Consider the following 71428-nt stretch of genomic DNA (forward strand, 5'->3'; position numbering starts at 1 on the left):
AGAGAGGAGGGGAGGATTGATGGAACCAGAGAGGTCAAGGACACACAGAACCAAATAACCTGGCCCCACAGAGACTCAACTAGTAACCAAAGAGCATGCTTAGGACACTGCTGTGCCCCTACACATATGTAATAGACTTGCAGCCTGGTCTTCACATGAACCCCTAACAGGAGGAGCAGGTGTGGTCTCTGACTGTGTTGCCTGCGTTTGAATCTCTTTCCCCTAACTGGGAGGCCTTGTCTATGAACAAGAGATGAGTCCAGTCCCACTCCAACTAAATATGCCAATGTGGTTTTTTTTTAAACCCACATGTACTCACGAGGGAGCCTTCATGCCTCAGGAAAGGAAGGGGGAGACTGCAGAAGAAGAGGGGACGGGGAAGGACTGAGATGAACAGAGGGTTCGGAGGCTGTGTTCAGTATGTAAAGTAAATTTTAAATTTAATAAAAAAAGAAAGAATAAAACAAACAAAAATTCTGTGACTAGAGATGGCAGTCACTGAGGATTGCTTTCTGTGTAACTGGAAAGACGGCTCAGTGAGTCAGAGCAATTGTTGCTTCACCAGGGAAGCTAGCACCAGTTCCCACCTTTCAGGGAATGGCTCACAACAGTACACTTGGAACTCTAGTCCCTGGAGATCTGAGTCCTTCTAGTGCTTTGAGGGCCCAAGGCATGTCCATGTTTACATAAATATATACAGGTAAACCCACACAAACAACAAAAGAAAAGATTGCTTTTCTTTTCATCTTGAAGTCTGGGATTTGGTTCCTAGCACCTTAACCTTGAACCCAAAAATGCCCATAACTCCAGCTCCAGGGGATCTGAAACTTTTTTCTAGGGCTGGGGGTCCGCACACTCATGAGACACACACACACAATGAAATAAACATGACTTAAAAATATAAATGAAATTAAAATTAAAAATTAATTAATCTGTGTGTGGTGCTGCAAGCCTTTAAGCCAAGATTTGTGACTGAAGCAGGATCATCTCCAGATCAGCATGGACTTTATTCCCAAAGCTTGTTTTGAAATATTAAGCCAGGTGTGGAGTCAATTACCTCTACTCTCAGCACTTGGGAGGCAGAGGATTGAGGATCTCTGTGAGTCTGAGGACAACCTGGCTTACATAGTGCATTCCAGGATAGCCAGGGCTATGAAGAGTGAAAAAGAAAGAAAGAAAGAAAGAAAGAAAGAAAGAAAGAAAGAAAGAAAGAAAGAAAGAAAGAAAGAAAGGAAGGAAGGAAGGAAGGAAGGAAGGAAGGGGAAGGAAGGAAGGAAGGAAGGAAGGAAGGAAGGAAGGAAGGAAGGAAGGAAAAGAAGGAAAGAAAGAAAGGGGAGAGAAAGAAGGAAAGAGAGAAAGAGAAAGAGAGAAAGAGAGAGAAAGAAGGAAGGAAGAAACAAAGGAAGGAAGGAAGGAAGGGAGGGAGGGAGGGAGGGAGGGAGGGAGGGAGGGAAAAAAGAAAGAAAGAAAGAAAGAAAGAAAGGAGGAAGGAAGGAAAGAAAGAAAGAAAGAAAGAAAGAAAGAAAGAAAGAAAGAAAAAAGAAAGAAAGAAAAGGAAAGAAAGAAAGAGGGAGAGAAAAAAGGAAAGAGAGAGAGAGAAAGAAAGAAAGAAGGAAAGAAAGAAAGAAAGAAAGAAAGAAAGAGAGAAAGAGAGAGAGAGAAAGAAAGAAGAAACGAAGGAAGGAAGGAAGGAAGAAAGGAAGGAAGGGAGGGAGGAAGGAAGGAAAAAGAAAGAGAGAGAGAGAGAAAAGGAAAGAAAGAAAGAAAATAAGGAAAGAAAGAAAGAGGGAGAGAAAGAAGGAAAGAGAGAGAGAAAGAGAGAGAAAGAAGGAAGGAAGAAATGAAGGAAGGAAGGAAGGGAGGAAGGAAGGAAGGGAAGAAAGAAAGAAAGAAACAAACAAACAAACAAAGAAGAAAAGAAAAGAAAAGAAGGAAAGAAAGAAAGAGGGAGAGAAAGAAGGAAAGAGAGAAAGAAAGAGAAAGAAGGAAGGAAGAAATGAAGGAAGGAAGGAAGGAAGGGAGGGAGGGAAGGAAAAAGAAAGAGAGAGAGAAAGAAAGAAAGAAAGAAAGAAAGAAAGAAAGAAAGAAAGAAAGAAAGAAAGAACTAATTAGATACCCCTGGTGTACTTCGCTGAAGGCAGAACACTCAATCACATAATATAAAAGCATTTCATCTATTCAACTAATGCCCTCAAGCCCTCCATCACTGAAATAAATAATTCCCATATCACTTCTTTAAAATAGAAGTATGTGTCTCTGGGCACTGATGGCTCATCACAGGGGTGTAGATGTCAGAGGACAAGATGAAGAAGTTGGTAACCTTCAAGCTCATGGGTGCCAGGGATGGAACTCAGGTCCCTATGCTTGGTCGCAATCTCCTGTATCCAAAGAGCCATCTTCTGTTGGCCCAACTCCCTCTCTGTTTTTATTTTGACACGGGATCTCAATAACTTTCCCAGAGTCCTGATTTGCAGTTTGGCTTCCTCAGGCATTACTCACAAGTACCTTTGTTTGTTTGTTTGTTTGTTTGTTTGTTTGTTTTTTCTTTTGGTCTTCAGTACTGAAATTAACCCAGGGACTGCCTTTGGTGGGGCCTGTCTCTACTGCTGTTCCATGGATCTAATCCCTTCTGTCTGGATTCTAGTCAGATGTAATTCCACACGGTAACACCTAGCAAAGATTTGCCTTAAGTTGTGTTTGATATTTCTATTTCATTTCATTTCCTATAAATGACAAATTACTTTTTATCATAGTGAATCTGCTTTCTTTTTATGTATCTATCACCTTTCCATCTATCTATCATCTATCTATTTAACCATCTTGATCTCGATTTTGTATCATGGTCTTTTTATGTAGCTCTTGCTGTCCTGGAACTCAAAGATATCTCTCCCTGTCTCAAGAATATCACAACGCTGGACAAGAGCTCTGTCACTGAGCCTCACCAAGATCTATTTGGTTAATTGTGAATGAATTTGATTTTGTAGTTAATTTTAATACTCTCTGGATGCCCACAAATGTTAAAGAAGTTGGCACAATAAACTTAGGTCTTCTCTGACATGAATTTCCAGAACAAGAGGTCAAACGAAGCTTCCATATTCCTGCAGGTAGAAGGGGCTAAACTCCTCAGAAACAAGCTGATGTGCCTGCTGTTTGATCACTTCCTCCTGGTGATGCAGCCGTGCCATGCCACAGAGCAAGAGGATCCAGGCAGTCCTTATTAGACATGATAAGCTAGGGTCAAATGGCACGCAAAGAGAATTCCCCCTTGAAGTTGCCTAGGGGAAGGGGATGTGGGAAAGTGGGAAAGATTGGACCAGGAGGATATGAAGGAGAGAGCTACAGTCAGGAAAAAAAAATGGCTACTCAGTAAGAAGTGGGGAAGAGGAGGCACCCTGGAAGCAGGCTGAGTAGAAATCTATTTCCTGAGGAAGTGGCTGTATGGTGCAGCTCCAATTTCTTCTGGGCTCAAACCCGAAGAGGGAAAGGCCAATTTCCCCTTAGTTCTCACTTCCCACATAGTCCTGTCACTCTTTCTTTGCAAACAATGATTCAATCGTGAAGGGTAGTTGTGATCCATACCTGTAATGAGCACTCTTGTGGCTGAGCCATGGTAATCTCTAGAACAGCCTGAGGACTGATAGAACCTGACTCAAAAAACAAAACAAAACAAAACAAAAAAACAAGCATAACTATGTCCATAGGACTACGACTCTATGGAGTCAGGCTGAAACCTGAGGGCACCAAAGTGTGCCTCTAGCTAAAAATGGATCTGAGAGTCTGCATGGTGGGGGGAGCCAAAGAGTGGGAGGAGCACTGAGTTCCAAGTTTGGAGAACTACTTAAATGAAGATCTTCTGAGTAGAGGTTAAGTACCCAGAGGACTGGGCGACCTGAAGCAACCCTCTGGTTTCCTGGTGAGTTGGTAGCCTGAATGAAATGTGCAAGGTGGACCTGTGAATGTGGAAACGTGGTGGTGAAGACCGGGAGATGGCAGAGGAGGATCCTTAGGTAGATTTTTGGTGTGTGTTTGAGGGGTGAGGTCTACCATGTGCCCTGTTGATAGGCAGAAGGTGCAATCTAAACTTAGGATGTGTTTGCAAGTTTATTTTAGAGATGTTAACACTGATGACCAGAGAGAGGAGAGTGCAGGGATTGAGCAGCCTGTAGAAGAGTACTAGGGAGACACCAGGGTGCAGTCCAAACTACATTGCCTTTTTTGGGGGAAGGGGGTTGAGACAGGGATTCTCTGTATCCTTGGCTGTCCTGAACTCCCTTTGTAGACCAGGCTGGCCTAGAAGTCACAGAGATCTGCCTCCCTTTGCCTCCGAGAGTGCTTGGATTACATGTGCAAGCCACCATACCCAGAATGCTATTTTTTTTATTTGCATTTCCCTGACATCTAAGGAATCTGAGCATTTCCTTAAGTGTTTCTCAGCCATTCTGTATTCCTCTGTTGAGATTTCTGTTTAGTTCTGTGCCCTGTTTTTAATTAAGTTACTTTGTTTGTTGGTGTTTAATTTCTCGAGGTCTTTATATATTTTGGATATTAGCCTTCTGTCCAATGTAAAGCTAGGTCCCATTTGCCAAAAGGACTCATTTTCCTTTCCTCAGGCAGAAGGGACATGGGGTTCTCCACTGACACATCCTTATGTTTGCACATCAAAGCCTATGTCAGTCTCCAGGCTCTCTCAATATCACAAGAACCTGTCATACTTTTCAAAGTCCATACCAAGCATCCTAGTCTTTCTCTAGAATCTCCTCAGGATTCTCTCCTTCCAGATACCCATTTGTTCTCTTTATAAAGGCAAGGTTTTCCGCTGCCTCTGCTGTTCTCACTATGCTGTCTCTGTCTTTTACCCCCTGCTGTCTCCCTTCTAGCACAGAAGAACTTGGCTATATCCAATCTCCTGACTGTGTTCAGTCTAGTTCTTTCTCTCTTTGCTCTGGACTCTTCCAGATGCCTCTGGATGCTCTGTATCTCATATTTACAATAAAACCATAACCATTCATGGAGCAGTCATGTTGGCAATTTCTATACTGCTCCCCCTCGAATGCATCTGGTACCAGACACCCGGGAGTGACACAAATGGGTCCCTCTCCTAACTGAACCAAGCTGCTGCTTTGACTCTCTTACAATATGGATCATTTATTTCTGCTGGCTACTGCTATCCACCATATTTGACTCCAAATTTTAGATTCCATCTCCTCCACCTGCTCTAACCATTTTCTCTCCTCACCTCCTTGGTAAGTGTCCTCTCTTGGTCTTTCTGGTTGGTGGAGTCTTCTATGCCCTCCTGGGTGCCCATCAGGTAGAAAGACTAAGTTTATTGTCTCACTGGAGTCTGGGGCATGCTTCTTCCACCTTTCAGCTAAGACACTTAGCCCTCTCCCTCCATTGTAATCCTACCGCCGGTGAGATTCCTGCCTGCAACACTGTCCCCTAAGTCTCTCCCATTGCATCCTTGCTCTGCTCCTGGCTCCTTTCCCACATGTCTTCTAGCTTACCCCTGGAGCTTGGCTCACCTGCCTTCTCTAATCTCCTTCCTCTCTAGACTCATAAAAACTAGATAATCAGTCTCAATGGCCAAAATGACACACTCGAGTTCCAAATGCTTGCGGATTGCAACAACTTCTGCCGCCACAGAAGCAAATGGTTCCAAGATCTCTTACCTCTAAGCTTTCTCTATTTTACACTATCCATAAATCTCTTCTCCCTAAACCTTCTTTGTTCTCTACTCTCAAAACGAACAACAACAAAAAACTCCTAAAACTACCGTTTAAACTTTCTGTATCTCAGGATTTATAAGTTTATTGAGTGAATTTGAAAGATTGATAAAATCTGTAATCAAAATAATTAACTTAAAACTTGTAACAGAAAGGATTGACAGTTTAAAAATCTGTACATAGAAATTTTAATTTGCTACAACATGATTGTATGTAACTTGGATTAAACTCTTCTTTAAAAAAATTCATTTGCTACAGCATACTATATATGTAATTTGGATTCATTTTTGCTTATAAAAATAGGAGTTACTAATAACAAATGTTTTTTATTTTTATTAATTACAGTTTATTCACTTTGTATCCCCCCTGTACCTCCCTCCCCCCTCCCCTCCCAATCCCACCCTCCCTCTTTCCCACCCGTGTCCCTCTCCCAGTCCACTGAAAAGGGAGGTCTTCCTCCACCTTCCTCTGACCCTAGTCTATCACTTTTCATCAGGAGTGGCTGCACTGTCTTCTTCTGTAGCTTGGTAAGGCTGCTCCCCCGCCCTCAGGGGAAGGTGATCAAAGAGCGGGCCAATCAGTTCATGTCAGAGACAGTTCCTGTCGCCATTACTATAGAGGCCACTTGGATACTGACCTGCCATAGGCTACCCCCTATGCAGGGGTTCCAGGCCATATCCATGAGTGGTCCTTGGCTGGAGTATCGGTTTAAGCAATCCCACTGAAATCAGGGACAAGACAAGGCTGCCCACTCTCTCCATATCTCTTCAACATAGTGCTGGAAGTCCTTGCTAGAGCAATAAGACAATTGAAGGAAATCAAGGGGATACAAATTAGAAAGGAAGAAATCAAAGTATCACTATTTGCAGATGATATGATAGTATACCTGAGTGACCCCAAAAACTCTACCAGGGAACTTGTACAGCTGAAAAACACCTTCAGCAAAGTGGCAGGATACAAAATTAACTCAAAAAAATCAGTAGGCCTCCTGTATACAAAAGTCAAAAGGGCTGAGAAAGAAATTAGGGAAACAACTCCCTTCACAATAGCCACAAATGACATAAAGTACCTTGGTGTGACCCTAAACAAGCAAGTCAAAGACTTGTATCAAGAAAATTTCAAGTCTCTGAAGAAAGAATTAGAAGAAGGTATCATAAGATGGAAAGATCTCCCATGCTCATGGCTTGGCAGGATTAACATAATAAAAATGGCCATCTTACCAAAAGCAATCTATAGATTCAATGCAATTCTCATCAAATTACCAACATAATTCTTTACAGATCTTGAAAGAAAAATTCTCAACTTCATATGGAATAACAAGAAACCCAGAACTGCTAAAACAATCCTCTACAATAAAGGATCTTCAGAAGGTACCTCCATCCCTGATCTCAAGCTGTACTATAGAACAATAGTAATAAAAACTACATGGTACTGGCATAGAAACAAACTGGTGGATCAATGGAGCAGAATAGAAGACCCAGAAATAAACCCACACCCTTATGGACACCTGATTTTTGACAAAGATGCTAAAACCATACAATGGAAAAAAGATACCATCTTCAACAAATGGTGCTGGATGTCTACATGTAAAAAAATGCAAATAGATCCATACTTATCACCCTGCACAGATGTAGCCCAGGGCAGTTCAGAGTCCAATTGGGCTACATAGTAATGTGAAGAGGGACTGCCTCTGACATAATCTGATTGGCCTGCTCTTTGATCACCTCCCTCTGGGGGGGAGCAGCCTTACCAGGCCATAGTAGAGGACAATGCAGCCACTTTTGATGTGAACTGACAGACTAAGATCAGAAAGGAGAGGAGAACCTCCCCTATTAGTGGACTTGGGGAGTGGCATGCAAGCAGAGGGAGGAGGGAGGGTGGGATTGGGAGGGGAGGAGGGAGGGGCTTATGGGGGGATGCAGAATGAATAAAGTGTAATTGATGAAAAATTTTAAAAAAAAGGGAAAAAAATAATTTAAGAACCTTAAATGACTTTCAAAATTGGAGGAAAACATGGAGTTAGTCAATTGGCATGGAGCACATCTCGCCCCTGGGGGCAATGGTCTCCTGAACCTACTCAGACCTCGGACACCACCACTGCTAGTTCTAGAACTGACGCAGGATGTTCCAACGAGGGGGTTAAGGCTTCTCATAATACTTCCTATAAGCCCACACCTGTTTGTTTATATCCCCCATTTTTATTCATTATTAGCCAGATAGAGCCAAGCAATTGTGGTAATGATACTTGCTTTTTTGCCCAATGCTGGAATGCTAGTAAATTTAGGTATGCCCTGGTTACTCGCATGCCTCACTGCGTGCCTGTGCCCGTTGATGCCCCTCACGCTATGACTCTCTTCAGACAGAAAAGGGATCTTGGAACTACAACCACCATTGTTACTACCATCTCATTGGCGGCTGTTGGAGCTACCACCAGGGAATTAGCCATGAGTCATACTGGGCAGACTGCTCAGACCCTGAACAATCATTTAGCCAATGTAGCTCATGCCTTAGTTGTACATAAAGGAATTAATGCTCAACTAAAAGGAAGCTTGATGGTGTTCAATCAGAGGATTGACCTCGTGCAGGAGCAAATTGATACCCTATGGCAAATCGCTCAACTTGGCTGTCAATGAAAATATGCTGGACTTTGAGTCACTAGCATATAACATGAGAATTTTTCCTGTGCTGCAAATCTGTCTAAACAATTGTCGAGCTATATTTTAGGTAATTGGACTGGAGAATTCGATACTACGATGGAGCAGCTGAGAGTGGCCATTGTCACAGTAAATTCTACCAGAGTGGACGCAGGACTAGCCACAGGATTATCATCATGGATTGCTGCAGCCATGAATCATCTGAAGAAATGGGCGGGCATGGGAGCGTTAGCAGGCCTTCTGGTGTTGGTCTCCTTGGTTTGCCTGTGGTATATATGCAAGATTAGAGTCTCACAACAGTGTGATGCAGCCATGATCATTCAGGCCTTTACAGCCATTGAAGCAGGACATTCTCCCCAAGCATGGGTGGATCCCATAAAAAGCTAAAATGTTACGCTCAGGATGCGAGGCTAAGCACTGCACTTAGGGTCAGCCGCTTTGGACCCAGAGAAGAGCATGTCTGGTTGCATGCGGGTTGATGCCCCAGGTCCCGCCTCTGAGAAAAAGGTATCAGACGGGTCTGATGCTCTTTGGGTGGATGACACCTAAATGAACATCGGTACAAAGTCCCAATTTATTTCTAATATCAGAGATCAGACCTCTACTCTTGCCTGATGCATCTAAAACAAAAAGGGGGAACTGTAGAGAGCTGCGGAATGCTATGCCTTAAAGATGGAGCTGGTTTCCGCCTTCCACCTTCCCGATGGTGAGTGCTCTCTGTCACGAACAATTCCACATTTGGCTAAGGCTGAGGATCTGGCTTGCTTCCGTGTATGTGGACCTATCTGCATTGCCCACGTGGCCCGCCTGGGTTGGCTACCCAGAGGCTATTTAAGCTGTGGGCTGGCTTTCCCCAGGGTCCAAGGATTGTTCAAGGTTCCTGAATAAACTGCATTGAAAAAAAAAAAAGATTTATAAACACAAATGGTTTTAAGGATATATTTATGCTAGCAAAAACTGACTTAAAGATTTATGTCTAGCCTTTGTCTTTGTTAACTTTGTTAACCTTTAACTATTTGGAGAAACCAAGTCATACAAAAACTTGCAATACTCTATAAAAGTACACTGTTTTAAAAAATCAGAAAGATAAGGTTCCCAGTCTCTCCATGGGTTATACTTATGGTTCAATGTTTTATTTTATTTATTTTATTTTGAAAAAAATCTCAATTAAATCTTCAATTCAAAAATTTAAAGCTCGAGCTTGACAGAGGTAAAATTGTAAAATCCTAGTATACTAAAAAGTTACTAATTTGTTGTAAAGTGTTAAAGATAATTGAGACATGAAAGTTAATGGTCAGTCACCTTATAAATGACCAAATTATTTAATGTGCTCAGAACTATGCCTGTAGTCATGCTAAATAGAAATATAATTCATTTACAGGGATAAGCTTTGACCTTCTGCATATGTTGTCAGGGTTAAGCCTGAAGCAAGTAAAAAAAAAAAAGTAAAATTTGTTTGAACTCAGGTATACTTAATAGACTAGATGATGACCCTCAAACCCCTTCTCAGACATGACCCCTCCTAGGTATAGTTGAGGGTGCTATAGTTATGAGGAAGAGAACAGCCAGATGTATCTGAAAGAGTCCAGGTTTCCAGGTTGAACATACCCAGCAAAATAGACGAGGCTATGAGAGGAAAGAGAGGGCAAAGAGCAAGAGAGAGAAAGAGAGGGGAGAAGTGAGGGGGCAAAAAAGAAAAAAAAAAAGTCAAGGAGCAGAGCCAAGATCAGAACCGACAGAGCACATAACCAAAATGGTTGAGTTATATAGGGAAGAGAAGCTGGGGAAGCAAAGGGAAACTCAGAAGCTGGAGAGGTTCAGGGTAACGGGCAGGTGTGCCAGACAGGATGACTCTGTGACAGGGACTTGTGAGTAGGAATTAAGGCCAGCATAGACCCTGGCATGCTAATAGGCCTCCCAGAGCCATATGTTCCTGAGGGAATGCTGACTTTTGTCTAAAATTCAAATTTTGGAAAATGGAATTTCGTGAGACCTAACACCTTGATAGAAAAAAAAAAAATATCAGCTTCTGGTGGCAGCAGCTGAAGCTGTCTCCAAAGAAGACAGGCAGCAACAGACTCTACCTACAGCTTGTTTTAAGAGTGGAAATGCTGATCACCAGAAATGAAAAATACTGCCCCATGTCTAGTCCAGCACCCTAGGCCCTACCCAAATAGCAGACACTGGTTGATTGCCCTACTCTGATTGGCCAAGGTAGGTCAGTTTCCCAAGAACATCCCACACAGGAAAATCTCTCTGACCTTCTGGTTCTAGAGGCCAAAGGCTAATATTGTACTGCATGACAACCAAAGCCTGAAGACCTCTACCCTAAACAAAGCCATTGAGATCACCATGGAGGATCCCAAGCTGGTTGTCCAGGCAGTGGGTCTTTGTTACTTCAGTTGTTACAGAGGTCATTTCATTTATACTTCCTACTCAAATGTAACTTCTCAGATCTCTGTGGTAGTGGCGATGGTTTGCCCAGTTTTATTAGTTTAACAGCTGCAAGCACACTTTAGCCAGATTCTCCTACAAAGGCTGCAGCTGCTAGTAAGTCCACCTCATATGTAAAAATCAGGTCTTCAGGCTGTCCTCAAACTCATGAAGATCCACCTGCCTGTGCCTTCCTGAGTGTTGCAATTACAGGCATGTGCTGCCACAGAGAAACCCTGTCTCACACTGCAATTGATTGATTAATGAATTAAGCAATTTAAAAAGATAAAATGATTTTATATTAACAGATGACTGTTAATATTATGTAAATTGGCTAGGACTGTAAAAATGAAGTTTGTAAAGATTGTAAAAATGGTTAATAATGAAAGTGAATCTGTGCAGCTTGAAAAAAAAAATCAGGTCTTGCTTTTTCTAGACCTACTAGATCTCCCTAGTAGGTCTTGCTGATAAAGGGAAATGTGCAGGCAGGCTTACTTGCTCGCATGCTTCATGCTGAGAAAAGCAAACTCGCAAAACAGACTTCAAAGTAAAGACAAACTCAAGCTACAATGCTATTGTTATTAAAATACTTACTTTTATTTAAAATAACATACTTTTCAATGACTGCTCTCTGTTATCAAGCACCATCATCTCAGTAAATGATTGGATATTTCTAGTAGAAAAGAAAGAAAAGGTTTAAAATGTATGCAAGTTATAAAGGTCTGAGGAAGTTATTATTTAAAGTATATGGAAAATGAGATTTAAAGATGATACTTATGCTCTGTCTTTATCCCTGCACATCTTGTAGGCAGGGTAATTTGGGGTTAAGGTTTGTGTGGGTGGGTTGTTGTTCCCCTCCCTCTACTAGAGGTCTTGTCTGGCTAGAAGGTGACTTCTTTAAGACAGAATAGAGATGGAAGGAATGTCCAACCAATCCCTGGCCCAACCTGAGACCCACCGGAAGGGAGAGAGAGAACTTCTGACTGGGGCCTAGCATAGCTGTCCTCTGAGAGGCTCCACCCAGCAATGGATCAAAACAGATGCTGAGACTCACAGCCAAATATTAGGCAGAGCTCAGGGAGCCTTGTGGAATCGTGGAGGAAAGGATAGAAGGCCAGAGGGGACAAGAACTCTATGAGAAAACCAACAAAGTCAACTAACCTGAGCCTAAGGGGGCTTATAGAGACTAAAGCACCAACAAAGGACCATGTATGGACTAGACCTAGCCCCCTACACACATGTAGCTGATGGGCAGCTTAGTCTTTAAGTGGGTTCCTTAGTAAGGGGAGCAGGGGCTCTTTCTGACATGGACTCTGGCACCTACTTTTCAATAACTTCCCCTGGCGAATCTTCCTCGTGTGGATTCACGGGAAGAGGATGCAGAGGATGAGCTCAGTCCTAATGTGACTTGATGTGCTGGGATGAGTTGGGGGAGTGGGACTCCCCTTTTCTGAGGCATACGGCAGGAGGGAGAAGAAAAAGGAGGGAAGGTGGGACCAGGGGGGAAGGAGAGAGAGTCTATGATCAGAATGTAAAGAAAAGAAATAATTTTTTAAATGATACATTTGTTATGACTTCAAAAGTTTAGAGTTTTGACATATTAATCAATGGAGTTCTGATAAGTTATTAATCTAGTCTTGGTGAAAACCCTGGCTACTAAACCTTTTTTTTTTAATTATCATAGTTCACAGGCTCAAATTTCTAAACTTTCCTTGATATCATTGGAAGTCAGCAGATTATACTCCATTGCCCACAAAGTGGTCCCCAACTAATGACACTTAGATCAAGAGAGTAAAGGATGCCACCTACAGTCATTTTAAATAAACTCCCAGCTCAAGTTTTCCCACTTAATGATGGCTTGCTTTGAAATGTTAATTCCTGCTTGCTTCCCAAGGAAAATCTTCTCAAAATCTGTGTTGTAGTGGACACTGAGTCATATCTAAGGATAAAGCTCGGGAGACTGGCATGTTCCATTAAAACCATAGAAATGGGCGCAGGAGATAATCCAACGGTAAATAGGTTGGACACATAAGGTGACAACCTGAGTTTGAGCCACAAACCAATATGAAGAGCTTTCATGTGTACATGTGACCCGTGTGCATACATGTATATACATGGAACACAGAAACCAGAAAGGGGTATCCAACAGCCTGGGGCTAGAATTACAAACAGTTGTAAGTCCTGGTGTTGGGAACAAGATCCCATTCTCTAGAACAGTAGGCAGTTCTCTTAACTGTTGACCCAATCTTCCAGCCCCCTATTAAAATAGTTTTAAATTAGTGTTTTGTTTTCTCAACATCTTCTTGAGGAGAAAGTAAGTGAGGGTGTTTTTGTTGTTGTTTTCAGGAACAAATAAAATTTTGTAAGCATCACATGTCCTTGGAAAATTAACCTTCTTTCTCTTCTTCACAGCTACCCTTGAGAATTGTGAGAAATTTTTCCAAAAGGGTAAATTCTGGTTCTGCCCCGCCACCTCCCCCTCAGTGGTGAGCAGGTGCTAATGTTAGAGAAGGAAGCCTATGATCTACACAGGGAAACATTACTGCAGACTAGACTCGGTGACATTCCCAAAACCAGCAATGGAGGGAATTCACCGTGAAAGAAAGAAGCTGACAATTAGATTGTTGAGATCATTTTAAGAATCTCAGAGTAAGCTGGAGAAACCACTCAGAAGTTAAAAATACTCTCCACTCATATACAGCCACAGAGTTGGGTTTGCTACACCCACATCAGGCAGCTCACAACCACCTGTTGAGAGCAGCATCCTGTTTTCAACTTCTATGTGGGAACCAATTTCACCCATCTTGGGAATAGGTTTCTACCTTGGTAATCAAACTCTCTCATTTTAGAATTGTACTCTGTCCATTAGGGGTAACTAGCATCTCTATAGGGGGAACAGTGACTGTTCCAAGGACCTCAGCCTTCTCTCTGGAAGTTCCCTTCTCGCTAGGAGTCATAGTCATAACTCTGGTTCTAAAGAGGCCAATGCCCCAATGCCCTCTTCTGGCCTCCACAGGCACATGCATGTGTGGAACATTCCCTCAAACAGGCACACGCACATATACATAAATGAAAATAGAAAAGAATTGCAGAGGCAACAGATTGACATGCTTGCAGTTTATTCAACAGAAAGGAGATTGCCTCATGGTGGCTTTGGTTCCAGCTTTGCCCCACAATGATTTGTGGTTGACAGCATGAGATGGCTTCTGTCATATCACATAGAGGACAAGACAAGTGTTTTCCCTAGGCTTTGCCACCAATGGAGCTCATGATCTTTGATCCATACAAAGTTTTCATGGTTTTCTTCCTTTTTTATTTTTAAGAGAGAAGATATTTGTTAGAAGGGCTATTGAGTTGACAAAGGAATGGATCTCACCAGTAAAAGTGAAGCCAGTTTTAAAAGTGATAGGAGTGTATGCTGGAAACAGGACAATAGAGCTGGGGACAGGGACAGCATCCTGTTCTCAACTTCTTTGTGAGGACCAATTTCACCCATTCTAAGAGTAGGTTTCTACCTTAATAATCAAACTTTCCCATTTTAAATCTGTCCATTAGGGGTAACTAACATCTCTCTGGGGGGAACAGTGACCTTTCCAAGGACCTCAGCCTTCTTTTTGGAAGTTCCCTTCTCTTTGGGAATCATAGTCTGAAGATAGACAAGAGTCTTATTTATCCCTGCAGGGGTCACAGACTGATGACGCACTGTGGCCATGATGTCTTTCCTATTTGTCTCTGTCTGGAATGTTCCTGTTATCCCAGTGGTGGTCTCAGAGAAAAGGTCCAGTGAAGTCATAGTCTTTGCCCCAGGAGCCATAGTGTTACTTTCTAAAGCTACAGTATGTGTTGTAGGAGATGCTGTTCCCCCAGGGGTCATAAATCCACCATTGGGGATTATAGTCATGTTTTCATGCTTTCTGTTGACATCAGTGAATATAACCTCTCCTCCTGGGGGCAAAATCTTTATAGTATCAGTGGCCAATGCCTTTGTCACAGCCAGACTCTCAGAACCAGGTCCTGAGGAATTCACAGACGATGTAAACCCAAATTGTGGCAGAGGGGTTGAGTTGATTTCTGAAAAAAAATCATCAGAAAAACAAAGGTAAGATTTCTACCTCTTCTTTCCTTTCTTATTAATTCCCAACAACCTAAATCCATTCCAAAGCTGAGGAACCTGATCCAAAAACCCATCATTGAAGGATTTCATGATTTACTTCTCAGAGGGAGAAGATAAAAACCCCAACACACAGATGCTCTGTTCCCCTACCCTAAGGTATTAGCACAGGCCCAAAGTGTGGGACATCTGTGGATTTGCTGCATTTCTGGTGCCTAATTCAAGGAAGGCTCAGTTCCCAATGTTTAAATCCTCATTTAACCTCCCTCAGTCTGCCCAAAGCAGACCTGTTGTTCAAGGCCTAATTTGCTGTTGACACCTCAAAGAGAAGCTGACTCCACATTGGAGGAGGTGTCAGAACAAAGCTGAGGTCAGGAGACTCATCTGGACAGCAAATTGTAAACAAGTAGGTGAGAGCCAGTTTAAGGCTCTAGTTCCATCTAAACCCTTGCCCATTAAATAAAAAGAAAAAACAAATAGAATTGACTGTTAATTATGAAACAGTATGATGTTCATCCAATATCTCATTTAGTTCTTAGAGATGTCATGAGTCTAAGACGATTTCACTTTCAGATAAGGCAATGGAAGCTCAAAGAGGTCAAGTTTGCTCTTTCCTCAATGTCAAGTTAAAAAAAAAAAGTTAGTCCTGGCAGAATGGACCCACCAGTGTCTGGTTCTATGACTTACAAGCCTGGCTTCCAGGCGCTAACTACTTACCTGCCTTCACCAAGAGCTCATTCAATACACGGACAAGGGGGAAAGAGCCATTGCCACAGAAAGTGCCCTTGACATCATCCATATCCAGTGTCCACACCATGGCCCCTCCGAAATGCTCTTTTTTCACAAACATTGCCTGTAAGAGTAATGGTCAATTACTAACTACCCCATAGTCTGGTACAGTCTGGGAAAGCAGAAGATGAGCAAACCTGCAGAAGACAATAAAGGAGGGCACATATGATTATAATCTGCACTGGACTCTTAGCCTCTACTTCTCATTAGCTATGGAATCTTAGAAATTTTATATGACTCTTACCTTCTTTGGTAACCTCATTCAAGAAAAATAAATATTTCCAGTATTTTGGGGGGCCAAAAGAATGCCTATACACTACAACATCAATAAGGTTTTGGGGGGTTCCTTTGAAACAGAATGGCTGAACTACTTGCCTTCCCCCTACATGAGGAGAGAACCAGATCTTCAATGGAATGAACCATCCATTCTGTTTATGTCTAAATACCATGAGGGGGGTGATGATGAGATGGGAGGTAATGGTCTTTGGGCTCTGGAAGAAAGTTAAAAGGTAGCTTTCTCTTTTAGCATAATTTCCTGATTTCCTTACAAACTGGCCTGCCCGAAGCAGGAGTACTAAAACATCCAGGGTTTCTTTTTGCTCTGATATTATCTCACAAAAATGATATAATCATCCTGTCACCAGGCTCATATCTTCTATCTAACTGTAGCTGATCAAGGTTCAATAATGCCCCATTCAAGTCCCCTGTCTGCTACTGGCCCCAGAGCCTCCCTATAGCACATGGTGGGAGCAGGTGAGGTCTTCTGTCTGATGTTCTGAGACTCATATTTAAGTCCATCTGACTTGCTGTTTCAATTGAGTCATCTTGTCTATATCTTCCATTCCCAAACTAGAGTAAGGTCACAGTAGCTGGGAGCATTTCTCTCTTCTTGAGTTACACATAGAAATACACAGTGAAACATCACTAGTGTTCCACTATCGCTAGCGCTTTTCACCCCAAACTGTCCTCACAAAGAACAGCCAACACCTGCCACTTCTATCACCTACAAAAGAACTGTGAATCCTCTCTACTCCTAAGCCCAATATCCAACAGTTTTCAATACTCACAATCTACCATTCCTCCAAAACACCTGGTCCAGACCCTTACTATCTTATACCTGGATCCTCCCTTGTGCCTTAGAGTTTCCAAAATTGCAAATTTCTATAGCAAGGTCACATGTGCAGACATTCTCAAATTAGACTTCTAAAATAACTACTGAGTGTAGGATAGGCTGAGAATTTCCATTTATTAAGTCTCTCAGAATTACCAAAGCAAAGGCAGATTTGGAGACAACTGGACCATGAAGCTTCTGTTTGAATTTTCTATGAAAACCTACCAGACTCAGGGCCGGTGATATGGCTCAGTTGGTAAAATACCTGCTGTGTAAGCCTGAGGACATGAGTTCAATCCCTAGAACCCACATTTAAAAAGCAAAGTATAGCAGTATATGCCTGTAATTCTAAAGCTGGGAAGGTAGAGGCAAAAAGATCTCTGGGGCTTGCTAACCAACCAGTCTAGGTGCATCTATGAACTTCAGGTTCAAACGGAGAAAGACACACACGGCATATACTCACTTGTAAGTGGGTACTAGACCTATAAGATAGGATAAACATACTAAAAGCTGTACACCTACAGAAGCTAAACAAGAAAGAGGACCTGGGGTAAGATGATCAATCCTCACTTAGAAAGACAAATGGGATGGACATTGGAAGTAGGAGAAAACAAGTAACAGGACAGGAGCCTCTGTTACCACAGAGGGCCTCTGAAAGTCTCTACCTAGCAGTGGATCAAAGCAGATGCTGAGACTCATAACCAAACCTTTGGCAGAGTACAGGGAATCATATGAAAGAAGGGGGAGTTAGTATGACCTGGAGAGGACAGGAGCTCCACAGTACCAAATATATCTGGGCACTGTATCTCCAACCAAGGACATTGTATGGAAATAACCTAGAACCCCTGCTTGGATGTATCCAAGTGGGTACCCTACTAAGGAAAACAGGGACTATTTCTGACATGAACTCAATGACTGGCTCTTTGACCTCCTCCCCACCACCACCACCCAAAGGAGGAGTAGCCCTGCTAGGCCACAGAGGAGGACTTTGCAGCCAGGCCTGTAGATACCTCCAAGCTAGAGTCAGATGAAAAGGGAGGAGGTCCTCCCATATCAGTGGACTTAGAAAGGGGTAGGGAAAAGATGAGGGAGGGAGGGTGAGATTGGGAAGGAATGAGGGAGTGGGATACAGCTGGGACACAAAGTTAATATACTGTAACTAATATTTTTAAAAAATTTAATTAAAAAAAGAAGAAGATGAAGAGAAATTAAGGATGACACCTGACACGGGTACCTTTCACCTCCACATGCGCGTGCACGCATACAGACACACACACACACACACACACACACACACACACACACACAGCTGTCAGCCTCTATTTTTACCACTTACACTGGGGAAAGGAATGGTCAGTTAGGCTCCCAAAAGCTTCCAAATTTCAAGTCCATATACCAACTCAGAAACTCCTCTTGAAGAATTAAAGTCTCTCACCAGTATTTTAGACCTCCCCCCTCAGAAATACCCTGTCCTACCCAAATTTTCCTTTAAACCTCTAGCAAGAGTCTATCTATCCCAGTGAGCCTCTCTTAAGAGTTATCTTCTCCTGCTCCTATCTCTCTCAGGGAACCTTCTTGAACGTTCCTCATTCCTGCTACCTATCAATATTTGTGGATGCTTGGTGAAATAGACACTTGTGTGCATAAGCACAGGAACACAAAGAAACAGGGAGTGAGTGTGTGTGTGTGAGAGAGAGACAGACAGACAGACAGACAGAGACAAAGAGACAGAGCACAGAGGAGAGTTACGTCAAAAATAGTGAGAATCTGGATACTGGACCAGGAAAAACAAGTGTCTCACCTTGTGATGGAAGCTGATGGTGTCATCATAGCCAAGCCACTCCTTCTCGTTGTAGGCATATGGGACAAATTGATGATCAATCCAGTGCTTTTTTGCTCTCTGGACAAAGGAACAGACCTGCCAGGAGGAAACATGTGAGTTCAATGTGAGGGCATTTGCCCTGAAAAGAAGGACCAGGATATACAGTTGCTTCTTGTCTCAGGAGAAAGTATTCAGGAAAAGCCTCTCACCAGGACCTGAGACAGGAAACCAAACAGGGAGCAAGAAAACAGTCCTCAAAGGACTTCCCCTACATATTGACTTTGTTCCTTCTGTTGTATGGCCCTTCCTCTAGTGTTTATGGTAAGAGAGAGAGAGAGACAGAGAGACAGAGAAACCTAAATATTTTTTTAAAAAAAGACCAGAAACAAAATCAGGGCTTGGTAAATAACACCAGCACCACAACACTAAGATAAATAAACCCAGCCAGCGACCAGGCCTGCATCTGTCTTTATAAACAAGCCTCTGCTGTGTTCATTAGAGCTCAGATGAAGGCTGCCCTGTCTAGGTAACGATCCAACTAGCATCTGAACTTCCACATCTAAAGGTCTCAAAGGCAGGACAAACTAGGTTGTTACAACCCACCACGCTCTTGAGTGTCCACTGAATTTCCAGCATTGTGCTAGAAACTGAATATTACAGAGAAGTACAGATGTTCACTCTGTGAACATCTTTGTCCTTCCTTGTGAAGTTTGTTGTCATTGTTGGGTTATTGGTTGGTTGGTTATACTTTAAAGCTTAACATTTTTGCAGAAGTTAACATCTTTGTCCTTCCTTGTGAAGTTTGTTGTCATTGTTGGGTTATTGGTTGGTTGGTTATACTTTAAAGCTTAACTGGTTATACTTTGAAGGTGTTGAGGGTTAACCTATCATGACCTTAAAATACGTTCTTTCAACTACAACACCACACACAACCATGCAGCCAGTCCTGATGAGATCTGATAGGCTAGGGTCAGATGGAAGGGGAGAAGGATCTCCCCTATCAGTGGACTTGGGGAGGGGCATAGGAGGAGATGAGGGAAGGAGGATGGGATTGGGAGGAAACAAGGAAAGGGACAACAGCTGGGATACAAAGTGAACAAATTGTAATAAATAATTTTTTTTTAAAAAGGACTGAGTATGGACTAGTGATGAAGCTGGTTCTATGGTGGTGCTGTGTTATGATGTTTTTATTTCTAAAGTAAATATTTTAGTCAAAGATGCATTAGTATTTAAAATGTATCATAAACCTTTTATGAAATATAAATGAATTAAATATTCCACTTTAAATAAAATATAAAATTTAGAATTTTGAAACATGATTCATTTTAGAAAACATTTAAAGTGCTATGAACCACTCTCACACAGAAACTGCCATGGAAATCATATGACAGGTTCCAAAGCTTGAGTGGTACCAGGCACCCACACTTGGCACATATACAATGTTCCATAGCTGTTTGTTTATTGACTCTGTCATGCATGCACTCATTCAGAGAAAACTGGCTGAAAGGGAGACTTCATCATAGGGAGTGTGGCAAGCACAATTTTTTATCAAGTTCCAAGTTTTGACAAAGACTTTGGCAATGAAGAGTGGAAAAGACAAGAAGCTGAGGATCAAGGTTTCAAACTGTTTATTTAAAACCTGACCAGGGAAGCCTTGATGACCCAGATGACATCAGAGAAAATCAGGGTCAATATTCTGCAAAAATAATGCATTTATTCAAACCTAGGTTTTCCTTTACACATACTTTTGCATAAGCATGTGTGTGTGTGTGTGTGTGTGTGTAAAGGACCTGTTATTTACATAGGCTGTAGACCAAGGGTGAATTTAGTTATGTAACCCTTAAAATTCTTTACTGTTTCCTTTCCATTCCTATTCTCCCTGGTCTCTTACCTCTTACAAAGGACTCTACAACTTTCCAAAGGAAGAATGTTTTTCAATGAATTTCCTTTGTCCAGAAATAAAACAAAACAAACAAGCAAACAGAAAACATCTCTTTGCCCTGTGTCTAGCTCTCACCCACCATTGCTCTTAGCCTAGCTCTTGTTCCAGCTTGAGGAGGAACCCCAACCACTAGACAGAGCTCTCTAATCCCATCACCTCAAAGTAAGCCAAGAAGCCAGCCTGCTTGGTGTACTTCCCAGGAGATGCTGGTCCCATCGAAGCAGCCTGCAATCCATTCTTAGATGCTTTGATGAGATGAAAGGTACGTCCATAGGTGGGGAAGCCCATGATAAGCTTATCTGTGGGTGCTCCAAGCTTTCTCCAATAATTCATAGCATATGCCTGTAGGTGGAAAGAAGACAGCCTCACCAATGGCCTGGGTTCAAGGATGGAAATGTGGGTCACCTGATACCTTTCCTTTCCTTACTGAAGATTTGGAGTCTTCAGGAAGAGAGAATAGGGGACTGTTGTGACCTGTAAACTTCTCCCAACTTCCATGTAAGTCATAAGACAAGACATTAATGAAATCCAGACGTCTGTAAGGAACAAAGGATATATGAAGGTCAGACTAACTAAATACTCAACTCATATCATCACAGCACTATTCAGCTAAATAGTAGGTCACCAAATCTTCTCACTCTTGTGAACCTGCCCAGGATATGCCAGGCACTTTGAAATGGAATGAACTACTGACTAGAAATAGTTGTACATCAAGATCTATGCATCTTGAGACTATAAATGGAGATAGAAAGAGTTCAGACAAGACATGCAGGCTTGACATGGTGCTGGCAGTGGTCTTCATTAACCATTATGAAATCAAACCACAGCACAAGCCCATAAAAGTAAAAGAGATGTGTGTCAAGGAACCACTGGCACCTGCTCTTCCAGAACACTTTCATAGTCATAATGAAAGTGTTAACTGAGCATGTTTTATGTCAGAATGAAAAGGTTTATATTGATTATCTAATTAATCTGGCTAATGCTATAAATAGACTCTCTATATCTATCTATCTATCTATCTATCTATCTCTATCTCCATCCCTCCCTCCTTTATGTATTTTATGACAGTGTCTTATCACATAACTGAGGCTGACCTAGAACCTACTATGTAGCCCAGGCTGATCTCAAACTCACATTCCTCTTTTCTTTACCTCCCTGATACTGTGATTACACACAAGAATACAATACCATATCCAACCAACTTTTTACAATTTAAAGTTAAACAATTAGAAGCTCAGATTAACAAATTTGCTTAAAATCACCCAGTTAGGCAAAGGCAGCTCTCTCTTAATGTTACCTGGCAACCCAATTAACATTAATAAGCTCTCTTCCCTGTTGGGTCTCACTTTTCCTCCCACATGAAAACACCTCTCCCTCATGCAATTGCACAGGAACATCGTGTCCTCACTTTCTCTGCATCGACCTTAGTTTCTTCATCTTTAAATACTTGATTGTGATTCAAGAAAATTAGTCCAGAGCCAGCATGTCTAGAAAGATCTATGACCTTCCTATTTTTGTCTGCTTTTTTTAACATTTGTAAAAAAAAAAAAATGTAATGTGAGTGACTAGGATTCCTGTGTTGCTTTCTCTGGCATTGCTTGCTACTCACCTGCCCTTTGACACTATCATCTGTTTGCATATAGTATATCCATTCCTGTGCTCAGAGAAGGAAGAGGCCAGTCTCATGGCCTTCTCTACCAGTGAGTTCCAGAAATGGGTCCTGAAGAAAACTCCAACTGTGTCAATGGTGTTATAAGCCAGCAGTACAACACCAAGTTCTGATTTTTAAAAGAAAATTCCAGGGATGGGTAAGATACCCACTTCTCCCCATACCTCATTAGCTCCCCACTCAACTCCTGAACCTCACTACAGAACCTCACTAACATGGGGACTAGCAAGTAGGGGCTCAGACAGCACTTGAGCCACCCTAGAGCAATATCCACTCACCTTCCTAAAAAGCGCACATCATAAGATGTTTGGATGATGTGTGGGATGCCAGAGACAGCAGCTGACAGCAGCAGCCGCGGCTGCTGGGTAAGCAGGGCCTCCTTCTCAAAGGCAAACTGGAGCTCCTAGGAAGGAAAACACAATTAAAAAAAAAAAAAGAAAGTCAAGGGGGAAAGCCTCATCCGGAAATTGTTTAAGCTCTTTAAGCCAGGTCTGGGACAGAAAGAAAGTATAGGTTCTGCCCAAGACTATGAGGAAGACAGACACATACCAACATGGCACTGGAGTTATCAGAGGGAAGGAAAGCAGGCTGGAAACACAGAATACAGACTGACACTTACTGAGCAAGGCCAGAAAGCTTCAGAGAGAAAGCATCCCTGTAGGCTACAGAACTGAAGCAAGATCCAGATGGAGACAAAGTTAGCCACTGGGCAGCTACCCCAAGGCAATGGGGTCCAGCAGCTCCAGAGAATGTCAGTAAATGAATAGTCTGTTCTATTCTGTTCTCCTGCCCTGGCCTTGTGGTATCTTGTGGTACCTCTCTGCCATTCACCCACCCTGAATGAGAAGTAGAAGCATTGGCCTTACTTCAATTAAGAAGAGAAAATTCCAACGGTCATATGTGGGGCTGCCTCGTAATCCAGGGTACAAGAAGAAGAGGTCAAGACCATCAAAGTCATGTGTTCTCAGGAAGGATATGACTGAGTCAATAAATGTTTCACGGTTGGCAAGTGTGGACAGCATAGTGGTGAACCTGCAGGGAGACCAGGGTAAGGCAAAGAACAGTGTCGTCAAAGTCATAGCATCCTCTGAGACCCTATCAGTGTCCCCATCTGGCAGCTTAGGCTGGCACAAAAGGCAAAGTGCTCTCAAGAGAAATTTCCTCTCATGGCTGTTTTATTCATTGGCTTTTTTGATTTTTTATTTGTTTGTTTTCTTTTCCATAGCAAAACACGTAGGAGTAATTCTTACTTATTGGAGCTGAACTTTAAGCAAATCCCAGATTAACGTTGTGAAAACCGATTATAAGATAATTAGACCTAGAGAGAGACAGACCTGGGTTCCATTGTCTATTAGCCTTTAATCAGCTGGGCACTCTTGCGGGTGAGGACACCTAGAAGGAACCTGTAAAATTCCTTAATACTTGTGACTCTTGCTTTCCTTTCCAAATAATTTGAAACACAGCAACATCACAAGAAATGATCCGTATATGTATATATTTACATATATATGTACATACATACATGTAGAATCTCACTTGGCCTTAGGCTCACAGCAAATCATAGGAGCGGAGATGAAGCCTGGTGTTGAGCAGAACTAGTTGCCAGTCAGCTCACACTTGGAATCCTCCATCCCACCTAGAGGTCCCTTACCAGGGGCATCCTACACACAGCAGACTATCAGGTCTCCCTCCAAGGCTGGAGAGCAGTCTCTGCCCAGACCTTAGCTAGGAAGCAAGGAAACTTTCCTTCCGAGAAGATGAAGGTGGTTTACCATTTCCCTATCATATCTCTGATGGGAGGTACTAATAAGAGCGCGGGCTCACTGCACGAGGGACGTATGCTGTGAGTCCTGCAATAGCACAAAAACCTCATTTGTTGCATCTTTATCTCCATCACAGCCAGCTCCATCTACAAAGTGGGGAAGTCCAGGGCCTGTGAGGCTTGGGTATTACTCTTCTTGTTCTATATAAAACTCTCTTCAGAGACAAAACCCTCCAACAAAAAGAGTTAGAGATTGATTTGTGGGTATCCCATTTTACCTGTTACTCATTTTGTGACCTAAGTTTCATGTCACATGTTTATTTTTCTTGGTATTTTTTTTCTACAAGTTTATGTCTCCAAGTAGTCTTGTGTTTTGTTTGGAGTGTGTTTTCAGATGGTACCAAGGGTCAGACCCAGGGGCTTGGTGGAGTTTAGCAAGTGCTCTGCCACTATGCTAGAGTCCAAGTCCTGAATGCACCATATTGCCACTGATGTTTCCTTGTTTCTTTTCTCACCAAGAGCAGGACCCTCTTTTCCTCCTAGGACCCTCTGTGGAAAGGTGTCCCTTGAATCCAGGACTTAAGAAAGTACCAATATGAGCCTTGCTGTCCTTATGTCCAAGCTGGCTTCCCCACACACCCATGGGGAGCATAAGCGCACACACACACACACACACACACACACACACACACAAACACACACCATTTCCAGAGAGAAAGCACTCTACCTCTCAGAGTGAAAAACAGTGACAGAAGAGCTCACCGGGATGTGCCAAAGTTCCACCCTCCGATGGACAGCAGTGTTTTCAGCTCTCTGTTCCTAAAATGTGGGGGAGAAAGTAGGTAAGCAGGTCCCTACCCTATGGATACCTTCAGTCACTACTCTTTTTCTTTTGCCCATGAGAAAAACAATGGGAAATGGAGTGGGGGCTAAGAAAAGAATGGGAGAAGGTATGTAAAGATCACAGAAGGAGAGGAAAAAAAAATAGCCAATCCAAAGACAATTACAGCTCTGTGTACCAAAAGTATATAAGGTGACTCAGGCTCCTCCACTTCCCCATGATATTTCCAGAGAGCTCTAGAAGGTTTCTAGTCACACATTTTTTTAAATTTTTTTCTTTTCTTTTTTTTTTTTTTTATTCATTATAGTTTATTCACTTTGTATCCCCCCTGGACTTCCCTGCCCTCCTCCCCTCCCAATCCCACCCTCCCTCTTCCCCACCCGTGCTCCTCTCCCAGTCCACTGATAAGGGAGGTCCCCCCCCCCTTCTCTCTGATCCTAGTCTGTCAGGTCTCATCAGGAGTGGCTGCATTGTCTTCTTCTGTGGCCTGGCAAGGCTGCTCCCCCCTCAGGGGGAGGTGATCAAAGAGCAGGCCAATCAGTTTATGTCAGAGGCAGTCCCTGTCCCCATTACTATGGAGCCCACTTGGATACTGACCTGACATCTGACATAGGCTACCTCTGTGCAGGGGTTTCAGGCCATCTCCATGAGTAGTCCCTGGCTGGTGTATCAGTTTCAGAAAAGACCCCTGGGCCCATGCTTTTTGTATCTGTTGCTGCCCTGTGGAGCTCTTGTCCTCTCCAGGTCTTACTATCTCCCACTTCTTTCATAAGATTCACTGCACTCTGCCCAAAGTTTGACATTTTTTACTCAACAAATATTCATTGAGAAATGACTATGCACCTTGGACTGCTTGAAATGCAACAGCAAATATGTAGACAAGCATCCCACTCGCTGGGTGCTTGCCCTGCCCATCAGTCTCTGTTAATATATTAACAAACCTTCCCTTGGGCAGAGAAGGAACCCACAGGCTCTGGACATGAATCGCCAGCACTTCCTGAGCATCAGCTTCTTTGTGCGGTCAATGACCTGACTATTCAGTGTTCAGAGAGCTCCCCTTGAAAGACCCACAGCTTGGGAGTTGCAAGTGCCAAGAGGTAACGAAAACATTAACATTAGTTGAGAATATGTGATTAGCAGCCTTAATTCCTCACAACTGGGTTCAAAGGGTTAGCCAAAGCTTATCAGGAGAAAGAAGTATGAAGGCAGCCAGGAATAGGCAAAATTAACTACCAATTCATCAAGGCAAGAAGGAGCTCAAGGGGCTGGTCAATAGAGAGCTCCTAGGTTGGAAGTACTCAGATCCCCATTTGAAAAAAAAATGTAGGATTAGAAAAATCAGGAAAATTAAGAATAATAAGAAAAAGAAGCTTAACTTTCTTCTAGCTATAAAATCTGAGAGCCCAACTGCACATCTAACATACCTCTCCTTGAGTTTGTTGAACTCTGGGTAGAGAAAATTCTCATCATGAAGATTCTGGGCAACAATCCGATTGTTGTTCATTGAGGCAAAGGCAAATATCAGATGTGTACAAAGAAAGGGGTCCAGGTCATGGGGCAAGATGGAGGCAGGGCCTGGCCGACTATGTGCCCAGTTGGTGAAATAACACACCAGCTTGTAGGCAGTACCTGGCAAGGACAGAAAATATTAGTCAGCAAAGATCATGAGGCAAGAAGGGAACTCAACTTCTACAGAGTAGAGTAAGCCAAAGGCCAAAGAAACCAAACTGCTTTAGCAGGCCCCTTACCTCCCACAAACATCCACCAAAGCCTCTTATGCAGGCACCCAGACCTCTTGCCCTTGCTGCTGAAGCCTCAGAGAAGAAAGAATGCCTTATGAGTCTAGATCGTGGCATATACTGAGACATACAGAAAGCAAGTGGCCAGCATCCTACACTGAACTGTATTGGCTCAGTAACCTATGACCATCACAGGCAGGGCCAGGAAAAACTGAACAGTGATTTCCCAGCCACTCTCCCTGCACTGGAGGGGAGAAGCTGGTTTCCTTACCATCACTGTGTTTCATCAGAAAAGTCAGCCCTGCAGGAAATGAAGAAACATATATATATATTGCACAGTTTTCATGCCCCGCCACACACCCTCCAATTAGCAAGGGCCCCCTCCAGCCCAGCACCATATACACATGCAGAGGCATAAGTGGAGACACACATCAGTCACTGGTTTATTCTCCGAAGTTAACAGAGTAGAGGTACTCTAACCTTCTTTCTAATAAACAATGCATATACCTGTATATGCTTTGCATAGGGACAATGATGGTTAGAAGTCCAAGCTAAAGCTCTCATCCAGTGGTTCTCAATTCTGGCTACAAATTCAAATGTCTTCACATCACAGCCCTTTTCTCAGAAATTCTGAACTAACTGGTCCAAGATGAAGCTCAAGCATGAAAACAACCAGTCTGGAGAACTACAGCCCTGTTCCTTCCTCCCTGAGTGTCACTGATTCTTTATTAAGTCTATCCTATATTCACTAATCTAGGCTCTTTAAGCCCCAGGTTTCTCTAGTGGGCACCAGAGAAATGACAAACTGGTATCTCCTGGACTGTGCAGCACTGATAGGCTCTGTCATACTCACCAACCAACAGCAGCAGCCTCCCCATCTTGCACCTTGTCTTGCAGCTATGGGGATGGAGCTCAAGACCCTTTAATAGGAGCTGCCCATATGCAGCATGGGAACAGCTCTGCTACACATTTGCACCATACCAGAAACAGTGATTCAAGAGTCACAGTGACCCCAGAAAATGAGTACTCCCTCTCCAGAGTAGCTGTAGTTCTCAGAGTCAACAAAGCCACATCCCAGACCTGACACTAGCAGGGAGGCAGTGTTCACCCCAGACTATAACAAAGACAAGTGCAGTGTTCCTGAGCCTTGGCTGGCACTTGGCCCCATTTCCTGGTATCCAGCTCCCACAGCTGAGGTGGAGGAGAAATACTGCATGGTGATGTGTATCTATTCAAGATTATCAGGGAAGAGATGTAGCACAAAGCTTCAAAACTTCAGCTTTGGATTCAGGCTTTAGGGCCTGAATCAATTCTGGTATCAATCAACCAAAAAGTATCAATTTCTGTGTTACCATTTAGAAGTTTTGTAATTTTGGTTGAGTTTCTGAGCTTCTGATGCTTCCACACATAAAAGAGAGCCCGTTTCCCATAAAGTAATAGCTCATTCTTGCTCCAAAGAAATTTATAGGGATGAAAGAGTGTGAAAACTGTGGTTCGCATAAATTGTTTAATTAATTACAGGTGTTATTAGGAAGTGGACCAAAACAGAAAGACGCTCAAACTCAAATACTGACACTCAGCAGGCCACTCATGTGAACAGGTAAATACACTAAAACAGCGTGCTTTCTACATGATACAAAGAGTAAGAGTTTAGACCCAGTGTCTAATGTGAAACCAGACTGGAGAGCTATTGCACTTGTCCTTCCTCCTGTCTTCCTCTGACCTTTCACTGTCCACTGACATGAAGCCTTTCAAACAGAAGAGATTGTGATGGTAGGAGACAGCACTATTTTTTTTAATTCTTTATTAATTACACTTTATTCACTTTGTATCCCCCCTGTGGTTCCCTCCCTCCTCCCATCCCAATCCCTGCCTTTCTACACCCTCTGCATGCATTTTCCTCCCCAAGTCCACTGATAGGGGAGGTCTTCTTTTCCTTCCTTCTGATCCTAGTCAATTAGGTCTCATCAGGATTGTCTTGCATTGCATTGTCTTCTTCTGTGGCCTGGTAATGCTGCTTTCCCCTCAGGATGTAGGTAATTAAAGAGCAGAACAATCCATTCATGTCAGAGACAGTCCCTGTTCCTATTACAATGGAACCCACTTGAATACTGAACTGCCATGGGCTACATCTGTGCAGGGGTCTTAGGTTATCTCCATGCATAGTCCTTGATTAGAGTATTAGTCTCAGGAAAGACCCCCTATGCTCAGATTTTTTGGTTCTTTTGCTCTCCTTGTGAGTTCCTGTCCTCTTCAGATCTTACTGTTTCCCACTTCTTTCATAAGATTCCCTGCATTCTGCCTAAAAGTTGCCCATAAGTCTCAGCATCTGCCTTGATAGTCTGCAGGGCAGAGCCTTTCAGAGGTCCTCTGTGTCAGGCTCCTGACTTGTTCCCTCTTTTCTCCTTCTTCTGATGTCCATCCTCTTTGCCTTTCTGGATAGGAATTGAGCATTTTAGCAAGAGTCCTCCCTCTTGATTAGTTTATGTGTACAGATTTTAGTAGGTTTATTCTATGTTATAGGTCTATATGAGTGAGTATATACCATGTGCATCTTTCTGCTTCTGGGATAGCTCACTCAGGATGATCTTTTCCAGATCCCACCATTTACCTGAAAATTTCATGATTTCCTTGTTTTTTTATTGCTGAGTAATATTCCATTGTGTATATATAACAATTTGTGCATCCATTCCTCCACTGAGGGGCATCTGGGCTGTTTCCAGCTTCTGGCTATTACAAATAAGGCTGCTACAAACATGGATGAGCAAATGTCCTTATTCTGTACCTGAGGCTCTTTTGGGTATATGCCTAGGAGTGTTATAGCTGGATCTTGAGGAAGCATTATTCCTAGTTGTCTGAGAAAGCACCAGATTGCTTTCCAGAGTGGCTGTACAAGTTTACATTCCCACCAGCAGTGGAGGAGGGTTCCCCTTTCTCCATAACCTCTCCAGCATGTGTTGTCTCTTGAGTTTTTGATCTTAGCCATTCTGATCGGTGTAAGGTCATCTTACCAAAAGCAATCTACAGATTCAATGCAATTCCCATCAAATTACCAACACAATTCTTTACAGACCTTGAAAGAAAAAATTCTCACCTTCATATGGAACAATAAGAACCCCAAAATTGCTAAAACAATTCTCTACAGTAAAAGATCTTCAGGAGGTATCTCCATCCCTGATCTCAAGCTGTACTATAGAGCAACAAAACTAAAAATTGCATGGTACTGGCATACAAACAGACTGGTGGATCAATGGAATCAAATAGAAGACCCTGACATAAATCCACACACTTATGGACACCTGATTTTTTTACAAAGATGCCAAAACCATTCAATGGAAAAAAAGACAGCATCTTCAACAAATGGTGTTAGTTTAACTGGATGTCTACAAGTAGAAAAATGAAAATAGATATTTATCACCCTGCACAAAACTGAAGTTCAAGTGGATCAAAGACCTCAACATAAAACCACACACACTAAACTGCTTAGAAGAAAAAGTGGGGAAGAGCCTTGAACTCATTGGCACAGGAGACAATATCCTGAACAGAACAGCAACAGCACAGGCTCTAAGAGCAACAAGCGATAAATGGGACCTCATGAAACTGAAAAGCTTCTGTAAAGCAAAGGACACTGTCGTCAGAACAAAATGACAGCCTACAGATTGGGAAAGGATCTTCACCAACCCTATATCTGACAGAGGATTAATATCCAGTATATATAAAGAACTAAAGAAGTTAAACAGCAAAAAATCAAGTAATCCAATTAAAAAATGGAGAACAGAGCTAAACAGAGAATTCTCAATAAAGGAATATCGAATGGCAGGGAAACACTTAAAGAAATGTTCAACCTCATTAGCCATCAGAGAAATGCAAATCAAAACGACCCTAAGAGACAGCACTCTTGAGCAGTAGCTAGTGGTTTTCCTGCATGGGAAGTGAGCCTGGAGGTCACAGGGGAAAAGGACCCTGAAAAAGCTTTGTAAGAGTCAGGAAACATTTGGGAGAGTAAATGAACCAACCCTGGGCCTCAAGAACATGAATATGATTATAGACCCAGAAGCCAATTTAAAAAAAAAATGCAACAATGCAAAGTTTTGTGGTTTTTTTTTTTTTAAATGCTGTAGGTCAGATCTTCCTTTGATCCATCAGTTTTTTTCCCCTGCTCCAGATGGCCTCAGATACTGCTGCATGTGCATTAATAGATGCCGAGCAGATCTCAGCACAAAGGAGGACTTGGAGAAATCATCTTGCCCAGCAGCAAATCTGTTTTTCATTTGTGAAATAAAATAAGCAAAAAACTCTCAATTTTCAAATCAGTAGTTTATTTACAAATCAAAGAACAAAGACAAATGGTGTAGAGTGTTTTGTTTTAGGTTGTGTGGTGTGCCTTGGAGAAACAACTGATGGGCGCAGACCAGGGAGCTCCTTCCTGCACTGTTATCATCTCTGGGGTGCCCTGAGTCCTATTTATATGCTTTATGTACCTTTCATTCCCTGGGCTACTGTTAATCTGAATCAGAAGATCAGCAAGCCTCCCAAGGCCAACAAGAGTCAGGATTGGCAACAACTGCTCCCATTCATTTAATAGCCCCTGGTGTTTGTTCACTCTAAGAGCCATGCTTCTTTTGCCTCCCAGTCACTATCCATGTGCCCTATTTCTTGTTATTGGATCTATAACTTTGCAACCTCATCTGTAAACTATTGGCAATACAGTTGGTTTCTGGGGCCTCAGTCTTGTGAGGCTTCCTCTAGCTCATGGCCTGAGGCTCTAATGTTCCCCTTTGAGACCCTGATATAAAATGTTGATTTTTATTTCTGAGCCCTCTTTATTGTTTGTTCCTCCTGCCTCTCAAGACTTTCTGCATGACTGAGATGGCCCACGACACTCCTGCCAGGAGCCCTGTCAGTGTAGCTTGTTTGCCAATCTGTAGCGGAGCTCTCCATATGCTCAGGAGGATACAGTGCTGAGAAAGCCAAGACAGAACAATGGACACCAGAAATGACCTCTAATTCAGGGATGACCATGACAAAAACCTGGCAACCCTGACTCTGTATGCCTACTGGTTAATAAACAGTCACACTGTGAAGGGGATAACATTAAAAATCAATGTTCTGGGTCCATTCGTTTGTTCACAATCTTATTCCTTCAGTTCTTGGAGGAAAAAAAAAAGCCAATGCTTATGTGATACATCTACTGGAATTTAGAAAATATTTCTTAGTGCTTAGCCTATTCTTATAGGAAAATATATTTACTAATTTATCTTAAATAACTGAAAAATTCTCCAAAACTGCATGACCCCTCCCATATTTCATATTTTGAGATGAAGGCAGGAACACAGATGAGAAAGTGCTTTGGTTTCATCAGAACATTTGATTAAAACTTTGACACTATGGATGAGTTGTGGAAGCATGTTTAAATCAGCTGTGTGAATGATACAAGATTTCAAAGAATATTGACATTTCACAGTAAAACTGAATAAGCACTTCCTAGCCAGTGGCCTTAACTTAAAATGAAGTCTGTTCTACAATATTATGATTGTTAATCATGAAAATTTACCTTTTATCTTCATATTGAATGTTTGTTGTATTAGAAAATGTGTATTATCATATAAAGCAACGTTTTCACAGATCATGTTCCTTTAAAAGGTTTTTAAAAGTTAAGTAATTGCTTCAGGTTTCTTATTTTAGAGACAGGCCCTAAATAGCCCAGGATGATCATGGGAGCTCTTTACTGAAGGACCCACAGCTACCTCTGTTGCTACACATCCAAGAGTTAAGTAGTCAGCCTTTGGAATGAGAAAATAGACATTCAGGGAACCAAGTGCATACAACTTAAATGTTTCTAAGTCTGGCCACTGTCAAATGAGTTCTGATAAATTGTAGACTGCAGAACTGAAGCTAATTTTGCCTGTAGGTGTTAAACATATTCTCAAATACAATCTTCATTGTATCGCTGAGAATCCAGATGAGAATTACAGCAGAGTGGAAATTTTTCAGTTGAAACTCTTTAATTCTTTTAGCACAAGGCCTCCAAACAAAATGCTTGTCACAGGGACAAATGAAAGCTCAGTGACTTTTCAAACAATGATTCTGGCTGGCTCCCACCAGAACTGTATTTTAGGGACTAAACTCTATTTACTGAGCTACTGAATTTTGCCAGTTCATTCCTTACACACAGAACAGCAGAATATCATTTAGGTATTCCACAGTATGTGGAGGACCACATTAAGCATAAGCGAAGACTGTCGGATGATGCATTATGTTCAGTGTAACTTAAGTTATTCCTCCCTTCCAGAAGTTCAGTTCTCCTTAGGCCTCTTTGGGTGTACCTGTCCTATGACCACACACTAAAAACACCCAGGTTCCCATAGAGAAGTCCAAATTCTAAGTCATGGAAAAGCCTCATGAGGAAATGTGTTTGGATGCTCAACAGCAGTCTACTTACCTTGCTTACTTTCCAACAGTATTACGTAGACTATAGTTGAAAGTTCTTGAGATTGAGACTGGAGTTCTTTCACCCTTTCCCAAACAAAAGCAATTTCCTGGTTATTGACCCCCTCCCCTTATTATTCATATTGGCAATAAGCAACTCACTACAAACTCTGGCAAGATGCAAATTCTCTTTAGTTTCTTCCACACATGGACTGGGATGCTTTAAGCCTTCACCATACACACAAATAAAAGGCAGTTTTATTTTTATTCACATTTGTGGACTCAAAGCTAGGCCAAACAATGAAAACACAAAGAAAAAACATTACGCATTCTGTCCAAACATACTACCTTTCAAAATCCAAGGCTCTTTACTCTCCTGTCTAGAAACAATGTTATGGTAGCATATGAAGTTGGTCGATTTTAGAATACACGGCCTCTTCCCCAATATTGTGACCTTCCTTACCTACTATAAAATATAAACCCAAAACAGTTTGGAGTTTGGGCAATTTTAAATTTTTACTTATGTGCATATATATGCAAAGGACAAATTGCAGTCAGTACTGTCCTTTCGCTGTATGGACTGAACTCAGGTCATCATGCTTGACATCAAGCACTTTTACCCACTGAGCAACCTGACCCTGACTGGGTACTTTTGAAGCTGAGACAAAGAGACACAAGAAATGTCCATATAGCCCTTTACTAAAGAACCAAGAACCATCTTGAGTGATACCTAGAGAATCAATAATATCTGATGTTTTCTGAGACTATACAGACCGTCAGTGTTGCTTGTCCAAAGCACTCAACACTCTAGAAACAAGTCTCAGACCTTGCTGGGCCAGAGGTCAGCGGTTCAACCGTGGTGAGGCTACTGGGCTTTTGTATGAATAGCAAGGCTAAGGAAATGTATTCACTCTTGTTCAGACAGCGGTTAACACCAAACTGAACAAAATGCTTTTCAGTAAGCAAAAACATCCTATTGTCCCATCACTGGGGCTTGCAGTACTAGAACTATTCCCAAGACAATGACCTGCTGTAACTAGTCTTATATTCTTGATTTTGAGACTTTCATCTTGTATAGACTGTACAATCATCCAAAATTGTTTGTCATTACTCATGGCTTTGACTAGGTTGTATACCTATAACGAGTGAATTTTACCAATACACACCTGAAGTTAAACATTTAAATTTGTATGTCCATGTGGAATAACGGTGTCTATGGAGGTCAGAGGCATCTGATCTGGAGTTAAGGTGGCTGTGAACTTGGCAATCAAAGTTAGGTTCTCTAGAAAAGCAGCAAATGCTCCTATCCACTTTTGTTTTTGGCTTCAAAACAGGATTTCTTGGTGAAGCCTTGGCTGTCCTGGACTCACTATAGACTAGGATGGCCTAGAACTCAAGAGATCTGTCTGCCTCGGCCTCCCTGAGTAATGGAAATGCATGCCACCACACCCAGCTATCCATCCCACTTAATGAAAATACGGTTCTGCAAAAACTTGTTTTTCTTTGGTGTCATTTCAGCCATTCTAACATACTTTATTAATCGCCTTATGCTCAAAAAGCAGGCCATGTAAATGCACTATCTGCCCTTCTTCCCTAAGTGACCACAAAGCACAAGCTTTATCTCTGAGAAACAGAAACTGATTCCACCTACTTTATTCCTTCTCAGGAACTTAAGAACAAGCTTACCTCCACACATGGTCCCAGGTGACCATGATTGCAAATTCTTAAGTGTTTTCCTCAGGGATAATCACAAAAGAGGCTCATGACTAGCAAGAATAAATTGTAAAGTTTCAGTAACTTCAGCTACTAATCCATGAACTCAGAGTGGCTGGTCCACCAATGCCAAATGTAAATAAACACTTAAAGTTCTAAGTACATACTCTGGGAATGGTAGAATATAAAGATACTGGGCAGTTAAGACTGACATTCTGGTGACTCACCTAAGCAAAGCAGATAATAACGGCTTTGCAGAAAGCAAGAGGGGGATGTCAACGACAGTCTTTATTTCACCTTTCAGTATTTCCAAGTTTCCCTGATGCTGATCTCAAACCTTAAGAGTCCACGAATACAGCATTCAAACTTCGTAACTCCAGAGGAAGGTGCCCAGAGACAATCAGGCCTCAGGGCATCTTTACATGAAGAAAAAGATACAGACGTCTCTGTAACAACCCATATCAGTTTTCTCATTTCACTAAAACATCTCTAAGTGTTCCATCATCCCTAGAACTTGTCTGTGAAATCTAGGACAGGAAAACATTCATCTCTCTCACACACAACACTGAGGAGGGAAAGGGGTGAGCAAGTACTACACTATGACAGCCAAATTTATTCACCAAAAAATGAGTGATTCGTTTTAATAGGGATTTATATAAAATTGGTATGTCCTGTGTGTCTTCTTACGGTACACTGGGCTAGACTTTTGTATAAGTATTTCCCATAACTGAATAATAAAATGAATTAAATTCTATATAAAAATAAGTTACCACATCTCTGAGTATTGTGAAGTATTCCCATCCAGGGAATATTCACAATCCATATTCCAAACAACACAGCCAATTCCCAGATACGGGAAGCACAAAACCCTCTGGTCACTTTGTTCAGGGTAAAGAGCATTGCTTTGGGAGAGCTGAAGGGTAATTTCCCCACCCAAGCTACATAACACACTCATACACATGTGCTCTCACACATACATCCGTCTATGAAGGCTTTCCTTGAGTCACTATGGGATGCAGCCTCCCTCAGGCTGAGAATCTGCCTATTTACTGCACGGGACTAGGGAGTAAACATGCTCTACAAGGCTCCGGTGCTCTCATAAATGGAAGGCAGGGGCAAGCAAGTAGACTCTTGTGGGTGGAGGGCTTGCTTTTTTTTTTTTTTCTGAAATCCATTCTACTCCACAACAAGCTCAGGTCCAGGGGCTGCAAGAGGCTCCAGAGGCACAACATGGTGGATGACCTGATGGTCCCAGCCAACTGTGGTAACAAGGGAGTGATTGAGTGGAGACCACGTAGCATCTCTCACAAAGTCTCTGTGCGCTCGACTTCTAAACCTAGAAGAAAAGGAGAAAAATGGGGGCAGGGAGTAAGAGACAAGACAAAACATAGGCAGACATATGAAAGGAAATGCAACATACTCAGGACATATTTTTTGAAACATTTCACCATCTGAACAGCCTCATTACCAGGACCGTGAATGTTCAATTATCTGTTCCAGTCTACTTTCCAAGGTGGAAAAATGGTAGACAGAGCAAGGAAGTGATATATTCAGTCAAGCAGAAAATGATGGAAAAGAGGGGCGCACACGCAGGTGTTCCGCCCAGTGCCTTTTACTCTCTAACAGGGTCCACTTCCCTGCGTGAAGCTGGAATGATAGCTTGACTTAGACTCAGACTGCCTCCAGCACTCAGTCTCTGCAGACACACAGACGCAATTAGCAAGAATTTTTTTGGGGGGTGGGGGGTGGAGATAACTGCAGACAAAGATGGAGTATTTTCTTATATTTACTTTTTTAAAAAATTGTGTGTATCTCCATGTGGGTGTGTGCACCTGAGTGCAGATGCCCACAAAAGCTAGAGGCATCATTATAGACAGCTGTGGGCATACTCATGTGGATGCTGAGAACACAAAGGAAGTGTTCTTAACTGCTGAGCTGCTTCTCCAGACATAACAAAGGAAGAGTTCTGCATGCATGTTTCTGAAAGAAAACAGACCTGCTTGCCCACTTTGTCTTTGATCCCTGATTCCTGACCACAAGATAATACTTCAAACTTACACCTCAGAAAGGCTTGAATCCAACACAGCAAGTGAGCAGTCTTCACTGAGAGAGACCAGGAAGGGAACACTAGGAGAGGACACAAAGGAAAGAGAAGATAAAACCTATGGATTCCATAACCAAAATCTGACTGAGCCAGCCCCAATCCCACTGTAAACTGAGCTAGGAAAAAGGGCAGCCCCACTCTGGGCTAAAGGCTTACTGCCATTGCAATCCTAAGGAGAGACAAGAAAATGGAACAGAGCCAGGGCTCACAGAAACCATCCACTCCAATTTGTCCCTCTCTACATTAGCAATTAGCCAGAAGCACAGGCTCCTCAACCACACTGTGCCAGAAGCCTACAACATTAATCAGGCTGTGTTGAACAGGAATGAGATCACATTTCAGCTCTTTTCAGACTATACCAACCTAATAAGGACTACAACGACTAGCTTAGAAAAACCAAGCTTGACTTGGGGAGGGACATGCATGCAGAGGGTGGAAAAAGGGAGGGATTGGGACGGGAGGAGGAAGGGAAGCACAGGGGGGGATACAAAGTGAATAAAGATTAATTAATAAAGAATTAAAAAAAAAAATGAGGGGAAAAAAAAAGAAAAAGAAAAACCAAGCTTGGATACAGTCCCATCTAAGGAACAATGTAACCAGCTAATGCTTGCCAAAAGATACATCCCTCTATCGCTCCATTCCCATTCCTTTACCATATCCCCACCCATCCTTTCCAGGTCCCTAGTGATAAACAGTACCTGTGTGGAGAGAATACCAATCTAGTGACACACTGGGAGTGCACAGCTGAGCTGAGGGTACAGCTTAGATTCTTGGTGTCCACAAGGGACACTGATCCATTCTCATCACCTGTAGAAGAAACAGAGCATATCACAGCTTTGGGCTGGGCATTTTAATCCTAGCATGTGGAAAGCAGAAACTGGAGGATCTCTGAGTTCAAGGCCAGCCTAGTCTATATATCAAGCTTCCAGGACAGCTCAAACTATATAGACTAGATAGACCCTGTCTTGGGAAATTACAAAAAAAACAAACAAACAAAAAAAAAAAACACACAAAAAACACAACACTTTGATGTTAGCCAGACCTGGATTTGAATGAATCCTAGTTCCTCAAGATGTTGACAAGTTCATCATCCTGAGCAACAGTTTCTCTTTGCAATGTTGAATCAGTAAGTCACTGTGTGGCTGTGACAATTGCTAGATAACTTTAACTACAAGCTATTACCGTATGCAGTCATATAGTAGAATATAATTCCTAACAGCAAGCACTTGCTACCTAGCCCACTGATTTCTAACCATGCCCAGAATAGAGGAGCTGTAACAATGAGGAATCAAATCCGCTAGGGAAAAATGTTCTCCAGAACTAAATAAAACTACAATTCGTGTGGTGCCCAAGTGTGCTGACAGGAGCACTTTGTCATCCTCCCCGTTCCCAAGTCAATGTGTCATGCTGCCTTACCAAAGACAAAGACTTCGCTCTGTTGAGGATGCCAAGCCAGGGAGGTAGGGAGGTAGCCAGAGTCACTGCAGCCTGGAAGGGAAAAAGGGAGGTTTGGAACAAAAGTCACAACCTCAAAAGCAGTCTTTCAAAAGAAGTCACTAAGTCCTGGGAACACTTTCACTGGGTTTCTTAAATGCTGCTACAGCAGTCATGCATGTCTTCACTTATCTATCCATCAATCTCCTGTGGGTACACAGTTAAAGGACAAAGCATACACATAATAACCCTATCCCTTTTGTCCAGCTATATGTAGAGTAAACCACCCACCCAGAAGCTCTTGGTATTTGCTGCACTATGGTGAGTGAATGAATGAAATAGAACATGGTGTCAGTTGTATCTCAGACTGTGGGCATCTGGCAATTCTGCTATGACTCTGGTTAACAAAAGCCTCTTCCAAGTAGGTTCCCATTACCACTCTCTCCTCACCACTTATCTCAGACTCACCTAATTGTGACGCTGGCTTGGGGCAGCGGGTATCCCAGAGCAAAATTCTACTGTCCTAGGAAGAGGAATAGAAAAAGGGTTTCAGAATCCAAAACAACAGCTACTGGTCAGTGATTGGGCTTATTAAAGTTTAGCTGTGGTTGGAAAGAAGTCACTGGATCTCACCTCACTGCATGAAAGAAACACAGACTCTTTGTGGGGAGAGGCAGCAACACAGGTGACCTGTCCCGCATGAGCTGTAAAGGAGAAACATGGCAGAGAAAAGGGAATGTGAGAAACAGGCTTGCTTCATCATGTAACTTAATAATATGACAGATTATAAAGTAGAACCAAGAGTAAATGTTGATAGAGTTATAAAACCCGAGAAGGGTAGCAGAAATAATGAACTGGTAAAGACAACAACACTCAGTTACAGTCTTAGTAAAAGAGAAGGTGTTTGCATTATAGATGTCATCAAGAAAGAGGCTTACTAACCATGTCCGTATTAACAGAACTCTAAGTAATTAAAAAAAAAGCTTTATAGAGTTCTGGTGTTAAGTCAAGCAAGTTTTCAAATGTGCTTTCCCATCATCCTTCTCCCACTTTCCAGGCAGACCCCACACCTCCCTACAGCCCAGGTCTTCCCATGCCAGCCTGGAAACCCAAGCTCTCTCAAACCAAGAGCAAAACAGCAAAGGGGCGCCTGGCGAGAACTTAGTGGACAAAGTGAACCTGTTTCGGTCACCCCACAAATACAAGGGTGGCTCCATGGCTTGCCTCTCTGTTTCTAACAGAACTAAAAAATAAGACAGTTGCGGTCATAAGGTTTTTGTCATTAGGCTGTTTGTAAACAGTTTCTATAAATAGGTTTGACTTCTATAAAAAAAAAAAACAGGTTTAAAAAATGTATAATACATGATATGCCAAAAAAATTAACTTCTTGGCAACTACCTAAATTTAAGAAAAAATATTCATGTATTAAATGCATGTGTGTGTATGTACATGTGCAATAGCACATACATGGAGGTCAGAGGAAAGCTTGCAGCAGTCAGTTGTGTTCTTCTACTAAGTGGATTCCAAAGAACAAACACAGGTCTACAGGCTTGGCAGCAAGTACCTTTACCCACCAAGCCATCTAGCCGTCTCGCTTGCCCACCCACATTTTTTTAACAACAAATGTACAGAAGAGTTTAGCTTTTAAATTTTTTGGGAGGCCTATGCGCAATAAATACATAAATAGAGAAATAAATGAAAAAATGAATGAAATAGACAGAGACATAAATAAGAGTCATTACTACAAATTAGCTACTAGAGGCTGAAATCACTGAGGTCATTTAATCTGCCCTTCAAGCATAACCAAATGGATCTGCCTAAATGGCTCTCCGTTCTGCTATTGTCAGTCTAGAATCCATCTTCATGAATTCAAAATTCATGAAGAATTGCTACCAAAATAAAGCCAACTCCTAATTCTGTTAATGAAGCAAAGCAGAAGGAACATTAGAGTGATGAAATGTTCCCAAAAGATATTTTACAGGAGAGGTGAAAATTCAACAGTTAAATTCAAAATTCTTGGGCAAAAGAAAGGGCCCAACCAGTAAAGTGTTTTCCACACCAGCATGAAGACTGAATTGAACCCAGAATCCATGCAAAAAGCCAAGTATGGTGGCACTTGCTTATAATCCCAGCACTGGAGAGGCAGAGACAAATGAATCCTTATGTGGCTCCCTGGCTGGTTGGCCTAGCCTCACCTGTGAGCTTCATGTTCTAGTGAGAATCAGTCTCACAAAACAAAGCAAACCTTTGGCCTCCATAAGTTGACCTTTGGCCTCCATACACATGTGCATACCCACATACGTACACAAGTCTCAGGGTTTATCCTTTGAAAACAGAAGGCTCTACTGTGGGTTAAGATGGAGCACAGCTTACTGCCATAAGGAGGCTTGAATGCTGACAAGAAAAAAGGATCTTGATCTGTAGGCTACAAGAAACCAATGAAGAACCAAGAGTCAAAGATTACACGTAAAGATATGAGTGTTGACTGTCTAATGCTAAAGCCTGATGGTAAATGAAATGTAAGGGACTGTCCAAATGGAAACTCGAAAGTACCTGATGAACTCTGAGAATAAGAGGATAGAGGCTGTTGGCCCACTGCTGGTTTGAATGACAATGACCCCCACAGGCTCATATATTTAAAATGTTTGGCTCCCAATTGGCGGACTATTTAGGAAGGATTGAGAGATGTGTCACTGAGAATGGGCTTTGAGGTTTCAAAAGCCCACATCAGGCCCAGTCTTCATGCCACATGCTTGTGAACTAAAATGTAAGCTCTCAGCCACTGCTCCAGCACCATGTCTGCCTACTGCCCCCATGCTCCTCGCCATGACAGTCAAGGACTAACCCTTTGAAACTGTAAGTAAGTGCTCAAATAAGTGCTTTTTCCTATAAGTTACCTTGATCATGATACTGTTTCACAGCAATAGCACAATAACTAAGACACCCATGTAGTTAAAAGGCTGTGAAACTATCAACAGAAACAAGAACAGATGAAAAAAGAACAGGTGGTAGATAATGGAAGCTCACTGTAGTCTGGGAGTAAGGAGAGGCCAATCAAGAGAACAGACTTGCTACTATTATTAGCCAAACAAAGTTCAAATATCCCAAAGGAGAAAATAAAAGATGGCTATAGCCAGGACTGCTCAAGAAGGAATACTTACCTCGGTATGAATTCAGTGACATCTGCTGAGCCAGATCCCAAATTTTGATGCTACAATGAAAAAAAGAAATTGGAATACTGACTTGCACCATCAACATAAAAAAATGTACTCAAACAAGAACATGCTAGTCCCATCTGTTTTCTAGACTCCTGCTGTCTATTTACAATGCACTACCAAAGCTCACAGGAAACAGGCAGGCCACTCCTCACTAGACTTTCAAATCAGCCAAAAGCATTACTTAATGAATATAAAAGGAGAGTAAAGCTATCCACAGGAAGCCTAAAGATGGGAGTAATGAAAACAGCGACCCACCAGAAGTCTTTGCTACCACTGACAGCTTGTGTGCCAGAGCTCAGGACAGTGACAGTAGATACAATGTCATCATGTTCATACTTGCAGAACTTGCTGACAATAAGTGTCTCGTTTTCATCTAGCTCCCACAATTCAACAGCACCTGATGGGGACAGAGTGGCATGAAATGTAGATGAGGGAAGCACAAGCCTGAGTTATACCAAGGCAGTAATTCCTGCCTAGGATTCAAGCAGACACTGTTACTAACGCAAAGTTGTTCCTGTAAAAGCAAAGTCCCTGTAATTAAAGGACTTCACTAATTTCCAGGCATTTCAGTTTTCTGTCACCCTACAGCTATCCTAACAACCACCCAGATGACTATGTGAGGAAAACACCTAGAAAGAGATACTAAACAGATATAAAATCAACAATTTTGCTTCCAGAGAGAAGATACTGGAAAAGTGGTTCCCAGGGAGACAAAGATAAAGCCTTACACAACACAGTTCAGTGATGCAGTTATGCAGACAGCAGTAAATAGTTGATTAGACTGCTTGAATAAATGTCTTGCAATATTTTAATGTTCAAACTCAACTGTCAGAGATTCAGTCTCTAATGTCCTACCTATCAACTTCAGACTGTGCGTGTGTGTGTGTACAAGATCTTTAAGCGTATAGGTGTTTTGCCTTGATGCATGTCTACTCATCAAGAACATACAGTGCCCATGGAGGTCACAAAGAGGGTACTAGATCCCCCTAAAACTAGAGTTACAAATGGTTATTAGTGGCATGTGGGTTCTAGGAATCCAACGCGGGTCCTCTGGAAAAAGTCAGTACTTGTAACTTCCAGGGCATCTCTCCAGAACCAAAATAAATCATTCTATTTTCATTTTTAAGATGGGTCTCCCTATATAGCTTTGGCTGGCCTAGAAATGACCATGTAGAATAGGCTAGCCTCCAACTCACAGAGCTCTGGCTGCTTCTGCTGAGAATCAAGGCAGCACCTACACCCAGCTCCCACCAACTTCTCAGCTCTGATTTGAGAATTTTATATGTGCATACAATGTAGTTTGATCATATTCACCCCTAACTTATCCAAGAGTCACCCTCCATCTCCTCCCAACTTTTTTCCGCCAAAGCCTACATTGCTCAACCTGACACTCAAAGAAAGTGCAATTAAGGGCTGTCCAGTGGTAGAGCAGTTACCTAGCAAGGTGACTGGGTTTAATTCCCAGTACACACACAACAGCAAAAAAAAAAAAAAAATAGGACCAGGCATGTTTACACATGCCTTTAATCCCACCACAGAGGGGGCAGAAGCAAGAGGAAGACCTCTGTGAGCTCAAGGCCAGCCTGGCCTACTTAGACGGCCAGAACAATATGGTGAGGCCCGTCCTCTAAATAAATAAATGAAAACAGGAAGACAATACCCAATGTCTTCAGCAACACCTCTTAAATCAACATTCTCTTTGGTCTAGCCTGGCCGGGGACCAAAAGAAGATTACAATCTCGTGTGAATTGACTGGACATTGGCCACCTGGCAGTTTAGAACCTTAGAAAAAAATACCTTCCCCCTCCTCCATCCTAACCTGTATCCAAATCTTCAATTCCAGGGAACTGGGTAACTAACCTGAATCAGAAGCCACTAGGATACCTTTGTCCCCTACCCAAGTGAGGTCGGCTATTCCAGCCTCGGCCTGGACGCCGGCAGAGCAGAAACCTTCGTTGGGGGCTGCATTCGGATCCTTGAAAAACCACAGAGAGCCGGCCCAACAGCGACCACTCAGGCTGGAGGCCCCGAGCAGGAGGGAACCATCTACGGTGGGGGAGAGGGAGATTACAAAGTGTCAGATGGAACGCCCGCTCGTTTCTATGGTAACCGCACAGACCCCTAACCGGGAGGTCTGGCTCTGAGCTGAGGTTTGAGGGGTAGGGCCGGGGCAGTGCCAGGACACACGCCGCTCGGCGGCCTTGGGAAGGTCGGTACTGGGAAAGGACACCCACGGCTGGGTAAGGGGGCTTCCAGGCCGGGGATCTCAGCTCACCAGACCGGTACCGTGCAGCCTCCAACTGCCTTTCCATGCAGGCCGGCGCATTAGGGGGCAGGTTCCACTCGCGGGCCGTCGGGGCCACGAGCGGGGGTGGGGTTTCCTTCCGCATCTCCACGATTCCAAACGCAACCTAGATCCAAGCTAGGGAAGATCCTGATTTCGCGCTGGAGGGACTCCCCACGTGGTGCACCTCGGCTCCTCCGCCCCTCTCCGAGGGCTACGCTCTACTTCTCGCGAGAGTTAAGTCGGCGGCTTGCTTTTCCGCCTGCTCTTCCGCGCAGCCCGACTTCAGGCTTCTTTTTTTTTTTTTTTTTTCCTCTTCTCGCGAGGAAAAAAAAAAATCCGCGCACGACGTAAAGTAGCTCTCTTCTCGCGAGACATGGGAGCGGCCATCTTGTTCCTGCCCCTGACAATCTCGCGTCGGGGTCACAGGGACGCGGAGACCGCTGTCTGGACCTTGGCGGACGATGCTGTCCCGGGTGGTGCTTTCTGCCGCCGCCACAGCGGGTGAGAGATGTAGGCCGTAAGCTGCCCTGTCGGAATGACTAGGAAGAAGCTAGGCCTTCAGTTCCAGGGAGGCGGAAAGTGGGTAAAAACGGGCAGCAGTGTCTGGGCCTGAGCGGAGGGGTGCTCGGAGGAGCCCCCTGACAGGGTAGGATCTCAATCTCAAGGGGACGTCAAAGAGGGACGCACGGGCCGCAGGGATCGCGTCTCGAGGAGACCGAGCGAGGTGAAAGCTGGGTTTCACCTTGGCTTTGCTAACCTGCGCCTTGTGTGTTTGCAGCCCCGTGCCTGAAGAACGCGGCCGCCCTGGGACCGGGGTAAGTGTCACTACGTTCTATATCCGTTTCCTTCTCCTAGCGCTAAGCCGGGAATTTCCTTCGTTTTATCAGGCTTAAATCCTCATTCAGACACTGGTTCTCCAATTGCCTCGAACGCTATCGTACCCCACGCCCCCGTGACAGTCACCAAAGACGGTTATATGGCTTACCCCTCACGGTGACCTTCAGCGACACACAGCTCTAAATCAGTTACTAGATTACACCCAAGAACAGATCTGGTTAAGTATAGCAAAATAAAGCATGTTTTGGGTGTCTTCCCAGATTTCTGTCTTTAATTGCCATAACGGGAATCAGAAGTCATTTATTGATTTGTAAATACTTAACGATCGCCTAAGAGAAGGACAGTGAATAACAACCTACACCTTCTTTGGAGCTCACAACCACCTGAGTCCTAGAGACAGCTGCGTAGTAGTGGTTTATAGGCCGAAAAGGTAGAGCTGGGATTTAGCTGTGAGCCATATATTGTGGATTATGAGATATGAGACGTAATTCTTGTAACATTTAGAAAACAGTGCTTGGTACATTGTGTGTGCTTAGAAATGCTGGCGGTGTTGCTGTTAAAATTCATTTCTTAAAACATGTCAGGGTGTGTATGTGTTGTAACTCCTAAATTTTATCATGAAGCTTTTAAAGTTTAATAACTACAAAGTGCTTGGGAAAACTGTCCTCGTTTATGTGTAAATGTCTGTGTGTAATAAGGTGAGACTATAATTAACTGCTTCCAACTTACAGAAAAAAAGTGACTTCATACAATGTACCTCTTTATCCTTAGCACTGCCAAAATAAAAATTATGACAAGTAATAAGTGAATTACATTCGGAAGATACAAGGCGCAACAACCTTCATTTCTCTCTTACATTCCATTTTTTAATACATCAGCAAGACTCACATCTTGTGATTATGCTTTGAATCTGACTATTTTTCTTTCACTGCCATTATTATGGCATGAGCAGCCAACAGTTTTGAAATGGTCATTTCATTAGGCTTTTAGTCTTACTGTCTGTTCTTATCCCAGTGCAGCCGATTTTCAATGTAGCAGAAAGAGTACACCGGTCCCCACCTAAAACCTTTAGGCTCATATTCCTCATGAAATATAAGCCAAATACCGAAAAACCAAGAAACCTCGATTTAAATTAACCCTATCTTTCTCTCTTGATTCTTCCTCATCCTTCCACGTTTAGCTTTAGTTCCAGTCATACCAGCCTTCCTATTTCTCAAAAATGCCAAGCTTATTTAAGAGTTTTTATTTATGCATTTGTGTATGCTCCAGTGCTTGTACACAAACATGTATGCACAAATGCTTGCAGAGGCAGGAGAAGGGTCTCAGATCTGGATCTGGAGTTAAAGGTAATTGTGAGCCCAGCATAGGTGCTGGGAACCGAATTCAGGTCCCGAGGGAGAACAATAAGCACCTTGGCTGCTAGCTGTCTGCTCAGCCCTAATCCTTTTGGTCATTAAGCTTGTTTTGGAGGGACATGAGTAGTTCATGAGTATAGGTAAGGCACTAAAGAAAGATGATACAAAATTAGCAGGGTCTGGGTCAGCTGTGCTATTTGTTTTCTGTAGACAGAAGAGAGCCTGCTGAAGAGTGTTCAGTCAGATCATGTTTTAGAAGCATTGACTGTAGTATGAAGGACTTACATTTAAGGAATATTTGGCAAAAAGAAAAGTGGTCAGCTTTTGGGATGTTAAAGTAGTTTAAGAAAGAGAAGATGAGGGCTTCAGCTGAGACAACCTTGGCAAAGTTCTAAAGAAAATTCTTTAGTGGTATGATCTGAATCAGCTTTCAGTTGATTTTCCAGGCAACATTTGGCCGTGTCTGAAAGCGGTTTTGGTTGCTACCATTGGGCAGCTGCGGGGATATTTCTAAACATTCAAGAGTATATGGAAGAGCCATCTCTACAACAAAGAATTACCTACCCAATCCAAATGTTAAGTCAGGTTGAAGCTGGGAAACCCTAATTTCAAGGAATGGATCTTTAGCATGTTTCAAAGCTTGGTGGAATCACTGATGTTTTTAGAGACATAAAATGATATTCAAATATAAGGAACATAGGACTGAGGTAATAGCTTAGTGATAGAATGTTTACCTACGTGTATGAGCTGCTGGGCCTAATTCATAGCACTGTAATAAATGAGAAAATTAAAATTAGTAAAATCCTATTAAACCCTTAAAGTGCATGAGCTATAGAGATGTGGAGGATAAAGGAGATGTGAGATGGGAAGTGTGGGAGAATCATCCTTAAAAGCTTAAGGAGACTAAGTTTGACTGCAGATGTGAATAAAACACAAAGATGTTATCAATGCTGTGACTACTAAAAATTCAGAGACTAATACAAATGGTGTGCAAATCTGTTCTAGTTTAAGCCTAGAAGTGGCAATATCAAGCTTTATTTTTTTTTTTAACTGTTGGGTTTAAAATATTGTGTGGAACCTAGATCTCATCACTCCCCTTCCCTTTCCAGATAAAATCTGGAAAGCTTTTTATCAGGCAGGCAGAATTGTGAGGGAGCTTGAGTGTTTACCCTAAATGTATATGAGCATTTTCTTACATAGGCCAGAAAAATAAAAAAAAAATGGATTGAGGTTCCAAAGATGTATGAGCAGCTCAAAGATGAAACATAATTAGAACTACTGCAAACTGAAAAGGCCTGTTTCACAGACAGATGAGAAGTCCATCAAAGGGAATATTTAGACTCAAAAGTTCTTAGTATCAGGTTGCTTATAGCAGAGTTGGCATTTAGGTAATTACTCATGTGGAACCCTACTAAATGACCAGCACCATTCTAAGAATGTTACAGATATTAACTCAATTTTCACAATGCCTTGTAAATTAACATGTTTTATTCCTTACATAAAGAAATCTGAGATCACACAACTTGAGTTCTAGAGGCTTAGTGATATGGTTTAGCAGGTTAAAATGTAAAAGTAACTTTTATTCACCTGATGTAATTGTCATCTCTGGCTTAATGCTTCTGTCTGCTAACCTAGGCCTAGTCCTGGAAGATTCTTGCCTTTGTACAGTCTTATCTAGGCTTAGAATGTTTTCAGCCTCTGAGACTTACTGCTGAATAAGCTCATCCTTTCTATTTTTTTTCTGAACTCTGGCTAACTGGTTCAGCTCACCTGTTCTGGCTCAAACTCCTCTCCAAGCGGACTGATTCAAAATGGCTTTTCTCAGCTTTTGACGGAATTGCTGTTCTTAACCTCAAACTAACTAGCAATCTGTTCTAATCATCTGGCTCCTTTTCATTCTCTGGCATGTCTGTCTACCTGTGTCTAGCTTGTTCTCTCTACAACTTGTCTTAGTAAAACTGTCCTAGTAAACTGCCTCCTCTCTCCCTCTCTCTCTGCTCCATATTAAGTCACTTCTCTTTCCTCTTGCTCTCTCTTAAACCGCCTCTCTATCCTCTCTGTTCTGAGAATTGGGCATATCCTAGTCTGTCAAATCTTTCTCTGATTAGTCACTGTTTGCTTTTCAGTTGGATCTCACTGTCAAACATCAATGCTCTTTCTACAAACTAACTTTATTTTCACTGTTTGGGATTAAAGGTATGTACTGTGGGCACGTCTGCATTCCAGCCAGATCACACAGACCTAGAAGGTCTTTCCCAGAAACCACATGGTGGCTCATAACCATCTACAATGATATCTGGTGCCCTTTTCTGACCTGTAGGCATACAAGCAGGCAGAACACAGTATAAATAATACATTTTTTAAAAATCAGGGAAAAAAAATAAGAGCAGACAGGTTACTGGATTAAAATTCTTCTACATTAAGATACCTGCCAATATATAACCGGACAGTATACCTGAGTTCTGTTGCCCAGACCCACGTGAAAGAAGAGAAACAAGTCCTACAAGTTGTCCTCTAACCTTTACCTGTGTGGTGTTGTGCATGTGTGTACAGACACACACAATACAAAAAAAAAAAAAAAAAAGATTTTGAAAACAAATTCTTTTCTAAAGGCCTACTGTTTAGTCTAGACTTACACAGAGATTCCAGAAAAGGTTCAAGCATCTTAAGTCACTGCCCTGACATTCCAGTTTCTTCTCTGTTCTCTTTTCGTTGTGGCAGTAGGAAAGAACTCAGTCTTTATCCCCAGTCATTGTTTTTGCTGATTGTTTGTGCATTGTATTTTCTTTGAAAAATTGGCTTTAAATTTATATAATGGTTGTTTATAGGATATTACAGGCAACAAGGGTGTTTCACACAGGACAGCCACGTCTTGCCCCTGTACCACCTCTTCCTGAATATGGAGGAAAAGTCCGTCTTGGGCTGATTCCTGAGGAATTTTTCCAGTTCCTTTACCCTAAAACTGGTGTAACAGGTGAGCATTGCCTGGTCTTTAGTAATATGTTTAAGTGATACCGTTAAAAAAATACTTGCTCTAACTTACAGTTTTATAGTTTTGTTTCTATTTATTAACTTGCTAATCATGCTGATTTCTTTGACTTACTGCCAGACATTGTTCTAACCATACAATAATGGACTAAGTTAAGTGTCTAATGTTGTGGAACATATAGTGTAGTATAGGATAAGAAATTAAGAGTTAGTACTTATATATCCTACTCGGTCAGATAATAAAGGGAGCTATGAATAAAAGTAAAGTAGTAAAGGCTATTAGAGAGTGTATGATGGGCACTTAAGAACAGTAGGAACGTCTTCCTTTATGTGTTCTTATAAAAGATACAATCTTTCAGAACTGCGTTGTTTTCTGGTTTTTTTTTTTAATAATGACTGATTTCACTTCTGTTATTTAATACGTAGGCATTCTCATGAAAACATTTTATTATCAATAAGACCTAGAAAAGTGATTTGCAAGGGTTTCTTACTCCTACTTGTGGCTAAACTGGATTAGAACTTAGGTCTTTTGGCTTAGTTTTCTTTTATCTCTGCATACTGCCTTTCTTGCATGGCACACTGGAAACCCAAGATTTGTTTGTAGCTCTAGACTGTCCTAAAATAGCATTTTCTTATCTGAAGTTGAAGAAAATGAGTGTCTTTGGATCCTGTAAATCATTAAAATGTTGATACAATGGTCCCTTCTTTTATAAACTCATATTTAAATTTCAAATACTAAAGATACTGAAAAAAGCCTGAAACTTTCAGAAATCTGGGTTGTATATAATCAGAACTGTAATTCTTGCTCTCGTGATACATGTTAAAATTCTTTGTCTTTACTGTTACTCAAATTGTAGTGCTGTCTTTAAAGCCTTGTGTCCCATCCTAACATCTGGTAAGATACAAAGGAAAATGCTTAGGAAAGATTTGTGTTCTAAACACTATTAACTTCAAAATTATGTCAGCGTAGCAATTGTTAAGATACTTAGCCAGACATGGTGGCATATCCTTGTAATCCCAGCCAGAAGCTGACAGGAATTGTAGTGCCAACTAGGGCTATATAGCAAGACTGTCAGGGGCTACTTTAGTTCCATTCTTGAGAAGCAAAGGTCCATTTTATACAATAGGGTAAATTCCAGCGTTTTATGGATTTTATTTTTATGTGTGTGAGTGTTTTGCCTGCATGTATTATCTGTGCACCTCTTGCATACAAGTACTCTTAGAGGGTATTGAGTCTCCTGGAGCTGGAGTTACAGAAGGTTGTGACCTGCCATGTGGGTGCTAGTTTAAGCCTGAGCCCTCTTCAAGAAGAGCAAATGTTCAACCACTAAGTCATTTCGCCAGACCTATAAATTCCAACTTTTAAAACAATCTAAAAAGAAAAACAAAACAAAACTGTTTGTGTCCTGAATCCTCTTCTCTTTTTCTTAACTCATGGCCTATTTTTTTTAGGGTAAATGTTTGAAAATATTATATTAGTTGCCTACAGAAATTGAGGATTCTGATAACTGTGTATATTTTTAATAATTGCTTTTTGCTTGTGCTTTATATCTTGACTTTTTTTTTTTTAACGTAGGCAAAGAAAGGGTAGATTTTTGTCCTGTCCTGTATTTGCATTCAATTAGCAGTATATGTTGCTGGACATATGACTCTAGAAAACAGCAGCTTAATGTTTGTGTAGGAGCTCCTGTGTGCTAGGGCTTGACATTTACGGTATGTCTTTTATCAGCCCGGGAAGGGACTGTTTCTCTTTTGAGGAAACAAAGTTCAGAGATTATTTTGATTTCTGTTTCTGATAGGTTGTAGAGTCATGATACAGATTTCCTTCAGTCCAGATCTTCTCTCTCAACTCTACATACTGCTTAATCTGTATGTGTATAATCTGATTACCTCTTGGAGGGGGCGGGGTTTCAAGACAGGTTTTCTCTGTGTAGCTTTGGTTGTCCTGAACTCGCTTTGTAGAGCAGGCTGTCCTCGAACTCATAAAGATCCACCTGACCCTGCCTTCCTGAGTGCTGGGATTATAGGCATGTGCCACCATGCACAGCCTGAGTATCATTTTTAACTTGCCTTGGAGTAACCAAATGTGCAGTAGATATAACATATAAGATGGCTCTTCATTCTTCTAGGTCCCTACGTGCTTGGAACTGGGCTTTGCTTGTATTTTTTATCCAAAGAAATATATGTGATTACCGCAGAGACCTTCTCTACTATATCAGTAGTAGGGCTGATAGTCTATGTGATTAAGAAATATGGCGCCTCTATTGGAGAATTTATTGATAAACTTAATGAGGTAAGAATCTTAAACTTCTTCTCTACTTTAGACTAAAGCAGAAAAAACATCTCAGTTGTCTAATGTGGTTATTATATGGACATTAGAGGGAAAGGCACACCAATGAATGTAGTTACTATGGTTACAGTCATGTTGCAGTTAGTTAATGCTTTGAGGTAGAATTTAAGTCAACCAAACTCTTCAGATTTTCCTTAGTCTTTTTCTTATTTCTAAAAACCAAAGTATATCTCATTCTAGCTGCTTTTAAGTTAATAAAAAGAAAACTATATCTGTACAATATTATCAAAGAATATTTTTTTAGAACATGCTGAATTAACTAACATATACTATGTTGAGTATCAACTGGGATAAATTGAAACACAGTTACTTCTTTATAATAATAATAATAAATAACTATGCTTCCATTTGTGTTCATCTGCTTGATTGATTGATGATGTGTTGGGACCTGGTGAGGGCTCCCATGTAGCACAGGGTGATAGTAAGCTTCTATGAAGTCAAGGCTTACATTGAATTCCTGAATCCCTTGATGTCTGTCTCCCAAGTGATAGAATTTTATTATTTTGACCTTTTGACCTTATTTTGACAAGATCACTATGTAGCCCTCTGACCTAGTGCTCAGTTTGTATACTAGGCAGACTTTGAAATTGTGGACGTTTTGCTTCTGACAGTTTTATATGTGTACTTTGATCACATTCATCTCTCATTACCCTCTTCTTCGCCTCCTCCCATTTCTACTGACTCTTTCTTCCCAACAAGTCTTTTTCTTACACTCATGCTTTTGTTTTTGTGACTCACTGAGTTTTATTGGTATTGTTTGCATATTGGGTGCTTGTTTACAGAAACATACCGGTGTGTATGAAGAAAAGTACTCTTCCTCAGCAACCATTAACTGCATGTGGTAAAGAGTAGGGCTTTCGAATTCCTCCTACATCCATGATTGAAACTTGATAGTTCAGTCTTGTACAAGTTAAATAACCACAGCTGCTCTGAGTTCATTAGTGCAGTGACTGTGATATGTCCAGAATATATAGCATTTGGCAGTGTTCCTCCATAACCATTAGATTAGATTCATTCTGCTTCCTCTTTGATGTTCCCTGAGCCTTAGAGGAGGTGATACAGATGTCACATTTAGGTCTGAGCACTCCACAGTCATGTATTCACTAGTTAATGAGTCTCATAATTACTACTCACTGAAAACAAGCTTCTCCGAGGAAGGCTAAGAGAAGCACAATCTGTGGGTAGAAAATAAATATGCAGAAAATGCTTTGACACTCTTCATTTAGCAAAACAACAAAAGTATGTTATATCCTCAATCAAGGAATTTGGACTGGATTTACAGAACCATGCATGAGTTCCTTCCTGTAGAGTAGATGTCAAAACCAATCAGAAAATAGTTGATGATGCCAGGCATGCTAGTACACGACGCCTGTGATTCCCAACACTCAGGGAGGCAGAGGCAGGTGGGCCTTGAGTTCGAGGCCACCCTGTTTGGTCATCAAAGCGAGTCCAGAATAGCCATAGCTACAGAAAGAACCCTGTCTCAAAGACGAAAGAGAGAGAGAGAGAGAGAGAGAGAGAGAGAGAGAGAGAGAGAGAGAGAAAAGAAAAGTCATTACACTGGAACGTATCTTGGCAGGTTGCTGTTAGAGGTTGAAGGGTTCAGATCAAGGGAAAAATTAATTGTTGATGATTTCTCTTCCTCTGCGTACCTAGCACCTTCAGGTATTGTGAAAACTAGCCAGCAGAGGAAAAAAAAAAGTCTATCTTAGTTCAAGATAGATTTCTCTGTCTTGTAACTAAAGTGTGGTCATTTCAGCAGCAGGATCTTAACCATCTCATTCTGCTACTCAGTCAGGAGCAATGAAAGTAGACTGTATTGGGGCCCTTGGAGCCTCCTGACCAACAATTTAATATCTCAAACCTAGTGCTGGGATTTTTTTTTTTAAATAACGTATGGCTTCTAGGAGCAATATTATCCACCTATGAGGGTAACCCTGCTCAAATTCTCATTATGGTTATTTACTTACCATACAGATCAGCAGGTTTTATGTACAGTATTTTTCACACATCCTCAGTTTAAGTTGACCTTCCTTGATCTTTTTCTTTTCAATGGTATGTAACTCTTAGAGGTAATGCTTTTAAAGATTTGTGTGTTTCCCTCTGTGTGTGTCTTCATGAGCATTTATGTAGACGATGGATAAAACTGTAGGAACATAAAATGAATTTTTGGTACTATTAGTGCTTCAGCTGACATTGTAATATAATTACAGAAAAAAATTGCTGAACTAGAAGAAGTAAAGCAGTTGACCATCAAACAAATTCAGGAAGCAATTGACATGGAGAAGGCACAGCAGGCACTGGTTCAGAAGCGCCATTACTTCTTTGACGCTCAGAGGGTAGGTTTCAGTAACTCCTAATATAGTTTAGTTATATGTGGGTGTGCTAAAACCAAAAAGACAATAAAATATTAGTATCTGGGGATGTAGTTCAACTGTAGCTCACTTGCCTTCCATGTGCAAGAAAGCCCCAACACTATCCAAAAAAATAAGAATATTTTGAGGAATGATTAAAATGGGCTTTATTTTATATAGAAAAGATTTGACTAGAATTTGGCAATTATAGTTCTGTAGATATTTTAGTGAAAATGTATATATAAATGAAATAAATATTTACGATTGTTTAAAAGCAGTATAAATTGTAAAAGAACACAGTTTGAGTCCATATAAAAGAAAAAAATAAGTTAGGACTGTTTTGTTGTTATTGTTGTTGTTGCTTTTTAATAAAGTATGCACTGTCTAAGAAAACCAAAGGTGAAATACATTCTCTGCATTTCAGCATATTTGGATAAGAAAATCTTAATATTTGATGTTAGATAATCTGATCCTTACCATTCATTCAGAAAACCGAACTGAAAAGCAGTAGAGTTTGTAATCATACCCAGAGCTTAATTAGATTCTAAAATTAGAAGGATGTCAGATATTTTATCATTATTTTTTTTTGAGCCCACTATTTTATGCCAAATATTTAAAGGTAAGAGAGAAACTTACTCTCAAAAAATAAAATGAAGGTAAGATGTCTTATTGAAATTTTATATTACATAAGCACACATACGGACCTAAAGAGGTAGCTCAGCAGTTAAGAGCACTTGTTGCTCTTTCAGAAAACTTGGGTTCAGTTCCTGGTACCCACATAGTGGCTCACAGCTCCAGTTCCAGGGAATCAGATACCCTTTTCTGATTTCTACAGGCACTGGGCATGCGCATTACACAAGCACATAAATGCATGCAAACTATTCATTTTTAAAAAAATTTAAGAGAAACCTGCATGCAGTGAAAACATGCCGAGATAAAGTATCTGAAATACTAATACTAAGGATTTAGGCCACTGATTATCCATGAGGCCTCATTACGGCATGCATCACTCACTAGTTTTTCTGACCCGTTTCAAGTCCTATAGAGTTAGGCCTCTTGAAGACTAGGAATCTACAGTTTTTGTAATAGGATTCATTAAGCACATGAGTTCAGTTCTAAAATCTCAGAAAATGTTGAAGCTGAGCTGGGTATGATCATTCACACCTTTAGCCCACCACCCAGGAGGCTTAGGCAGAAGGATTGCTCTGAGCCATATACTTGTTAAGTTCTTATCTGGATAGTAAGGTGAGGTATAAAGAAAATCAACAAGAAAAAAAATTTATATCTTCATTGAGTTCCTTTTTGTCTACACAGAAAAACACCTCTCATCTCAAAGGGAATAAAAGAGTTTATTCAGTAGCTAAATACAGTTCCAGGGGGTCCAGTGCTCTCTTCTGGCATCTGCAAGCACACACATGCACACAGTACACAAACATTCATGCAATCCAAACACTCAAACATAAAAAAAAAAAAAACATATTGGTGGAAACATTAGGTCAGCAAGTTACAGCAAAGCAAGAAAATCTCTGTGTAGGCCTCAGATACATATAAACTGATGATTATTCTTAGCCTTTAGGTTGGTGAGTGAGCCTGTGTATTCCTAAGTATTTACCTAATAGTCACAAGAATATTGGGTCATAGGTAGAGTTGGATAATATCAATTTTAGGAGCTGAAATAGCCCAAGGTGGTTTGGGTCTAAATCTATAAAATCATGACTGAAGTTTTCATTGTTAATCAGCCTTGTAAATGTTTGATACTCTTTTGTGTCCCTCCCCCATGCCCTGAGAACTTCAGTTTATACTTTTATAGCCAGGTGTTAGAAGACTGTGGTGCTTAAGAAGACAGGAAACTAATAGTAAACACTGCAGGAATAAGGAATTACTGTTTTGTAGGACAGTTGGGAAATATGTCTGATGAAATATTTGAGCAGGGACCTGAAAGAAGTAATGGTCAAGTTATGCTGGTTCCTAAAGAAATAATGATTCAGCTGGAAGGGCCTTCATCCGAGAAGTTGTTTTCTGTAATCAAGGCAATCAGAATGCCAACATAGCTAAAGGTAGAATGGCTGAGTGAGAGAATAAAAGGAAGAAGGAAGCGCATAGCCAAGGGCTGTAATATGTTAAGTCATTGGTGTTTCTTGGGAGGGCTTGACCTAAGGTGATTGAGAGAAAGTTGTTATAGGCAGAGGAGTGATATGGTTTCACTTACATTTTAAGGGATCACTCTGGCAACCTTGTTGCAGATAGCCATCAAAGAGCTTTGAAGGTTAGGTAAGAATAGATCCTTAAGAGTATGGGCTTTGTAGCCTGATTGCCTGTGTTCATATCTTAGCTTCACAGTTTATCTACCTGTTTCTCTCTATAAAATAGATACACTTGTACCCTATGATGTATTTATAAAAGTTGACTTAATTGGCACAAGTACAAGAATGTATAGATCATAGCAAATATGAGCTACCATTCAAACATAAGATAGATATCATGCACACACAGCACTATTTCTAATAGAAAAGATTGGAAACAGCCTAACCCTATTAGCAGAACTTGGATAAGTGATCCTGGAACCCTTAAAACAGTATTGGACTCCGGCGTGCGTTAAAATTGAGGTGTATGGTATATAGCATAAGGATATATAAGCATGTTTGTACACTTAACATCTGTTGTGTTAAATATTTGTGGGGAAGAATATAAGAAAAGAGAAAAATGGTAGCCTATACCAATGGTTTATTTGCCACATGGTGTTTTACTACCTGCATATTAAAGGAATTTCACATATGAGATATGGAGTATACTATCTGGCAAAGCTACCAAATCAGAAGTATCCTTTTGTATGTGCAAACAGTATTTCTTAATTAAGTGCAAACCATTTCTTAATTTTCATTCACCCCTCTCCCCCAGAATAACATTGCCCTGGCCTTGGAGGTCACTTATCGAGAACGGCTATATAGAGCATATAAGGAGGTAAAAAGTCGCCTGGACTATCACATTTCCATGCAGGACATGTTGCGTCGCAAGGAGCAAGAGCACATGATAAACTGGGTGGAAAAGCGTGTGGTGCAAAGCATTTCTGCACAGCAGGTACATGACCTTTTATAGCTTCTATGGTTGGACTGGTTCCCTGGCAATCATGTGCTTTTTTTTTGTGTGTGTGTGTGTGTGTGTGTGTGTGTGTGTGTGTGTGTGTGTACGCGCGTGTGTGTGTGCGCGCGCGTGCGCGCACACATAACACCCATGTAGAAGTCCGGATAACTTGTGGGAGGCAGTTCTTTTTCTCTATTATATGAGTCCCAGTGATTGCACTCAGGTTTTTAGGTTTGGAGGCTAGTGTTTTTCCTGTTTAGTTGCTTTTCTACTCCTTTGACAAGGCACCATGGCCAAGCCAACTTATAAAAGAAAGATGTAATTTGTAATTTGTGACTTACAGTTCCAAAGGGTAGTTTAGTCCATGACTTCATGGCAGGGAACAAGCAAACAGACATGGCACTGAAGTAGCTAAGAACCTCTGATCCATAAGCATAAAACAGAAGAATACTGGGCCTGGCATGAGATAGAAACTTCAAAGCCCAGCCCAGTGAAAAAAGTCATGCACATAAAATAAATAAAATAAAATGACTTGATAAGATCAAAAACTCAAGTGACAACACATGCTGGAGAGGATGTGGAGAAAGGGGAACCCTCCTCCATTGCTGGTGGGGACGTAAACTTGTACAACCACTTTGGAAATCAATCTGGTGCTTTCTCAGACAATTAGGAATAGTGCTTCCTCAAGACCCAGCTATACCACTCCTAGGCATATATCCAAAAAATGCTCAAGTTTACAACAAGGACATTTGTTCAACCATGTTCGTAGCAGCTTTATTTGTAATAGCCAGAAGCTGGAAACAACCCAGATGTCCTCATTTGAAGAATGGATACAGAAATTGTGGTACATTTGCACAATGGAATATTACTCAGTGATAAAAAACAAGGAAATCATGAAGTTTGCATGCAAATGGTGGGAACTAGATCGTCCTGAGTAAGGTATCCCAGAAGCAGAAAGACACACATGGTATATACTCACTTATAAGTGGATATTAGACATATATAGGATAATCATACTAAAATCTATACACCAAAAGAAGCTAATCAAGAAGGAGGACCCTGGGTAAGATAATCAATCCACACTCAGATAAGCAAATGAAACAGACAGTGGAAGAGGGAAAAGCAGAGAATAGGACAGGAGCCTACCACAGAGGGCCTCTAAAGACTTTACCTAGCAGGGTATCAAAGCAGATGCTGAGACTCATAGCCAAACTTTGGGCAGAGTGCAGGGAATCTTATGAAAGAAGGGGGAGGTAGAAATACCTGGAGGGGACAGGGACAGGAGTTCCACAAGGAGAAGGGGGAAAAAATCTGGACACAGGGCTGTTTTTTGAGACTGATAATCCAACCAAGGACCATTAATGGAGATAACCTAGAACCCATGTGCAGATGTAGTCCATGGTAGCACAAGTATCCAAATGGGTTCTGTAGTATTGGGAACAGGGACTGTCTCTGACATGAACTCAGTGGCTGACTCTTTGATCACCTCTCCCTGAGGAGGGAGCAGCCTGACCCGGCCACAGAGCAAGACAGTGCAGCTAGTCCTGATGAGACCTGATAGATTAGGATCAGATGGAAGGGGAGGAGGGCCTCCCCTATCAGTGGACTGGGGGAGGGGCATGGGTGGAGAAGAGGAAGACAGGATGGGATCAGGAGGGGGCTACAGTTGGGATACAAAATGAATAAACTGTAATTAATAAAAAAAAAAATTAAAGAACAAAATTTTTAAAAAGAAAAGCAAGGTCTGTGAGAATTTGATGCATTGTAATATATTTCTTATTTTAAAAAATTAAAACAACAGGAAAGTATAAAAAAGAGACAATTATTTTCATTCCTTTTTTAATATTTATTTTTATTTAATAGATATTTTTAGTGTGCCTGTGTGCATCATGGAGGCCAGAAGCCTCAAATCCTCTGCAGATGGAATTATATACCGCAGTGAGCAACCTGATATGGGTGCTGAGAACCAAACTTGAGTCCTCTGGAAGAGTAGGAAATGCCCTTGACTGCTGAGCCATCTCCTCTCTCCAACCTCAATTATTTCATTATTAATATTTCTGTATTACTAGTGTTTGTTGGTTGGTCTTTTTCAAGGTGGTTTGATTACCCAAACAAACGTCAGCTAAAAGTGGTTAGAAGCATAATCAGCCCTGAGTTTTGTTTTTGTTTTGTTTTGTTTTTTGTAGGTTTTACTCTTAAAAGCTGTGGGCCAGGGGATTTTAGGATTTGCTTCTAAAACAAATTGTATCTTCCCTATGTTCTAAAATTATTTCACTTGTAAATTTTTTAGGGAGCTTTCTATATTAAATAGTAATCTTGAAGATCTGGTCTAGTAGGAAATATCTTAGATTATGTCACCCTGCCATGTTCTTGAGATTCTAATTAGATTTTTCTTTCCTTGTCACAGGAAAAGGAGACCATTGCCAAGTGCATTCAGGATCTAAAGGTGCTCTCAAAGAAGGCTCAAGCTCAGCCAGTTATGTGAATGTATCTGTCTCATTCGAGATGGCCAGAGAGTTAACTTAAGTGGGAGCTAGTCTGTGTGAAGAACTCTTACAGTGTACCTTTCCTAAGAAATGATCAAGGTCCATTTAGTGGCTTAACCATATTGGCCAGTAAGGTATTTCTGATCCTTCCTCTGTATCTGGAGTTGTCTAGTGATCACTTTTGAATAAACGATTTGCAGCAACTTGCTGCCTGACTAAAATTACCAAGTGATAGTTTAAACTTGTAATTAGTTATACCATCTTATAATAAAATGACATTTGAAACAGAATTTATAAGGTTTGTCCTTTGAAATAGCACTTTAGTATATGAGTAAGAAATATAAGATTTAAAATGTCTTTGACAGCTGGAGATGACTCAGTGGGTAAAGGCTTATGCCATGCATTTGTGAGAACCTGATTTCAAATGCCTACCATCTAACACTGGGTACAGTGGCAAGCGTCTGTGATCCCAGAAGGTTGTGGAGCTAGGATGATATACACAGCAGCAAACAACGGAGGTTGTTTTCTGACCTCCGTACATGCACAAACTCACATGTATGTACATGTGTGATGAAAATTTTTAAAGATGTCATTGAACTAATATCTTGCTTATGGGATGTTCCAGGAGAGAGCACAGTACTAAACAAAGAACGACAAAAGAGTTCCAGTATTCAAAGGTTCAACAGGAATGGAAGAGAAAAAGTCAAATTGGGTCAAAAAGCAAGGTGGAGCACTTCATGTAAGAAATGTCCATAGTAAACAAAATTTTCAGGTTGAGTAAGAGAACTGAAGGTATGACTTAAGGTTCATAGTTCAGAGATCTTTTGCCAGTAATTTTTGTTGGAATCTAGAATAGAAAATAGATGAAAGAGTAGTTGAGACATTGAACCATGTAAGTTCCTGATGTTAAAGCAGGGATGATGGGCTTGGAGAGCAGGCTCAGTGATTAATGGCATATACTGATATTGTAGAAGACTCAAATTTGATTCCTGCCTCACACATTGGGCAGTTTACAACCACCTGTAAACTCCAGATCCTGTTTATATAATGCCTCTGACTTCTATAGGCACCTGCACTCAGGTGGACATACCCATACACAGACTAAAATCTTTTTTAAAAAACTTAATGCTGGGTACTACATACGGGATAAATTTTAATCTAGTTTAGGGGCTCGTGAATGTCCTGTAATAAATTACAGTGGTATCCGGAGTAGTTAATCTTGTGCAGAGACTCTTAATACACCAGTGCTCTAGCCAGCAAGATTATGATGTCTTAATTCCAAATCTAGCCTGTTTTCGCCAGTCCTCATGATTGACCTCGAAGCAGCATTTGACACTTGGCCACAGCTTTTTCTTCTATCCCTCTGACCTCAAGTATCTGTTCCTGCTATTTCTCCCATCACTTCTCAGCTCTGCTGTCTATCTGCCTCCTAATTACTGGGCCTCCTAATTGTACTGCAAGTTCTACTTTTGATAGTACCTAGGCCCGAAACTTCTATCACATATATACAGGTGATTTCTTTATCTGTATCACAAACTTAATCAGGATGGCCAGGGTTGAACAAGGTACAAAATCTCCCCAAGTTTCAGCAGCTTAACATGGAAGAATTTATGTTTTTCTCAGTCCTCCACATAGAGAACCAATAAGAACTCAGACCTGTATCAGTCTTACTAGCTCATCACAAACTCCACAAGAGCCCTTTGAAGGGAGCATTCAGGAGGTCATGCCTCAACAGTTACATCCTTTAATTCATTGGCCAGGATTTGTCAGGTATTGTTGTTATATATATAACCTGACAAATAGAGATAGGGATATCCCATCTCAAAAGGGGCAAAATGATTAGCAGTGAGGAATAGTATGATCTTAAGTTTTATGTGTGTCTGTTTTTGAGAATTGCAGCCCAGACCCCAGGACTCATTATTTACCATGCAAATCAGGATGTTTCCTGAGTCTAAGAACTACCCAACTTTCTCAGTGTTCGTGAGCACTTCAAATTCAAAATTAAACTCATTATTTGTGCATAATTTTACACTTACTCTTTTATGTCCATAGTATTGGTCAGTGGATGAATACAGTACAAAAACTTCCTCTCACAGTTGACTGGATACATGAAATGTCTGTCCTACCTTTTCTTCTCCATAGTCAAAGCCTATGTTCAGACCATATAGAAGGACTACCCAATGACCTGTACCTTACCACACTCCTACACATTCAATAAGTCCAAAAGTGACTCCTCAGTGGTTTCTCTGTTGCCTATAAGGTGACATTGGTAAAATCAGACATCATGTGTCTGTTATCCCTACTCCTTTTCTGACCTCCAAACCCATCCTACACCTTAGCTCCTAGGCCCAGCTATGGTGAAACACTGGAAATTCTCTAAGCATGGCTGTGGTGGTTTGCATGGGAATGGCCCCCATGGACTCATTTAAATGTTTGGCACCCGATGAAACTGAGAAGGATTAGACGTAGCCTTGTTGGAGTAGGTGTGTCTGTCATTGGGGGTGGACTTTGGAGTTTTAAAAGCCCATGCCGGATCTAGTCTTTCTGTCTCTGTCCATCCATCTATGCAATTTTGAGTCATATATGCACTCTCAGTTACTGTGTAGCACCATGCCTGCCTGCCTGCTGCTATGCTCCCCACCATGATGGTCATGGAGTAACCCACTGAAACTGTAAGCAGGCCCCATTTAAATGCTTTCTTTTAAAAGTTGCTTTGGTCATGGTGTCTCTTCACAGCAGTAGAGCCACTAAGATAGTGGCAACATGAATATTGTGGTTTGAAAAGCAAATTGTGGTTTTTGAAAGTAAAATGCAACTTGAACATTTTCTTCACTGAAGTTTGCCCCAACAGCCCCCTTTCCTCACTGAGTAGCCTGGCCTCTTTTTTTCTTTTCTTTTTTTTTTTTTTTCTTTTGGTCCCAAAGTGGATTCTTTTACAGTCCAGAGTGTATAAATCTTTAGCATAGCATTTACAACATTTTGTTTTACATACATAATCTGGAACATTTTGTAAAATAATGGTTTCTGTCCATAAGATTGCAAAATGCCAGGGTTGGAGAGGTGGATCAGCAGTTAAGAGCACTGACTGCTTCCAGAGGACCTGGGTTCAGTTTCCAGCACCCAGGTGGCAGTTTACAATTGCCTGTAAATCCTATTACTGGGGATCTGACACCCTCACATAGACATACATGCAGTCAAACACCAATGCATATAAAATAAAAATTATTTTTAAAAAAGACCTGCAAAATACCTTGAGTTGAAGACTTATATATATATATATATATATTTTTTTTTTTTTTTTTTTTCTCTATCACCTTGCAGAGTGGGTCAAAGCATGTGTTCAGTATATGGCTTGGTTACATAGCTATCATTTCTTTAAGTCTCGCGCTTCTACTATTTCCCTTTTGGACTCCTAATATTCTTGCCATTTAGTGCTGTCTTTGGTCATCTGTTTTTATCCTTGTTTCTGCTCCCACTCTCCTAAATACTTCTCGAATCTCTATATCTCATGTCTCTACCACTGCCATTTTAGTCCCTATTGCTGTCAAATAGGTTCCTGCAGGGATTCCAACTGTCCTATTCATGGCTGGCCTAGCTACTTTCTAATCTGTTTCTGCTCAGTTTTAGTGATTGTTTCAGAATGCAAGCCTGCTGTTTCTTAAACCTCTAATATAGATAGACCCATTTCTCTTATTCAAAGGTTTCAACGGATTATCTCTTCTTGCTTCTTCAACTTCATTCATTTATTCTTTAGTCTTTAATGTGCTCTCCTTCCTAGCAGTTTTCAAATTTTCTGTTACCTGTACATTCCCTCCCTCCTATTCTAGGGTGACTCTGACTCTTACTTCAGTTGGTGTCAGTGTTTTCCTCTGAGAAGCTTCCCTGTGTTATAGACACATGTAAAGGACTCTACTCTATCACAATACATGGAATCATTTGCCTCCTACATGCTAACAACCTCATACATTTGGAAAGTTCCATGAAGGTAAGTAAAAGGCAATTTTTCCTAGCCTCAGCTTAGAATAGCACATTGTGTAAGCTGGAGAGATATTTAGTGAATAAAGGTACATATCATCTAGCCTGACAACCTCTTTGATCCCTGAGACCCACAAGGTGAAAGGAGAAAACCAATTCCCATAAGCTATCCTCTGACCATAGCACACATGCCATGGAACTATATACACATATATAACCAAGTGCATAAGTAAATAAATGTAAAGTTTAAATTGCTTAAGAGTGGCAGATGGCACTGAGTCAATATTCAGTAAGTCAATGAGTGAATAAAAATAACTTTTAGCCACTGAGATTCAAAAGCTTAAGTGACCATTGACTCATCCTCTGTTCTAATCCCCATGTCCTCCAATCCTATTACACTTGTGGTTTTCTACCATTCCCTTTGCCTGCATCCTTACTAAATGATGCACAGAATATCACCATCACTCCCAGCCTATTTCTTTGTCGCTACATCTATAGCTTTTATATGACATGCTATAACCTTCCTTAAACACAGTATTTAAAAAAAAAAAAAAAAGACATGAAGTTGGGAAGGAGTAAGGTAGGGATAAAAAACTGATTAAAAGTACATACATGTGTTGGGATCTGTAAGCAGGCATCTCTACGACTAGCCCCACTGACAAATGGGATATCAGTCATCTGTGAGGCCACCTAGGGACCACCTGAAACTACCTGTGCATGCTCTGGGTCACCTTATAAGAGAACTCAAACCACCTCCTCCCCACCACCTCCTACCCTACCCAGAGACTGTCTCTGTGACCCCTTCCCTTAATAAAACCTCCCACGTGGAACCAGTAGTGTGGCGTGATTTGTGAACCCACAGTGTCACTTCACTGCACAATCCTAACATTGGTGCATTGGCCAGAATAGGCACTTTACATGGCCACACCAAGTGGTTGCTTTTGGAGCCAGCACCGCCACTGGAGCTGCTGGAAACCTTCAAATCCACCCATGACCCACTTTCTGGCAACCAGATCACTACCGCTTATATGCAACACTGGCTGGATTGGTGAGTTCCCCTCATTGGTCAGCTGGATTGGTGAGTTCCCCTCATTGGTCAGTCTCTCTTGGTAGGGGAAGATTGACTATTGAGCATCTGGCAACTTCCTGGTACTTTTTGAGAGGGAGGAACCCCAACCTCCATCACTCCAATCACTGGCTACAGTTGACCCTTTTTGCTGACCTCAATTTAGGACTTCTCTTTCCCTTGGGTGAGAGATTTTTCCCCCTACTAGCATGGTTACACACATACACACACACACACACACACCCTGCTCATCTAGGAAAATCCTAGCGCTAGGTAAACCATGTCTACTACAGGCAACTGTGTCCTTGGTCTGGCCAACACTGACTGTTGGATCAGGTAGTGACATAGTACTCTACTGAGCCAAACCTTGCCGTTGGGACACATCTGGCAGGTTGCTGACTCCTACCCTCCCAATGGGAACTGCCCATTCATCCGTTCCCCCAGCATCCCCACTGGGCTGTCTTCTGGAGAATTTTAAAACCCTACACATGGAGCCTGAGTTATAGGCCTCTAAGCTCATATGCCTCTGTTAATAAAACTTGGCCGATATATTCCTTAGATACTGGTTCAAATGGCCAATTAACAGCACAATAAATCCCAATATTTTACAGGATCTTTTTAATTACTGTCAGCACTCTGGTTAATGGAAGAAGGTATCTTACATTCAGGCATTGTCTCCTCTCCACTCTAAACCTCTCTGTTACTCCTGTTCTACCCAATTCTAGCTATAAAGTCTCAACCTCAAGAGTTCTCTACCTTTGATCCCATGGATGATCCTCCGTCTCACCATTCTCAGCCTTCAGCTTCTCCCTCCTCCTCTGCTTCCTCCTCTTCCTCTTTGGCTTCTCCACCATCCTCACCCTCCTCCCCAATAACACACCATCCTACTTTGGCACCCACTTTCACCCCAACAGCTATTAGCCCCCTGCTACCTGCTCTTGCTCTGTAGCAAAGGATCTTCCTCCTTTTCCTCCTCCTCCTCTTCCTTTTTCTACTCAGCATAAACCAGCCTCAATTCTTCCCTAGCGAGAGGTGACCAGCATGGATGACTTAGTTAAGGTGCATGTTCCCTTCTCATTAACTGAACTTTCTCAAGTAGAAAAGAGACTAGGATCCTATACCTCTAATCCTATTTTCATTAAAGAATTTCAATATCTCACTCACTCTTACAGTCTTACCTTCCATGATAATTCTTACCAATAACCTATTAACAAAGGAGTGCAGGTGAGTTTGGGAACAGCCTAGAACACATGCAGATGAGGTTCACCAAACAAACACAGCACACCTGGTTGGGGCTAAGGTGGTACCCAACCAGGGTCTCGATGGGATTATAATACCCCCGGAAGACATTTTAGCTAGAGATCAATTCACAACCTGCCTCCTGGCTGGTCTCTGCAAGGATGCCTTCAAGCCAGTTAATTATGAGAAGCTCCAAGAGATCATTTAGAACAAGAATGAAAACCCATCTCAATTCCTAGAATGCCTTACAAAGGCCCTCTTACAACATACTAATCTAGAACCCGAAAATACAGAGGATAGGCAACTCCTGATGACCTATTTTTTTTTCTCCCAGAGTAACCCCATATCACGGCTAAGCATAAGTGCTTGGAGAGAGGACCTCTGACTCCACAAACAGAAGTCTTAGTGCTGACCTTTAAGGTGTACCATGGGAGAGATGAGAAAGTAAAAATACCAAATGCTGGCCAAGGCCATCAAACCAGCCTCCCTTGCCTCCTAATATATAGATGACCTTTTCCTCTGCAGCAGATCCCTCCTAAGGACCATGGGGTCCCAGTTTCAAATGTGGTCAAGAAGGTCACTGGGCCTAGTTTTGTCCTAACCCCCCGAAAGCCACAGGAGCCATGTCCAAAATACTACCAAGAGGGACATTGGGGTGTTGACTGCCACCATTTCTCCCATAATGTGGGGGCATCACAGTCAGATTGCCCTCCAGCTGATATCCTATGGATGACTGAAGGTGCCCAGGTTTCCTTGACCCAACCACTGCCATCACTAGCAGGGAGCCACAGGTAATTATCATGGTATCAGGGCGGCACATCTCCTTCCTTGTGGACACCAGAGCCACTTACTCAGTCCTGACAGAGTACTGGAGACCAACCTCTCCTTCTAGTTCCTCTATTATTGGGGTAGGAGGACAGCCTTGCCAGCCTTGCTGGACTGCACCACTCAATTGTATTTTTAGGGGTGTTTCCTTGACTCATTCCTTTTTAGTGATGCCAACCTTTCCAGTCCCCTTACTGGGAAGGTACTTTTTAGCCAAAGTAGGAGCCTCTATCTCCTTTACTCCACCCATTCACCTTACCCAAAGCTCATGAGCATCCTCTCTCCTCCTCCTCCTAGCTACCCTACCTACCAGTTGTGACATGTCACTTCCTTTACCAGCCTCTCAAGTGGACTCCCAAGTCTGGGATGTCCAAAACCCCTGTCACTAGGCATCATTCTCCTATGGTCATTCAGCTACAGGATCCCACCTGGTATATCATCCAACCTCTTGAGATTCTCAGGGGACTTAAGCCAATTATTGTTCCTTCTAAGAAAAAAACAAAACAAACAAACAAACAAACAAACAAAAAAACTCCTTTATCCCACTTCCTCTCCTTTTATTACCCCTGTACTTGCAGTTACAAAGCCCGGTGGAATCTGGCACCTGGTTCAAGACCTCCAGCTTCTCAGTTCTGAAGTTGTCCTCCTCCACCCTGTTGGAGTTAACCTCTATACTCTGCTCTCCATTTCTCAGCTCTGGATCTCAAGGATGCTTTTTTCTCTATCCCCCTGGATGCCCAGTCACAAATATCTTTGCTTTTACCTGGACTGACCCTGACACTCTTGTTTCTACTCAGCTTACCTGGACTGTCCTACCCCAAGGATTCTGGGGCATCCCACACCTGTTTGGCCAAGCCCTAGCCTCTGATCTACTCTCCTTATCTCTCCCTAAATCTAAACTTATACAATATATAGGTGACCTTCTCCTCTGCAGCAGATCCCTATGAGTTAGCCAAACTAACACTTCTGCTCTTCTAAATTTCCTATCCAGCAGAGGCTAGAAGGTCTCACCCTCCAAGGTCCAGTTGTCCACCTCTGAGATCACTTATCTGGAGCTAATAATAACCTCAACCCACAAGGACATCACCCTAGATAGAAAAGACCTAATACAGTCCCTGGCAGTTCCCTCTACTAAAGAAGAAATTTTGTCATTTTGAGGAATGGCTGGTTTCTTACAATCCTGGGTCCCTTCCTTTTCCCTTCTTGCCCACCCCTTATATGAGGCAGCCTTAGGCCCCTTGCATGAACCCCTTCTTTTTTTTTTTTTTCTTTTTTTTTTATTTATTTATTTTTTTAATTTTATTTTTATCAGTTACATTTTATTAACTCTGTATCCCAGCCGTGTCCCGATCCCTCATTCCCTCCCAGTCCCTCCCTCCCTCCCTCCCTCCCTCCCTCCCTCCCTCCCTCATCTCCACCGTGCCCCTTTCCAAGTCCACTGATGGGGGGACCTCCTCCCCATTCATCTGATCCTGTTTTATCAGGTATCTTCAGGACTGGCTGCAAAGCCCTCCTCTGTGGCCTAACAGGACTGCTCTTCCCTTCGGGGGTGGGGAGACCAAAGAGCCAGTCATTGAGTTCCTGTTAGAAATAGTCCCTGTTCCCCTCACTTTGGGAAACCAATTGGTTACTGAGCTACCACAGGCTACATCTGAGTGGAGGTTCTAGGTTATATCCATACATGGTCCTTGGTTGAATGTCAGTCTCAGAAAAGACCCTGTGCCCAGATATATTTGGTCCTTGTGGAGCTCCTATCCTTTCCCCATCAGACTAACTCCCCTTCTTTCTTATGATTCCCTGTACTCTGCCAAAGGTTTGGTCATGAGTCTTTGCTTTGAACACACTGCTAGTTAGAGTCTTTCAGATGCGCTCAGTAGACTCCTGTCATACGTTCAATGCACATCCCATCTGTCTTTCTAAATGAGGATTGATCATCTTACCCCATGTCTGCTCAATTGATTATCTTTTTTAGGTGTATAGATTTCATTATGTTTATCATATCTTATAGGTCTATATAAGTGAGTATATCCCATGTTTGTCTTTCTCCTTCTGGGATATTTCACTCAGAATGATCTTTTCTAGATCCCACCATTTGCCTGCAAATTTCATGATTTCCTCCTTTTTGATTGCTGAGTAGTATTCCATTGTATAAAAATACCACAATTTCTGTACCCATTCCACCGTTGATGGACATCTGGGTTGTTTCCAGGTTCTGGCTATTACAAATAGAGCTGCTATAAACATGGTTGAACAAGTGTCCTTTTTGTGTACTTGAACAAACTTTGGGTATATACCTAGCAGTGGTATAGCTGGGTCTGGAGGAAGCACTATTCCTATTTGTCTTAGAAAGCGCCAGATAGCTTTCCAGAGTGGTTGTACCAGTTTACATTCCCACCAGCAGTGGAGCAGGGTTCCCCTTTCTCCACAACCTCTCCAGCATGTGTTATCGCTTGAGTTTTTCATCTTGGCCATTCTGATGGGTGTAAGGTGATATCTCAGGGTTGTTTTGATTTGCATTTCCCTGATGGCTAATGAGGATGAGCATTTCTTTAAGTGTTTTTCTGCCATTCGATATTCCTCTGTTGAGAATTCTCTGTTTAGCTCTGTTCCCCATTTTTTAATTGGATTACTTGGTTTGCTGCTTTTCAGCTTCTTTAGTTCTTTGTATATACTGGATATTAGTCCTCAGTCAGATAAAGGGTTAGTGAAGATTCTTTCCCAATCTGTAGGCAGTCGTTTTGTTTTGATGACGGTATCCTTTGCTTTACAGAAACTTTTCAGTATCATGAGGTCCCATTTATTGATTGTTGCTCTTAGAGCCTGTGCTGTTGGTGTTCTGTTCAGGAAGTTGTCTCCTGTGCCAATGAGTTCTAGGCTGTGCATGAACCCCTTCTTAATTCCATTACTAAGCCTTTTTGGAGGTTCCAACAGGCTCTTCTTGAGGACCCAGCCCTACATCTCCCAGACTTAACCCATCCCTTCTCCCTCTATATAACAGAAAAAGAGAGATATGCCCTTGGAGCCTGGGGCACCAATGGGATCCTCCTTTAGCATACATATCCTGTAGCATACCTATAAAAAAAAATCCAAGGGTGGCACACTTCAAGGATGGCCTAATCCAAGGATGGGCACCCTGCATTTGTGCTTCAGCAGCTGCAGAGCCCCTTATCCCAGAGTCCAAAAAACTAACTTTTGGATCACCTATTAATGTCTTCTCACAATCTGTCTCACCTTTTAATGTATAAAGGTTTACAAACTCTACCTCCCTCCAGAGTTCTTTCTCTCTAGGTGGTGTTAATAGAAAACTCTACTCTTACTTTCCAACCATGCCCACCTCTTAATATTTTAAACCTTCTTCCTCGACCTTACTCTGACTACTCCCCATCTCATTCTTGCGCTGAAACTTTAGAAGAATTGTTGCCCCACCCCTCACACATACAGGAGGGCACATTGCCCCAGGTATACAGATGGCAGCTCCTTTGTGCACGAGGGAGCTCAAAAAGCAGGCTATGCCATAGTGTCAGATACTGAGGTGGTTGTGGCACAAGCTCTCCCCTGCACAGACCACCAATCAACAGGACAAACTAATAGCTCTTACCCACACCTTCCAATTGGCCCAGGGACTAATCCCTTAATATCTACACAGACTCTAAATATGCCTTTCATATTCTTCTTTCCCATCTGCCATTTGGAGAGAGCAACAGCAAAGGGAGGATCTGTAACCAATGCAGACCAAATTATGTCCATGCTAGAAGCCTCCCACCTTCCCATAGCCATTGGAATAGTCCACTACCGGTCCCACCAGGCAGACACTTCCATCATTTCCAAAGGAAATAACTGGGCTGAAGAGGCAGCTAAGGCTGCAGCCCTTGAAGGCCTAAACTCATCTCATCCACCACAGGACATCCTTTACACTACAACCCACATCTCCCCTGTCATCTCCTGACACTTGTCAGATTCTCTCCTATCTACACCAGCTCTTTCATCCTTACAGTCAAGCCTTATCTAACTTTGTCAAGACCTACCTGCAGCCCACCCCCGAGGACTGGCGTTTCCTAAAGACTATCACTGCCTCTTGGTAAAATCTTCCCGGCATCAGATCCTAACTCAGGATATCCTAGCCCCCCTTTCCCTACCCACCAGGCTAGAGGCTCCCTCCCCGGGACTGACTGGCAACTTGATTTTACCCACGTGTCAGCAGTCAGATATGTCCAGTACCTCCTGGTCTTGGTGGATACATTCTCGGGATGGGTGGAGGCATTCCCCACTACTAACAAAAGAGCTCAGTTTCTGGTCTTCTCCATGAGATTATCTCACGTTTTGGAATCCCCACCTCCCTCCAGTCAGACAATGGTCCTGAGTTAACTTCTCAGGTTTCTCAGACCTTATCTAAAGCCCTTAATATTCCTTGGTATTTTCATATCCCATACCATCCCCAGTCTTCAGGAAAGGTAGAATGAACTAACTGATCCTTAAAAAATACTCTTGTTAAACTATCACAAGAACTTCACCTCAAATGGGTAAAACTTCTCCCCCTGGCCCTTTTCAGGCTATGAGCTCCCTCCCCAAAAAAAAACCTCTGTCTATTTCACTCTTTGAGCTCATGTATGGAAGACCAGTCCTAACTCCTGGTCATTCAGCTAAATCATCGCCTCTCCCTGACCACCTACTTATTCCCTTACTCTGTCATCTCCATTCTCTTTTATGGAACTTTGAGCCCACTGTTTACCACAGCCACCCACTAACCCTTGTCCATCTCCTATTAACATTGGGGACCAGGTCCTTCTCTCCCCTCCAGACAAAAAAAGCCTCTCATCTCTTTATGCTAAATTTCAGTGATTCTTGTGACCCCCACAGCTGCTAAGCTTGAGGGCTTCCCTCACTGGATTCATCTATCTCACGTCAAGTCTTTTATCCCTCCCCCATTCAAGATAATGCCCCCTCCTACATAGTAACTCCAACAGGACCCTGCTCCTTCAAGCTCCAGAAGATGCCGAGATCAACTACCTTGCCTCCAGTCCCAGAGAAATGAGGCCTCGCTACAGCAGCTTTGTTCGACCCTACTAGATTGGATATCTATTTTTCCTCCTC

At 41.9% G+C, this 71428-nt stretch overlaps 3 protein-coding genes across 3 annotated transcripts; 1 reads left to right on the top strand and 2 right to left on the bottom strand.

The window, feature by feature from the left end:
• Positions 1-13912: 13912 nt before the first annotated feature.
• Ovgp1 (oviductal glycoprotein 1) lies at positions 13913-27474 on the bottom strand. Its single transcript, XM_060393338.1, has 10 exons — positions 27450-27474; positions 26282-26486; positions 24779-24835; positions 23121-23286; positions 22533-22657; positions 21013-21121; positions 20742-20927; positions 18623-18739; positions 15639-15774; positions 13913-14881 (listed from the first exon to the last, which is right to left on the bottom strand). The coding sequence occupies exons 1-10, from the start codon at positions 27472-27474 to the stop codon at positions 14349-14351; spliced, it is 1659 nt and encodes a 552-aa protein (XP_060249321.1). The 3' UTR covers positions 13913-14348.
• A 5797-nt stretch (positions 27475-33271) lies between these two features.
• Wdr77 (WD repeat domain 77) lies at positions 33272-44067 on the bottom strand. Its single transcript, XM_021658781.2, has 10 exons — positions 43770-44067; positions 43355-43540; positions 41750-41891; positions 41438-41487; positions 38910-38980; positions 38745-38799; positions 38259-38330; positions 37541-37649; positions 36797-36865; positions 33272-36074 (listed from the first exon to the last, which is right to left on the bottom strand). Exons 1-10 carry the CDS (start codon positions 43882-43884, stop codon positions 35915-35917), a joined length of 1029 nt encoding a protein of 342 aa, XP_021514456.1. The 5' UTR covers positions 43885-44067; the 3' UTR covers positions 33272-35914.
• A 63-nt stretch (positions 44068-44130) lies between these two features.
• On the top strand, positions 44131-59522 carry Atp5pb (ATP synthase peripheral stalk-membrane subunit b). Its single transcript, XM_021658778.2, has 7 exons — positions 44131-44282; positions 44560-44596; positions 48802-48947; positions 51091-51254; positions 53525-53650; positions 56564-56743; positions 59154-59522. Exons 1-7 carry the CDS (start codon positions 44243-44245, stop codon positions 59229-59231), a joined length of 771 nt encoding a protein of 256 aa, XP_021514453.1. The 5' UTR covers positions 44131-44242; the 3' UTR covers positions 59232-59522.
• Positions 59523-71428: the final 11906 nt, after the last annotated feature.

This window comes from Meriones unguiculatus, chromosome 10 (genome assembly GCF_030254825.1).
Source record: "Meriones unguiculatus strain TT.TT164.6M chromosome 10, Bangor_MerUng_6.1, whole genome shotgun sequence".
Lineage (NCBI taxonomy): Eukaryota > Metazoa > Chordata > Mammalia > Rodentia > Muridae > Meriones > Meriones unguiculatus.

Bases quoted from the DNA above. Each gene is read 5' to 3' on its own strand.
- Ovgp1 (XM_060393338.1), bottom strand. From the start codon at position 27,474: ATGGGGAGGCTGCTGCTGTTGGTTG. The intron at 26,487-27,449 runs GTGAGTATGACA...TGTCCTTGCCAG, and splicing joins GAGGCTGCTGCTGTTGGTTG to GTACTGCCTACAAGCTGGTG. The intron at 18,740-20,741 runs GTGATGGGATTA...TCCTCCTGGCAG, and splicing joins GCTTCTTGGCTTACTTTGAG to GTCTGTTCCTTTGTCCAGAG.
- Wdr77 (XM_021658781.2), bottom strand. From the start codon at position 43,884: ATGCGGAAGGAAACCCCACCCCCGCTCGTGGCCCCGACGGCCCGCGAG. The intron at 43,541-43,769 runs GTGAGCTGAGAT...CCCCCACCGTAG, and splicing joins GGCTGCACGGTACCGGTCTG to ATGGTTCCCTCCTGCTCGGG. The intron at 37,650-38,258 runs GTAAGGCAGCAT...TTTCTTCTACAG, and splicing joins GAGCGAAGTCTTTGTCTTTG to GTGATGAGAATGGATCAGTG.
- Atp5pb (XM_021658778.2), top strand. From the start codon at position 44,243: ATGCTGTCCCGGGTGGTGCTTTCTGCCGCCGCCACAGCGG. The intron at 44,283-44,559 runs GTGAGAGATGTA...GTGTGTTTGCAG, and splicing joins TTCTGCCGCCGCCACAGCGG to CCCCGTGCCTGAAGAACGCG. The intron at 44,597-48,801 runs GTAAGTGTCACT...GGTTGTTTATAG, and splicing joins GCGGCCGCCCTGGGACCGGG to GATATTACAGGCAACAAGGG.